At 42.7% G+C, this 71,683-nt stretch overlaps 5 protein-coding genes across 7 annotated transcripts in view; all 5 read right to left on the bottom strand.

Moving 5' to 3' along the window:
- Positions 1-4,540, bottom strand: part of b4galt7 (xylosylprotein beta 1,4-galactosyltransferase, polypeptide 7 (galactosyltransferase I)) — a 15,534-nt gene extending 10,994 nt beyond the window's left edge. Inside the window, exons 1-2 of one of the 2 annotated variants that reach the window (XM_063189444.1) lie at positions 3,771-4,540; positions 3,526-3,561 (exon numbers count right to left, since the gene is read on the bottom strand). In XM_063189444.1, coding sequence (XP_063045514.1) covers positions 3,526-3,561; positions 3,771-3,823 — 89 coding nt within the window. In that variant the 5' untranslated portion in view covers positions 3,824-4,540. The remainder of the gene's footprint in view (positions 1-3,525; positions 3,562-3,770) is intronic. The other variant, XM_063189445.1, reaches the window with a different exon arrangement.
- Positions 4,541-5,158: 618 nt separating this feature from the next.
- On the bottom strand, positions 5,159-9,513 carry tmed9 (transmembrane p24 trafficking protein 9). Its single transcript, XM_063190661.1, has 5 exons — positions 9,331-9,513; positions 8,542-8,642; positions 8,164-8,289; positions 7,769-7,915; positions 5,159-6,985 (listed from the first exon to the last, which is right to left on the bottom strand). Exons 1-5 carry the CDS (start codon positions 9,476-9,478, stop codon positions 6,836-6,838), a joined length of 672 nt encoding a protein of 223 aa, XP_063046731.1. The 5' UTR covers positions 9,479-9,513; the 3' UTR covers positions 5,159-6,835.
- Positions 9,514-20,331: 10,818 nt separating this feature from the next.
- On the bottom strand, positions 20,332-34,639 carry LOC134440537 (solute carrier family 22 member 4-like). Its single transcript, XM_063190645.1, has 10 exons — positions 34,183-34,639; positions 31,602-31,705; positions 31,354-31,508; positions 24,544-24,715; positions 23,648-23,789; positions 23,455-23,552; positions 22,960-23,174; positions 21,910-22,092; positions 21,331-21,472; positions 20,332-20,552 (listed from the first exon to the last, which is right to left on the bottom strand). The coding sequence occupies exons 1-10, from the start codon at positions 34,540-34,542 to the stop codon at positions 20,462-20,464; spliced, it is 1,662 nt and encodes a 553-aa protein (XP_063046715.1). The 5' UTR covers positions 34,543-34,639; the 3' UTR covers positions 20,332-20,461.
- Positions 34,640-43,939: 9,300 nt separating this feature from the next.
- On the bottom strand, positions 43,940-46,424 carry LOC134439734 (serine/threonine-protein kinase/endoribonuclease ire-1-like). 2 transcript variants are annotated; one of them, XM_063189646.1, is made up of 5 exons: positions 45,887-46,424; positions 44,862-45,082; positions 44,612-44,741; positions 44,242-44,345; positions 43,940-44,133 (listed from the first exon to the last, which is right to left on the bottom strand). In XM_063189646.1, the coding sequence occupies exons 2-5, from the start codon at positions 45,071-45,073 to the stop codon at positions 44,001-44,003; spliced, it is 579 nt and encodes a 192-aa protein (XP_063045716.1). In that variant the 5' UTR covers positions 45,074-45,082; positions 45,887-46,424; the 3' UTR covers positions 43,940-44,000. The 2 variants fall into 2 exon arrangements, with proteins under 2 accessions (XP_063045716.1, XP_063045715.1); XM_063189645.1 differs by having other exon boundaries at positions 44,862-46,424.
- A 6,331-nt stretch (positions 46,425-52,755) lies between these two features.
- LOC134439733 (uncharacterized) lies at positions 52,756-54,783 on the bottom strand. The gene is made up of 2 exons (XM_063189644.1): positions 53,311-54,783; positions 52,756-53,061 (listed from the first exon to the last, which is right to left on the bottom strand). The coding sequence occupies exons 1-2, from the start codon at positions 54,779-54,781 to the stop codon at positions 52,901-52,903; spliced, it is 1,632 nt and encodes a 543-aa protein (XP_063045714.1). The 5' UTR covers positions 54,782-54,783; the 3' UTR covers positions 52,756-52,900.
- Positions 54,784-71,683: the final 16,900 nt, after the last annotated feature.

The following is a 71,683-nucleotide window of genomic DNA, read 5'->3' as shown; positions in this document are numbered from 1 at the left end:
TCACTCACAGGACAAGCAAGTTGTGATGAGGTCAGGCAGCCTCACTTCTAATCGATTGGTCTAATAAATTTGCTTTTGCAAATTGTTGGACTGGTCCTGACTGGGGCAGCTGGGTTCATTTCAAACAATACAATCAGGTCTATTTTAACTTTTTTTAATTAAGGCTACTTGCTCAAAGTCCTGGCGAATGCAGTCTACTACCTACCCACCTTATTCTTTCTATTGATGTTCTATGGACGTTACAACTGTCTAATCACACACACACACACACACACACACACACACACACACACACACACACACACACACACACACACACACACACACACACACACACACACACACAGTTACAGTTACAGTAAACCCATCATTTTGTTTTACACAAGACAGGCCTAATAAGCGTCCTTTCCACCTAAAAGGCTCAGCGTCCGCAAGATGACACGACAGCTGTGTCTACAGCATAACACTCAACCATTTACTCACTTGTTCATTACAGGGACAGAGCTGTACAGTACGCACACACACACACACACACATAAGTGCACAAGGTCAGACAGCAGTCCATCCATTTTAGATGCTATTGGGATGGTCTAGTGCAGCCAACAGCTTGTCAATACACTCACAGGGCAAGCCGCTTGGTTGGTTATTGGTTGGTAATGCATTATTGGGTGTTGGACATCATATGCTTTTGGATCGAATGTACAGTATTGGGTGAAATGGAGTGGGCGAATTTAACAAGCCTTGTGCCCAAAATTTGCTGCATATTTTTTAGTGAATATTTGTAAAATCCATGTCAAAGTACTCATTCAAACACACATTTACAGCGAAAATTTGGAAAATTTCTACTGTATTACTAAATACACACTGCCTGCAGTGAATTTGCAGTTCAGGGGTGCATTTCTCGAAACCACATTAGCTACTTTGTTGTTTTCAATGCATTTTCCCATTGGCAACGACCAAAGTTGCTAACAGGCTAACAACTTCTCTTTTGAGAAATGCACCCCAGAGTTGGTACCTAGGTTGAGACATTGCTAACATGATACACAGCATCACACAGTGAAAAGTGAATGTTTTAGTAAAGTTATGGTTGCCTGAATTGAACTAGCTCACTTGGCCCAATTCTACTGCTGGTGTATGTGTGTGGGACAGTGAAGCGGAGAAGAGCATCACATGATTAATGCGATCCATCACTAGAGTCAAGCACAGGGGGTGACAGCATCTTGCCTTGGGCACACTATTATGCAACAGGCTAAGGGAACAGGGAAGCCACTGAGGACAAGCCAGGGGATAGATGCATAGATACAAAAGCTTGGCTCTATGGATCTCTGCTTTGCATCTCTGGCTCGGACGGTTTCCTTTGTTTAGTTGTTTACAGAGTCTGGCATTAATTAGTCAAATACAAGTTTCATTTTATTTCATCATTTTATTTTACCAGCATATTAAGGGGTGGGGGGTTACATTTAAATTGAATATTACTCTGAATCTCAATCTGAAGAAATGCTCCTTGCTTCAGTGAGTCAAGAAATGAAAAAAAGAACTTCAGTTCCATTTTATGTTTAAAAAAAAAGAAAGAAAACTTAGACTTTAGTCGATGGCCAACTAGGACAAGCATCCTGTGCCTGAGTGATTTACAGATACGCAAATACGTGGACATTCTCAAGGGGAACCAACTGGGGCGTGTTCTTGTGTTTTCATACCGGCAAGTCTCACTAGCAAGCCAGAGTGTTTGCCTGTAGAATGTCTGATTAGCAGAGCCTTGCAAATGGAACCCTGTCAGTCCAATCGGGGCGTGTTGGGTGTTTTCATAGAGAGATACCAGTGACTCCCGCCAGATGAGGATGTGTCTGATTGGAGAAACTTTGCAAATGGATCCCTCTCAGCCCTAAGTGCTGTTTCAGAGAGCTAGATGTCTATGGAAGGGCCATGGCAGCCCGAAACGTCATGACAATAAAATTAATTAAAAGGAGCTCATCGGTCTGTGGTCCATCTTTGCCATATCTTGAACTACAGTACACGTTTTGACACTGCAGCCAGCTAAATTGGATGTGTGTGATATCTGACTAGAACTAACCTGGGCCAGAACATTCATTGATGAGCACTAGCTGCATCCACAACAATGGCACCTTGTCAGATTCAGAGAGACGAAAGGGAAGGCTGTGTTTGCACTTTGAAGGGTATCCAAAGGACTTATAAATGCAACTGGACCTGTTCCATGGGGCTTGAGAGACATTTTGTTCCTCAACTGAGAGGAAACTACTAAGTAGGTGGATCAGTGTAGACCACCACACCCTCTCCACTTGACATGTCAAGAGGAACTGCAAACCATTATTGTATGCACTGTACCACTGTTGGCTTCCCTGAGTACCGACGTCACAAAATACCTGGTTACTTTCTGCAACAACTGGTTATGTCAGAATCCACTGTGATTGGACAGACATGTCAACATCACTTTAAATGATTTATGACCAATCACACTTTGGGTTCTGGGTAACCAGCCGTTGGTGGGGGAGATAACCAGATGTCTTTTCACATCAGCATTATCACCAGTCCAACAATGAACCTGAGCAGTCAGAAAGTTAGAGTTAGAGTGTACTTTATTGTCCCCAGGCTGGGAGTTTGTTTGAGCTTCAACAATCACTGCACAACACACAGTAGGCTACTCACTCACATCACTCACTCACAGACAAGGAAGATATAAGTTAATTGTTGCGCGCAGGGTTTCATACACTGAATCCCAAATTCTTCACTTATTGCCATTTACCTAAGTCTGCCTTTCGCCACGTCAAGTGCCCTACAGTTTACATTGTATAATGAAGAAGTTGGGCTCATAATATCATCATACCATGCACTACAAATTAGGTAGGCTACATGGCAGTGGATGAAGATTTTAAATGACAAGGACGAATCCCGAGTGTTGCTCAGGACACTGGTGCCATTCCGGCATTGCCACCCTATGTACCAAACTGTTGAGGTACTATGATTTACTCTGAACTATGCTATATATTGTATACTTGTTTACTTTACTTTAAGGAAAATCTCTCTATCATCAACGTGTGTTTGGATAGGTTAAGAGTTAAGACAAACAAGCAAATGTTGAAAACGAAGCACAACATGCAGTTGATCAGTGAACAACATCTACAGCTTGTGAGTATCTTCACAGGATTCCCAGATTGACGCTCCCAACTCAGGACGCTCCCATTTCATCTCGCTCCCACTAGCCAGACTATCGGTACCACCGCCATATGACGGAGCCAGTTATCTTGTTGATGTTAGTTTTTTGTTTCTAACCCTAACCTTAACCCTAAACCTAACCCTAACCCTAACCCTAAACCTAACCCTAACCCTAACCCTAAATTGATTGTATGTGGCAGTATATGACAATACGTGAAATATAATCGGGTGGGACCGCACGTCCGGGAGTGATAGAAACACCTGGGACCGCACGTCCGGGAGCGATCTCAGTTGGGAGTCTCCATCCGCTTACCTCTTCACAGCACTAAGCTTCACACTGTTAAGTCTACTCACGGATTAGTGGACTGTCTGTTCATCTTGGAGTTTGAGCTTTAGATTGAGACCACCACCATATCGTTAGAATTGACCGCATACAATTCAGATTTAAATGGTTAAATGGTACATGTACCGGTAATAGTATTGTAAACCCATACAAAATGCTGTTCTACCCTTGGTGTGACTTGACTTGTAGTGCCCGCACAACTTAAATTATGAACAGCCTTTTTGCTACAAATGATTGACTATCGATATTATCTTACCTTCTGTCTTCTTTGAAATAAAGGACTGGTTTTCTACGAGAAGAATACATCATCTTGACGCTTGGTGTCGGGTAATTCTCACTCCTCGTTTGATGTTCGGCAGTAAGCCAAGTAATTGCAATATTCGATATTTCGGCGGTGTACACGCCTCTGTTCAAAGTGGAAAGTTCACCAGCAGAGGAGAGACCTTTGAAATGTTACCATTACAGCTACAAGCATGTAACAATGTTTCCTTTTTATGAAGACTTCTCCATTTTGCGTATTCTCCTCAACTTGAAAGACCCGGAGTGGACGGTTCAGATTTTCATACTCCAACTCGTGCCATGTTGCACTGCAGAGAACTGCAGCTATCTACAGCCGAATGCTGCGATGTTTGTCATGACAGACGCTTTCCGTTAAATAATATAATGTACTCCGAGGCAACCCCATATTCATAGAGGGTTGTCTGGCTAGCTATTTATTGGTCCATTTAGCTACTTAGCTCGGCACAGAGAAATTATCTGTGCGCTTCCACAATTCTGATGACCGAAATGTACGCGCAAGCTTGTCATACCACCCAGGCCTTGTCTGTTACATCGGACATGTAGTACACGAGGACGTTCAAGTCTGTATTTTCCTAGAGAAAATCATCTTCGACTTCTACCATTATCTCACCGGCACTACGCGGAGTCACCGACTCACTGGGGGAAAAAATCTACACGCTGGCTGTTTTCGTTTTTTTTTCTCCCTGAAGTGTATGTGTGTAACCTCAAATGTTTCCCCTGAAACTTGAGTCGATAATAATGGTTCCGGAGCTGCTTCTTTTCACCGATAGGCAGACGCACAGATGTCGTTCTGCTCTACCGCCCTCATCCGTTTTGGGGTGAAGAAAGATACTTGTACAGTGAGACATGACAGGGCATCATGACAGTACTTTTTAGGAGATGGGACTTAATTTGCCTTGAACTGTGAACATCATAGTGTAACATTCAACATCAGTTCTATGTGTCAAGAAAATGTTTTGGATAATCTTCCTTCTTGACAGATGTGGGCAATATGGGCAAAGTTGAAACACATGTTGAACCTATGCAGACACGCATATTACAGGACTTGGTGTGTTTTGTCTTAGTCCTACTTATATGATGTAATACCAGTTGCAAATAAAAATGACATTTATTACAGTAATTAGGGCATTCATTGTTTACAATAAAAACAAACAGCATCCTTCTGAACATCATAACGATGAACATCAGCCAGATGTTCCGAGCTATCATTTTAATAATTTTCCTGCTTTCTCAATATGAAAGTGTTGCATAATTGCTACTTCGGGTGAAACAGTCATACAGTATGTGGAAATCTGGCTGACCCTTAATCCACACACACTGCTCTGAAAAGACCAGACACAGAAATAAAACGAGCCAAAACTTTATTTCCTTTGAGTGCAATTACAAACGTGTTTTGACGCATATATAATTACCTTTCACCCAAGATATCTTAGAAAATAAAAAGCCTCAGCCCTCAGCGACTCCAAAATGCGACTTCTGAAAAGTCTACATAGTTGTAATAAAAACAGCCAGATGTTTGGAAACAAAAGACACAGGATGGTATTGGCCATCAGCAAGCATGGGCTCCATGCTGGATCCGTAGTCATCAGTGCCACTCCAACAGTAGTTCACAGAGTTATGATCACATCTTCGTGAAAACAAAACATTTTTTTTTCAACAATGTCGAATGAATGTACAATACATGGCACTCACATTTGCATCCTATGCAAACGTAGGCGTTCTCCCCTCCTCACAATTTATTGTGGGATCTGGGATGTGATGACTTTTTAATGTCAAACATTAATCTATGGCCAAATACCACATTCCTCACACACTGTGTTCAAATGTATGCTGCTTTCTGAGATGACTACCTGAGCATTTACTTGCATGGTTGGGAAAGAAGACATTTGAAAAAAAATCATACCCCTTCCCAAAAACAAAGCTCATGATTGCTGTACCGGTTTTTACACAAATGTACAAATATTTTTTTTCTTTCACGTAGTTTCCTTTCGGATACAGAAAGCTAGCCGGATTTGGCGAGCTTCACCAGTGCTATGGACAAGGGGCTCCTTCTAATTCTGTCCTGCAACCAATTGCAGACCATATGGAGGTGGAAAGGGTGAGGTTGGGGTTGGGGTTTGGGGGGCAAACATAATCACGGGCAGTAGAAACGTTGTGTATTTCAAAAGTCTCACTGTGACATCTGTGTTTTTCTTTTCAGCAATGACCTTCTAAATAAGCTGGATGCCACCGAAAGATACATGTGAAATGATGTCTTGAAGTTCTCCAAGATGAATGTAGCTAGCTTGTGTGAGGTTGTAAAATGTGCTGACAGAAAAAAAACAAGAGAACAAAACAATATCCAAAAAAATCCATACATTCATTTCAATCTACACAAAACAAAAAAAACCTTAAATATCATCTACAGTAACAAACCATTACAAGTAAACTATCAAACACACAGTTGGGGTGAATGGGATATGTGTAGGCTAGTTTACTCTCCAGTTGAAAGCTGTAAGTCCACATGGCAGATGTCTAGTATGCGCAAGAAAATGCCTTCTAATCTGAAGAACAGAAAATGCACGGTGTCATGTGAACTTCTGTAACTGAGAACCACATTAGTGAAAATGTATGGGGCTATCGGCAGTGGTTTTGAAGCCTTTCATGGCACTGAAAGGGGAAAAGGTCTGAAAAGCATCTCTCTGACCTCGCCATGAGTCCACTTAACATGAGATTGATGTTTAGAGAAAATAACTTTTACATTAGACAAACAAGCTAAAAAAAACATGTCCAAAACATTTCGGGATGATGAGTGCCGATGTTGTGAAACAAATCTCAAAGCCAAAAAAATGTGGACATCAGCTGAATCCAAAGAAATCCACCACTAGCATGCCGACATTTAAAAAAAAGAAAAAGAAAAGAAAAAAACACCAAACCCATGGTCTGCATACTGCATTCACTGTACAATGTGCTTGTACATACTTCCAAGACATACAAAGATGACAAAAAAAAACGAACTCTGCACAGATACAAAATAATAGACTACACTAGCTTTTTGGCCTCGAAGAAGCTCTTGAGGTGTCTCATTTGCCAGAAGCCAATAGCCACCAGGATGAGGGTCTGGACGATGGACCACCACAGGACCCTCTGGTTGGTGCTTTCGCTGGTCTGCCTGAAGCGCTCCTCACGGTACTGTGGGTGGAACACATGCCATACCATTACACTTAGTTGATGTGCTTGTCCAAAACGACTTACAGTTATTATTAGGTACAGAATTTTGGAAATGGTCCCTGGAGCTACCGGCCTATGGGCTCATGTAACTTGCTCAAGAGAGCACTTGAGTCATGAAGCTGTAGGGATACCACATATTCCAACAACAACCTGAACGAACCTGCAACAAACCAACTTCCTATCCTCTCATCCATGGCTAACACAAAGGTCAAGCAATCAGTGGTATTACAGTATAGGCATAATAAGAGAAATAGAATCAGCTACCGGTATATTATATACAAGTGAATCATGTTATGGAATAATCGTCCCATATAGCTTAATCTATATCTTTCTGGTCATCAATGGTCTACTTTGAACATCAGCTGCATGTGCCAGCACAGTCCAATTTATTTCAAGGAATTTCACCAACAATATTGTGCGATGGTACTATGACATTAGGAACTCATGGCAGTCATGGGTAAGCGGTTGTAGCCCAAAGGTTGCCGGTTTGAATCCCGACCCAGCCATGTTGGTGGAGGGAGAAATTAACCAGGGCTCTACCCCATTCTCCTCCATAACTGAGGTACCCTGAGCATGGCACCATCCAGTATTGCTCCCTTGTTGCGCCGTTTGGGGCTGCCCCCTTGCACGTGAGAGGCATCAATGTAATCTCATTGTGCGTCACTGTGTGCTGTGTCACAATGACAATGGGAGTTTCCCTTGTGTGCTTTAACTAGACGCGTGATCCGTGACTTAAGGGCTCACCCGCTGATAGTTCTGCTCCTTCTGAATCTGGTCCACCTGCTCCACTAGCTGACGCACGCGCAGTTGTAGCTCGGTCAGCTTGTCTTTGGCGGCAATCTCTGCATAGTTGTTGGTGTGCTCACCGACCTGGATGTCCAGGTGAACTCTCTGGATGAATGAAGAGAAACACGATCAGTGAAGAGAGTCAAGAGTCATCGGTGTTCAAATCATTGCATTCAAACGAAAGCAAGACTCACTGACACCCAAATGACACATCAACTCAGCATAAAATGACAATACATGCAATGCACAGTCGTTTTTCCAAAACATTGAGCCATTTAACATAAAAGGAAAGCTGTTCACACATAATTATCCATTTGTGTGGGCTTCGTCGTCATATTTGCAGCCATACTTACAAGCATCCCACCGGCAAAAAGGGAGAACTTGGAGGAGTTTGAATGGAGGCAGATCTGATGTTCACCAGGTGTATGAGAGGTAAAGGTGAACCTGCCCTCTGAGCCATACTGACGGGACAGGATAACCTACACACACACACACACACACACACACACACACACACACACACACACACACACACACACACACACATAACAAATACATAATAATCAATACAAAAGCATGTTTACACTCACATACAAACACCTGGTATTTCACCATACTGTTATTTCTAACACACACACACACACACACACACACACACACACACACACACACACACACACACACTTTATACTTATATGTCTACTGTTATGTCTGCTTCCACCAAGCATTACCTTCTCGTCAGGGTCTTTCACTTCAACAAACATCCCGAGTCCTTGAGTGGCAGGCATGTACTCTTCCTTCATCTTGTCATACAGCTGCACGCGATAGTTTCCTGGAAGGGGCGAGAACATTTGTGTCAATAGTGTCGACACATAGAAACCAAACGAGGGCTACTACTGTCCAAAACATGGGTGGCCCGCATGACCATAGTTCTATCTCTCACACAGCGACAGGTATTGTCGAGGGAAAATGAACGACATCACATTCACCGGTGACTTGAAGTTTTCTTGCAGCTTCCTGATTGCAAAATACTCCACTGTTATCAATTGGCATCCCATGCATGCTATAGTCCGACACAGTATGCGCTCTGCAAACATTTGAGGACGTAATTATTGATGGTTAATTGTTCAGTGCAACATCGAATATCTAACCATCAGTTTTGACAGCTATATTGGGTGACTTGTACTGCGGTAGCTAGTTAGATAAACTGCTCGGCTAGCAGACATCAACTTCGGGAGTTCACACGGTGGAGACTTCACACACTGAACAACAACCAATGACACATTGCTTGTAGCCTGTATACACACATCAAGACCATTGTCCTGTAAGGAAGGATGGAACTAGCTTGTATTCAACATCTGTTACATGATAGTTAATCAACAAACTGAAGACTGAGGCGACGTGACGTGCACTGACATCCACCACCAGAAAGCAGCTAACCAGCCAAAAGCTAAATTCCGGTGTATCAACGATTAGCTAGCAAGCTAAGAAGACAAACTTTAGGACATTCTGATACATACCGATGATCATAGTTTCGTCTGGAATTTCCTCTATGAAACATTTCTTTTCCGTTTCACCGATGTGAAAGTACAAGGCTGAAACAAAACTGTTAAAAAAGTTCAGGAGCAAAACCGTGTACAGAGTGAGCTGCATTCTGGCCGCCACCATCTTGCCACTGGAACACTACTACCGGTAACTTCGAGGCTGCGCAAGGCTGCCAGTGCCACGTAACCTTTCGTTATACATTGTCCAATCAAAAGAAGAACTGTGTTGGAGTTGAAATGTACACGATTTGACCAGGCCATTTACTCTGTCAAATTGCTCAAAGCGAGAACGGTCATCCTTCATTTTGGGTAGCAATAGTGTCATTTCTCAGTGACCTGTTTAGCCTAAATAAATAAATAGCCAACTGAATTGAAATGAAACAGGAGCATTGAGCCAATGTGGTGGCCCTGTGCACTGTAGGCTACCTCACCGGTGCCTTTTAATGAACAATATTAAGTTTGTAATGGTGTCTAACTGGTCAAAAATGCTTGGTGCCCCCATAGGCACTGTGCCACTGGCCCTCATGGATGATCCGGTCACTCTGCTCCCAGCCTGCTGAGCTGCTGAAGACAGGCCCAAGGAAATGTTGCCACCATAGTACAGGATGTGTGAGGATACTGTAACAGATTTTCTGAAAGGGCTGTGAATGTGGTACTGTTTCAAGTTGTTTTAAAGGTGCACTGTGTAATATTTTTAGCAGTTTATTTTCATAATTCATGCTGCCCATTCACAAATGTTACCTTTTACGCGAATTCACCCTAGCCTACCTACACCATAATTCTAGGCCTGTTCATTATGACTGGGAAAATTGCACTTTTCACACATGAAAGGATCTCCCTAGTCTGCCATTTTCAATTTCCAGAAATAAAGCTTTACATTTTAGCTGTGAAACAGAGGCTACTGTAGGCCTACTTTGGTCATACTTGTGCATATCAGTTTATTGTTCAGTAGGCCTAAATATTCATGAAAAAAATGGCAATATGAGAAGTACAATACCTACTGTGGCCACCATCCTACACAATAAACATTTAAGTAGAATATATTTTTTAATGAAGTTAATTTAGGAGAGATATTTTCTTGCAGGTTTTTTTTCCAGACATTGGAGGACCCCCACCCCTTTATAGAAAAGTTGCCACATGTCCCATAGGGGAAAATATGTTGATCATCTGCATTTCAGTCTCTTGAGAGCAATCTGAGCTATTCATATAATTCTTCTGAGATCATTTTTTTCTGAAATACTTCTTCTAAGGTTGCCTTGGGAGCAAGATATGAGGTTAAATACATAAATAACATGAAAAATATATACATAGACATAATTAAGACAGATGAAGTGGAAGAGGATAACGGAGGAAATATCACAGAATTATAGGAATATGAGAAGCTTAAATGTATCTTAATAGTGTAGATTGAACAACATATGAGCAGCACCTTTTCTCCTATGGGGTGAATCTGAAATAGCAGATCAGTGCAAATTATTGTCAAGGTCAAAACTGGACTGGGACTTCAACCTGGCCTGGGCATTTTTGACATTTATCAGCCCTTCACACCCCCACACTACAATTATGATGACCTCAGTCCACTTTATATTAAGGATGCACTGATGGGCTGCCCCATCTAAGGGGCCTGTCTCTAAGGGAACATTTGAAACAAACAAACAAACAAACAAAAACATCGGCCCTGATGACTGTTGGTCCACGATTGTTGGTCCACCGGGAAAAGGACCTGTATGCCAGATTACCATCCCTGGTCATGGTATAGCCTTGTGAAACCGAATGGTTAACAAAATGAATTAGAAATGTTATTTGAGTATGCCAAGAGGATGGAAGCAGCTTGTTGCAAGTGGCAGTTCGTTCAGACACAGGATTGAGGGATGCAACGGAGTCTATAAATACCAGTATGACACACTGGAACATACCAGTAATTGTGAAAATAGTCAAAAAAAGTCTAGGGCTCATAGTTTATACATTTTTTAAAATCATTTTCATTATTTTTATTGCTGACCCTTTCAGAAATAAAACAGTTGCTGAAGCTGACTTGTGGACATAATCATTTGTCTTGTGAGTGTCCAGATATTATTTTAGTTTGCTAGTTGTGGTGTCAACTGTGGCCTACTACATGTGATGCAGTAGGCCAAATGTAACCTGCGACTTGACTGCCATATAAACCCTTGTTCGAGACATGTATTTACAAAGCAAGTGCTGGCTTTCGATAGAAAAGCACATACATACTGGTCACAATGACTTCCCCGATGGCAGAATGTAAGAGCATCTCTACTAACATAAAGTACATGTCTTAGGGCTAATTATTAATGTAATGTAATGTAATGTAATGTCATAATGTTTTATTTTCAGATACACCATTTGCAGACATGTCTTTTTCATCCTTCAAGACAGGTGAGTTTTTTGCTATTTAATCTATTTTTAGGACTACTAACATATTTTCTTACAGGTCATGAGGTCACCGGCCACCCTTGTTATTTAATACTTCATTATTACTTATGACTTGTTATACTCTGTTGTTAGCCCTATCTTGCACTTTAATGTATGATCTGTTAACGGCAGTCCTGTCCTGTCCTGCCTGTGTAGCGTGTCTATATCTCTTTTGCATGGTATAGAGAAAAACACAACTTCAATTTCCTTGCATGACCTGTGCATATGAAAAAACTGACAATGAAACTGACTTGACATGACATATGTTAACTAAATCAATGAATTGCATTTTCATTACTTATAAATGTTTATTTTATTATGTATTGCATCTTCACAACATAGCTCTGTAAGCTATATTTTGTTAAGTGACAGTAATGTATATAATCTACTTGGCCTACTGATTATTCTTTTTAAAATCTGTTTCTTATATATATTTTTTCTATCCTAGCAAGCATTTTTGCCAAATATTCCAGTGTTTCTGAGGGGGACACCGTGGAACTGAAATGTGCCGTCTTAGAGAGCAACGAGAACACCTTGTCACACATGTATTTCTGCAAAGATGGGGTCGGGATTAACATGGAACAATTTCATGCTGGCATGGACGTCCGTCTCAATATCCCAAATGTCCGCATGGAGCACAGCGGCAACTACAGCTGTGTGTATTCCAGTGCTAAGTACCGCTCCAGAGATGTGCGCACATCAGGCGAGGGGTCCATTTTCATCAAAGTAGGTATGTTTGCTATTTACCTCACTGATGGCAGACTTCAGAGCTTTCAAGACTGTGAGTAACCATCTAATAAGGAAACTTTGATTGTCTACAATATACTATATATACTGTAGTTCCAAGGGTTTGACATTGACAGAGGGTCTCATTAAAAAATGTTCAACTGTAGGTGTGTGTGTGTGTGTGTGTGTGTGTGTGTGTGTGTGTGTGTGTGTGTGTGTGTGTGTGTGTGTGCGCGCGCGCACGCGCACGCACATGCATGTGTGTGTGTGTGTGTGTGTATCTGTGTGTGTGAGGGAGGGAGAGAGAGAGAGAGAGAGAGAGAGAGAGAGAGAGAGAGAGAGAGAGAGAGAGAGAAACAGAGAGATTGTGTGCATATGTATTCAGCAAAACAGTGAAACAGCCAACTTGGAGTCTCTGTCAGTTCTTTTAGAATATTAAAGAGCACATAAGATCCCAAACCGCATATTACTTTGTATATTGTATAACAATGTGCTATACAAATACTTTTGCTATTGATACTCATGATGGCAGTCAAAATGTCTTCTTTTACAGAGCCCAGGCATAATAGCACCACTGTTGATACCACGGCAATGTCTACGATAGAGGTTGTGCCTGCCTTGGTTTTGTCCCTCATTGCTGCAATAGTAGTCTTGTTGCTGTTGGTATACCTCTTCAGGAAGAGTAAGTGTTGATGTCAATATCCTGGGTATTGTATACATGTACATGTATATATTGCATTGTTCATCATGTGAAGTCGCAACGCATTCAACTTAGGCAAAGGATATCAGCATGACTTGTTTTCTTGTCTTTTTTTCACAGTCAGAAACCGGCAGTTATACCGTTTCAGGTATTGTTATGATATTCAGTTGTATTTAATTATTTTGCAACAGAAAATCTTAATGGAGTTGAATTCCTCACTCAATCCATAACTTCTCAGTAGGCCTATCTGAACATGCATCATTTCTTGTTCAGCCCTTTCCGAGAGCTAATGGTGGCATGGCTTTGTTAACATATTGTTTGGAATGTTTTCACATACTCCAAATTTAATCCTGAAAGTTAGTAGCCTACTGTTGTAAGGTGTCTTCTGCTGTTGCATAACTTTTGGAATCATATTTGGAGTATGTTAAGATGTTTTGACATATCATGTAAACAAACGCATCTTCCCCATTTAGCTGCCCAGGATCTCTGAAAGGGCTGAACAAAAATACGTGGCCAGGCACTGACAAGTCAGGGGTAATGTGTGAGCAATACAGTAATTCTGCTGTAGGAAAATACAATGTTTAGGCTACATTTGCGGCACAATAAAATCTTCAATTGTTTCTCCCTCCTTTTCTCAATGCGACCAGTCAGAGACAGGACACAGGCCGAGCCACACACAGCATGCAGGAACCAATTTATGTACCCATGACAACGAGACCAAGTGAAAGATCAAGGTGTGTATTGAAAGTAGCACAGTATGTTTTACACACGCCACAGCATGTACTTCTGTCAGGGCCAAGAGTCCCCGCCCTCTGAAAGATGCCCAATCCCAACACATTGTGTATTAGAGACCCAATTCTTGGACCTCTCTCAGTCTAGGCAGGACCTCCTTTGTCGACTTCCCTGACTACCGGAATACTGAAATAAAGTATCTTATTGTGATTTACATAGGTTAATGCTCTAGAATGAGGACACCTTGTCTAATGTGTATTAGATATCTATGGAGTCTTTTGTGCAATTTCTGTAACAGTGTGCAGGTTATCTTTTGGCCACCCATACCAGTATGTTTAAAGGAGACATTGAAGTAAGTGTTTTAGTTTCTCATAGAAAAAAACCCAGTATGTCAGAGTGCAGCTCTGTCTGTCATTTGACACTGTACATCAAAGCAGACAAAAAAAGCAATTCCATGTAAAAACCTTTGTTACATTTTTTGACTACCTGGTTGAACAACAGACGATGATTAACATAATAGTGATGCACCTTGACATTGAATGTACTCTCTTTCTGTAGGGAGCAACCAATATACATAAATGCCTCAGGTATGTACCGTGGGCCTTTATTCGTGTGTCTCATATAATTACAAACCACTTGTTCTGCAGTTGCATATTGGTCACTTCTAGGGCTTCTAATTTAGTCATCCTACAGCCTGTGGCTGCACATCTAGACTGTATATCTGCAGTATTCTGAGCGTTCACACGGCTGAGGTTTTCGTTTTGATACAGACAGGCTGTATCATGCAACACAATGTCATATGAAACGCTGTATGTGAATTTGTATGGGTTTTAGATAGGCCTATCTTCAGGAAATACAAACATCATCGTTTCTAATGATTATGTGCTGAAGTTAATTTCTGGCATACTCCTTCTAGTCATGTTCAGGGCCTACACCAAATTGGGCGAGTCCTTATGGGAGACATGCAGGCATTTTCAGAGAAAATCCAGGACATGTTTTGAGCATCTTCATACACATGATATAGCCATGGCTTAATCATAGAGTGTCATTAGGAATCAGAAAACTGTAACTACCATTCAACATAGTGAACAAATATCCTTCACACTGTCTATTACACTTGCATTACACTCACAATGTTTTGATCATTGTGTGCAAGTATGGACGGTGTGTGTGATATTTGTCTACTACTTTTGAACCATTGGTTACCTCCAACACACCTGTGGTAAACAGTTCAAACCAGAGATGGGTAGAATAGTAATAATAGTATTTTTCTGACTTGACTAACAGTATGATGGACTATCATTGGCTTGTACATGTTTCTTTCCTAGAAAACAAAGAATATGTTGAAGTGCTGCCTGCCAACACTTATGAAAACACGGCCATGAATCACCACAGAAGACATCAGGATGTGTTGGACTGCCGGACAGGGTTGTGAAGCTGACCTGTATTCAGAATACTATAGCCACTGTCTCAGAGCTCTTTCAAATTCCAGACTTGTTCAAAATCAATATAATTCTTCCCAGAAGTCTGATTTTACCTTCATCAGCACTTGCCTGCCTGCTTTATTTGGGCTCATTTTCTGTCTTTTCTGACTTTTTTAGGAACTTTTACATGTCTGGGAAGCAGCATTTTAAAATCTCAAAGACTTTCAAGACCGGTGCAAGTGCCCTGCAATGAATTGTTCCCATGAGCTCCCCTTAGAAGTATACTTCCTCTTTCTTACTATCTTTCTTACATGACTTATGATCTTTCTTGTAAGTCACTCTTTCTTCTATGTCATGATGGTACCTTGCTGAAGGGCCCTAGTGGCTCTGTATGAATCCAGTAAACCATTCAAGCTTTCATGTTGTGTTTTTCGGACAAGTTTATTGTAAGTGTAACCATCTTTATTTTGTATCATAACTTTGCTTATTGTTACACAAAAGGCGTAACTGATTTCTGTCATAGCACCTATTCTATTCCATCATTTTCATGACACAGTCTGACTTTATAGGGTCATTTATTGTGCTGTGGGTTTAATGCTCTGCACAGTTTGAACTAATCTTTTGTAGCAAGATAACACCCTGTGTTAATGACTATGTTTTTCTAGTTTAAAAATAATATTTTGTAAAATATGTGTTAAATATAATTCACAACATTTATATATTGTAGTAAATCGTCTTTTATATTTGGCTGCGTTGTGCATTTGTATCTGTCACCGTGCAGTAAAAAAGGGCCAGCTAAGCTGAAGGTGCTTGAAGGTGGATGGGATGCATTAAGCCCATGCCAGTTTGTTTGCATATAGGTGTGTCACTGATGTCCATCAGTGTTGTTATCCACTATTTTACAATGCCCAGAACAACAACAAGGCTCTGCAGAACAATCACACGGCTCTCCAAATCTTCTTTCATCTCACTGTCAAATTAGCCTGGTTCTTGCCAGACCTCTGTGTGTGTGCTCTGGAGGCCCCTGGTGGCACTCCAAACACACACATCGGAGCTCACGAAGCTGTGCGGAACTACAGGTCGGGCAAGAGCCAGGCAACTGTCAAATAGGAACCCCAAGCGAAATGTCAAAGGCCTGAACATTTGAAAGAAATTTGCCACTACTGTAGTGAAGTACCGGGGCTTGGGGGCCCCAAGCGGCTGCCTGCCTAGCATGGTGACCAGATGCGCCAGGAAAGCAGGCAAGGGTGACATTGTACTACCAAATCCAAAAACGAATTCACTGAAAAGAACTGTGCTTTATAGAGCAATTAAGACATGGAACAAATTGCCATTGGATATCCGTCAAGACACGGGCAAAAAAACCTCTAAAAGGAAATTAAAAAGGTATCTTGAATGGTTGATATACTGTAGGTGTCATCTTAAGTTGTAAGGTCTGTTTGTTATTGTTTTATTTGTGTGGAGGAGAACTTTCAGCAATGTGGCAGCATTGCATTTTATTACAGTTTGCCAGACTTGTTGCTAACCTTTTGAGATCTTCTTGTATTTTATTTACTTGAATCTATGAAAAACTCTTTATTTTTTGCAAGGCATGTCTATTTGTATTGTTATTAATCTGAAATGTGATGTGCTACATGTATTTGGAATTAGGACCCCAAGAAGACTAGTGAACTGCTACGGCATAAGCTAATGGGGATCCTTTAATGAAATAATAATAATTAAAAAAATGCGCCTCTGACCATGCTATGTGTCTGCATGTCAGTGCCCCATTGGAATATAGCCTATAAAATAGCAATAATAGTAGTACGTTCAGAAATGCAATAGATTATTTTATTATATGGTGTGACGTCATCGGTCGAATGCTCCATTCATTTCAACGGGGCTCCCCAACGTTCGCACGTCTGTTATTTTTCGATAACGGACGGGTTGGTCTATAACAGACCGCTGTCAATGGCAACAAGACTTTTCACTGCTAAAGCGACTTTTCAACAAGACTCTAATCAGCTGCTGTGATAGACAACACCTGTTGTCCTGGCTTCCCCAGCTGTTGCCTAGCGGTGTTCCACAACGGCACTGTTTTGTTTTGCGCAGCAACAATCTTAACATTAAAGAGGCCTAAAGAAATGTCCCCGCCATGTGTGAATCATTTAAGTATATCCATATAATAAGCGGGTTAACTTTCGGCGAGTCGGTTGCTTTGTGGAATAGCAGCACTTCAGAGAGAACAAGACCCCTCCGCTCCGCGTCGGGGTCTAAAGATTCTCTCTGTCGTGCTGCTATTCCACGGTAGCGACCTTATCGCCGAACGTTAACCCTTACATAATGCAGCTCTTAACTAATTTGAATTTTGTTTGGCTTATTTTTCTTTATTTTGTTGTACATAAATTACTTTTTTGTTTTGTTTTACATTTTCTTCCAACGTGCCACGGACCTCCTAGCACCACTTCACAGCCCCCCAGGGGTTCTCGGCCCCCACTTTGAAAACCACTGATATAGCCTAAGTTACCCAGAAAGCCTCTTAGGCAATTGATTCACACACATGCTGAGTCAGAGAGAAAAAAGTACACAGAAGTTATTCTCTGACAAGAGAACATTGACTACTGCCTGTCATCCATCCTTTTAAAGATCAGAGATGCCAAGAACAGAACAACTGAGTAATCTGCTGCCATCGGCAGTTTTAAAGCAGATTACCTACATTTTTTGCTTTATTATTGTCCTTGCTGTATTATCTTTAAATGTATATTTTGCGTTTGTGCCTTTTCAGTATGAAGACATGAAGAGGAAAATTCTTCTTTTATGCATTTCTATGTGTATAGCATAGCCTAAATGCATGTGATATAATTTTATTCAAAGATCCATACTTTGCTGCATTACAGAATGTACTTAGCGTAGTATCTCAGCTTGAAATGTTAAGTTCATACAAGGACTCCCTTAGAGACTTATATCATCAGTGGATAAGACCATGGGCACTCACATTTCATGGCATAGGCCTATCTGTTTAGTCTGAATGTTTAAGTCTGCTTCAATTAAAACTGATGCGCAGGTGTGGTAAATGTCAACTCTCGAAAGGAAATACAGAATTACTATGCCTTCCCAGTATAATTTAGTAATCACGTGATCTTTAAATACTAATTAACAGAGGGATTGGATAAGGGAGGTGTTTTATCTGTATCTCCTGCTAATGGTTTTACACACCATCATTGTGTTGGAAACTAAAATTGTATTTTATTTTATTGCACAAAGTGGTCCTGGTGGTCATGAGTGTTGGGACAGCCCCTGTACCAACTCTCCAGCATCACTAGCCATGACTTCTGGCCATCACTGGCCATGACATGTCTTCAAGAGGGAAAAATGTGTGAGGGAAGAGAGAAGACGGCATGTTGCGGGTTAAAAAGTCAAGGTCAGCTTCTACAACACTCTTTACAGTAGAGATGGCTGCACTGTGAGCACAACAGGACCATGATTATAAACCCAATGGACATGTCAGACGGAGGAGAATAGAGTCCAGCTCTGTCACAAGGACACAGGGGCATATGTGGCAAACTACCCACTGAAACTGGTCATTAAAAGTAGGACAGTAATTTACAATCCACTAAAGCATAGAAAAAAAATCTTTCCTCAAGCCCTCGCAATTCTGGAAAGTCTGGAAACAGCTGACCTGCTGCTACTCTAGCAAAATCTATGGTGATGTGTTACAACACATCACTTCATGCGGTGACATTTTCTTTTCACTAGAGGGCAGTGCACACACGCATGGGGAGTAAAAGAACATCATCCAACTGAGTTGGGATATGACCCCAAGCCGGATTCAAACCCTATGCCAATGGCAGTTTGCCCATTTATACAGTGTATTAACAGTGTGCCACTGTTTCCTGAGAAAAAAGCATTTTCTAAAGAGGATTAAACGCTGAACCTGTAGTGCTGTTTAGATTCAAGTGCCCAGAAATGTCATTCAGCACTCAAATGCAATGCTAAAAGCTATTTATCAGCCTTCTCGTTCTAATAAGCTTAAATACAAGCACAGTTCTAATGAACACAGTAGGCCTACGTTAGTCTACAGTAAGTCTGAAAAACAGCCTGGGCTACACTCAGTAATCACTCCAACACACTCAAGAGTGCTTTCATTCTCTTTTAATTTCTTATTTTAAATTTATATTATTATTATACTTTACTTTTTATTAAAGCCCTTTTTATTGTAGACTATGAAAATCACTGACATTGTGTGTGGTTATTAAAACAATATTCCATTTATTAATATGACACAATAGAAGACATGATTGTAAACACAACGTTATAGGGCGTAATGTACAGTCATTATGTTATAGTTGCTTTTTAGTGCATGTTATACTGTACATGCATATAAGGTTTGCAGTGCATACCAAAGCCTATCCCAGCAGACTAGTACAGTGCAAATGTGACGTGATGTGAACTATTGTACACACTTTGTCACACTGTCTCAGTACAGGGGCCATAGAATAAAGAGTAACGGAAAACCCATTTGTACCTTGCCCCATGCACGGCAACATTTCCAGGCAAGAGAAACTTTAACGTGCAAAATGCAACAGCAGCGAAACAGACATCTTGTCTCAATTGTCACAGTGCATTTTCATGTACAGTGCAGTCTTAGGCTATAATAACTCATTTGGTTCAGCCTGTTCAGCAGATCAGGGCTGTTGAGATATTGGGTGTTGTGTTGTGGGGCTCCTCTTATCTGGCCCTGAACTACAGGAAGTGGCAACCCAACAATGAGACGCCTTTGGCTTTGTTTTTAATTTCTGAGATTTATGACCATCTCAGTCACTACTGATCATTATTTCAGTGTGAAACCACTAAAGTAAGCGACACTTGGAAGTCCACCATTTACACACACATAAACGTACACGCACACGCACACGCACACGCACACACACACACACACACACACACACACACACACACACACACACACACACACACACACACACACACACACACACACACACACACACACGCTATGTGCATCAATTTATCCCCGAGTATTACACGTTACAGCATTATGCTGTGTGCACAGAGTTCATAAAAAAATCCACGCCATGTGACATGGATGAATAGTTGTCTACTCCAGTTCCAATTCAGCTTTCTTGTTGCCTTGATATCCATTTTTATCTTGTCCGTTTGTCCTTTCTTCATCCTTTGTCCCACAAAACCTTTAAGAATCACAACCCAGATTTAAACTCTATCCATGAGCATACTTCATCAATACCAATGCTTTCAAAAATATAATGATAAAAATGAAATATTTAAACATTATGTGTCTACTGTACATAACGTTAAATTATGAGTGTTCCACAAACTATCTTTCTTTGCGCACGCTATAAAATGGCAATAAAACTGTTACTATTAACTACTGGTTAACTATTTATGCTTTCTAATGTTGGTAAAGGCCGTATAATAAGCGGGATAATGTATTGTCCACACGTGACTATCGGAAAATATTTCCCTTTGGAGCGGAATAACACGCCTCCGCCTTCGGCGTCAGGGGGTGTTATTCGCCCCGTTGGGAAATATTTTCATATAGTCACATGTGGACAATACATTATCCCTTACATATTAAAGAAATACTCAGGTACACATCATGCAAATGCCATGGTGTGAAGAGCTTCGTTTCAAAATGACATATATCCATTTTGGAACATTTTGGAAAATTGATTTATTTTGTATTGGGCATTCCATTGAATTGCATTACAAAATGCATTCTATATAGGTTTAAAAAGTATGTTCTCAAACAACTTAAATGGCAAGAATTCACACAAAGAGAATGACTTCTGAACAGTCATTTCCAATATTAACATGCAAAAGTTAAAAAATGGTGGTTATGGCATTTTGCAACAAAAGTCTTCTACTATTGATGATTCTGGAAGAAGTCCTCCACCTTTCGATGAACTGACCCAAAACTAAATTAGCCACTATGGTGGTACACTGTACCTGTAGCGATGGAGAGGTTTAACTTGGCTGATGTACTCTGGCAGCGGCTGGTCTTTAGTCTCTGGCAGCAGCAGGCTCAGGACGCCACACAAGATGGAGATGATCCCCATCAGGACGTAGGGCAGCGCCCTGTCATAGGTGCCTTAACAGCCAAGGGGACCAACAACTTTTAATGACGGAATACGATAGTGCATAATATAGTGTGCATTAAATACCAATCTATTATCATTCACACAATTGAAATCACATACTAACGGCCCATTTATTGTATATTTTGGTTAATGGAAATGCTAGGTGTAGATTTCATTAACTGATATTAATTTAAGATGATGATGACAATTATTATTCTTACTAATTTGCTTCACAGTTGTATCCAGTGAGTAAATGTACACTTTTAAAAAAAAATCTCTTTAGTCTTTTTCCTTTTTTCTATTTAATTCTATTTATTGACTCAGAGGGCCTGCACAAGAGTTCCTATGTGCCTGGACTACTAGGCCATGCACAAATGGCAAATAAAGAACTTTGAACAAAGTGGAACAAATAAAAAAATGATGCAGGTATAGGCCCATTCATGCTCACCCATGTAGGCTATGTATGAGGAAACTGTGCTGCCCATCCTGGAGGCCATGGTGGTGATCCCCAAGCCCATGTTACGCACCACGGTAGGCAGAAGCTCCGTGCCGTACAGATACACAAACACAAAGGCCCCCGTCATGGTGATCTTCCCCAGCATGGCCAGCGTGACACTCAAAGCACCCAGCTCTGTTGGAGGCAAGGGGACGAGGAAGAGGAAAGAGGAAAGAGGAAGTCCAATGGATGTGATCATACGGATATCCGTATCAGACAAATGAAAATGTAGGTCACAGGGCTTTGGCATTCTTGTGGTTCTTGGAGCTTTGAGCACAGTTTAGAAGACATCCAAGGCACTTTGTAATTAAGAATAAGAATGCTGCCTTGGATGCCTTCTTATTCCATGGATATTGGTAAAGCGGGTGTCATGTCTTTGAGGAGTAAAACCACTTTGATGCATGCAAGTAACAGGTTAGACAAACTACTCATACAGTATAATGAACTCTGACATTTTTAATTAATTCAGCATCTCACTTGTGTGAAGATTTAAGTGAAAAAAAGAGAAATCAGAGATGGCAGCCTGGCCCCCTGGCCAATACTACATGTATGTAATGTGTGTTAGGCTACCCTTGCGGACAGGGCCGCTGACAGCCTTGGCTGGGCCCAGGACAAAGTCGTCTGAAAGGGCCCTCCAGCGCAATATACACAATGTATTGAGAACCCAATTCTGCCCCCCCCCTTCCTCCCTGGGCCCGGGACAACTGTCCCCTTTGTCCCCCGCTGTCGGCACCCCTGCCTGCGGATCACCCAAAATACTGTGGATGGCAAAACACACAGACAGACAGACAGACAGACAGAGAGATAGGACATTGAAATACCTGTTCCAAAAACCTCCGGGTGACCAAGTGATCAGACATTTGTTAGAAGACAAAATAGAAACACACACACACACACACACACACACGCACACACGCACACACACACACACACACACACACACACACGCACACACACACACACACACACACACACACACACGCACACACACAGTATACAAACCTTTAGGAACAAGCATGATGAGCAGAAGCATGATCCCACAAAAGAACGTGCTGGCGGACAGGGTGACCCGTCGTGATGCGTAGCGTCCAGCAAACCACATGATGGTGTATCCAGCAAACTCAGTGCCAGAGGCGAAGAGGCAGTTGAGGTAAGGATCCCCGTCCATGTTAGGGGTGTTGAGAGACAGCCCGTAGTACGTCAGAGAGACTATGGACCTTCAGAAACAAAATGAAGAATTTGAATGATCGATGACCAGTGACAAATAAGTTATTGAATGATGAATGAAATCAAACATACACATAACTCACACGTTGAAATTGAATCTGCATCTGCATGGTCGAATACTATGAAATAGAAGGTCTACAAGATATGCTATGGTAGGACTGGCAAGGCACATAATGATCACATGGTTTGTGTGAAGACTGTTATGCAATACAAATGTATGCAACAAATTGAACAAATGTAAAAACAAACATACCAATCTATATCACTCACCAAATTAAGATATTCAGTATTGTGATATTCCTGATATTTGTTGTTGAAAAGAGATCCACCCATGTGTATTTTTTCTCATCATTTATACCACCATCCCCCTGTGAAAAAAAGATAAAATAACAAGGCAAATAATTAACAACAAAACATGTTTAATTGTGCTCATAATTATGAGTGAGTGAATGTACTGCATCACCATTAGCTTCTCCGAGTCATCTCGCTGGAAGATGACGTCCGGGGGAGTGATGCCGTTTCTCTTGGCTGCTGCTCGAATGATGGCCTCTGCCTCTTCCACCCTCCCCTGAGACAGCAGCCAGCGAGGAGACTCTGGAATATACCTGGGATGGGAGGGTGGTAATGCAAATTCAGAGCTGTTCACCCTAATTCTACCTTGATGGTTGGCTGAAACCATTTTTGAGACATTTTGAGCTACTGAAAACTCTTTAGTGTTGCTTTAATGTAAGTCAGTTCCTAAAGTGGGAGGAGTAATGCAGGCAGGTTGTGAACACAATGGAGTGCTTGCAGAAAACCTTTTCAAAACACTGCTGTAGCTTGGAGCTTTCCCAGTCCCTAGCCATTCAGCCTTGCCACTAGCCACACTTTAAGTCATAGTTACCTATTTCATCACAATAGTCTGTTAAACATGCTTAAGCGAAAAACTTTTTGATAAGAATGAAAGCTTCCCACATAAAAATAAATGAAAAGCAAACTGTGCAACTGTACAATAGGCTACTGTGACACTGTATGAGCCCTTCTTAAAACCTAGCGCAGTGCACTTCCAAGTGTAATTAGTCACGCCCAGTGATTGGATCCTCTTTGGTGAACTCTACGGAATATCCAATCACTGGGTGTGACTAATAAAGAGTAACCAATCACTGGGTGTGACTAATTAGGCTGACACACTTGGAAGTGCACTGCACTAGGTTTTGAGAAAGGCCCATCGTCATACCCAAGAAACTACTGTATCTGACAAAGGGGTTAATGACACTATTTGAATGGTAGGCAGGTGTCAATGATGACAAGGCCTGGATAGCCATTCCATAAATGTACCCAGTGAGAGCTATTGGAGACATGCTGGGTACTTCTACTCACCACCATAAGGGTATGTACAGAAAGCCTGGCACAGACAAGGTCACCAGAAGCATCCTCCAGTCTCGGACGAAGTAGGCAAAAAGAGGGAGCAATGCATATCCCAGTGCATACGTGAAGCTAATTCCCAAAGTTGCAAAGGTGACACGGCACGGCTTACTCAGAAGTTCACATCCTGATCGATGAAAAAAGGAATACGGTCAGAAATCCATAGCAGACAAATGTATGGTACTTTTCTTCCAATCCAAAATTAGTTACACTTAAAACAAGTTTTACAATGTAAAATGTATTTACTGGTAGAAACGCTGTGAAATGTATTTACTGTTCCTCTCACTTATACCCTGCTGTACATAAGAAGTCTGATACATGTGTAACCGATGCCTGTCTGTAGCTTGTCCTCTTACAGCCACCGTAGCTCACTCTCTAGGGGTGCGTTCCAATATGCGACCTTGCATCCTCTACTTGGGCTTGTGGCCTCGCCCCGCCTAGTCCCTCCTCCGTGAGAAAACAAGTTTCCCTGCTGTCAGCCTAGCCAAAACAATTTTTGGGGGACTATTCTTCATTTACCATCCTAGTCTAGACACATTTTTCATATTTGTGAATGTTAGAAGCATTTTTTAGTAAAAGTTGGGAACCTATGTACTAAACATAATTTAAGTGTGCTGAATTCAACTAGACTGGTTCCCAAGCTGGATTTTGAGGTTTTGACAGTTAAATTTGAAAAACAAAATGGCTTCCAAAATACGCTATTTTTGACAGAGCATTTTTACCAAGCATTGCTGTACTTGGAAATAAATGCTCTTTTCTAACATTTTGTGTCCCAATAATGTTTCTTGATGAATGTATCTACTATAGAGGATTTTAAAAAGTATAAAATAGCTTCTAGAATGCTAATAATGCTAATATTGTAGGTGTTAGCCTAAACGTTTCAAATATTAAGCTTTTCTAATAAGATATTTGTAGCCTATGTGTGTTTATATGGTTAAGAAAATTGATATAAGTATTTTAGAAATACTTAGCATAATGTGCAGTATTTAGTGTTTCCAAAAAATCACTTTAAGTTGCTATTAGCTCTCTGAAAACTGTCCAGAAATCGCTAGATGACACCATGATATTACATACAACATAAGTTATTTTGTGTCATTTTGAAAAATGTTCAGACATATTTTACATATTTTATAAGATACTATTGCATACATTTGAGATAGTCTATGCATGCTACTCAGCCTGATTGTTAGTGGCCAGACATCTCTTGAAGATGATGGAATTGGTAGCAAGGAAAAACTTGCTCAAAGTACAGTTCTGAATGAGGCTTAAGTCCTTGTTTATTGTGTCAGTGATGGCAAAAAATGGACTCCGAAACATGTCGGTCTTGCTTGTACTCTTCATCAAGCTATTGGGTAAAATACGACAATTCAACCTAATACGACAATTCAACCTGGCAGGTCATTGTCTGAGTTACAACCAGGTCCTCCAAGTCCAGATCCTCCTTAGCTGAGAGCACTGTAAAAACACTGAACCAAGAGAGTGGTGCCATTATTCCAACAAACATTGCGGCAGATAAATTCATCCACTACACATGTGATGACATCCTGGATGAAACACTTGATGGGAAGAATACTTCCCATGCAACACAAATGGCAGCATGGCAGAGGCCAACCAATTGATAATTCTGTTAAAGATAAGAGGTGTCCACTAGACATAGGCCCTACATTAAATGTGTCAAATGCCCTGATGGAACTACATCCTCTCAGGACTACTCCTAGGACATTCAAACCAACTTTTTCAGCACCCATTGCTGAATCATGCTTTGGAAAATCTGGAGAGGAGTATAAGTATGCTAAACAAGCAAAGGCCACGGACCTAGCTTTCTTCTTGCACTGTCAAAACTTAGACATGAAGACTTCTTGGTCAGTGTTCAATCAGTCACTGTCATCAAAGGAACAACAGACTGCTGCGTTGTATTTGCCAATAGTCCTACTATGCGCTACTGCACACGTTTTGCACACATTTTGATACTTTGAATACAAATGCATTGTCACATCTTCACATTTTGGACAGGAACATGCAAATTTAGCCAGATTCTGATCAGGCTATGAAGTGGGTGAATGTCACAGGCAATAAAAGAGCATCATTGCGATCACCGAGACAGCCTCAGCTTTGTGTAGGTGGACACTCTCTTTTAACCTGAGATCACACATTGCAGATCAAACATATGGAATGTACAGTGTCCTCCATGGCAGCAAGAAACTTCACAATGACGGAACCTACTCACCGCAGATTAGAAACAATACGGAGTAAAAGTTCTTTACACAGTACCCAGTTCCTAGGACTCACGTCTCCTGACTGAGGTCACGAGTACCCTGAACGACACGAGTTACGAGAGCTTGACTAGTTCTAGCCTGCTCTGTCTCTTTGTTCTCTTGACTACGGTCGACTACTGGCAACGCATTTCAGTGGAGTCAGACTCTGACTCCCCCCTGGCAAAGTGCTTCGATCTCCCGCCTACGACTTTTTATCCCAACTCTCTGCCACCACAGAGAATCTCATACAGCAGGGACTGACCACCACCCTAGTGGCTGATGTGGCTTCCCCAGCTCGAGCAGCTGCCTCGGAGCCCCTTGGCCATCACCGCAGGCCCTTGCACTTGGCACAAAAGCGAACCCCGTCACCATTCATGGCGCGCTTGTAGACTCCAAAAGTTATGTATAATACACCACGAACGCCTTCGTCTGACGCCTCCCTTTTTCCCCTCCTGCAAGGAGGTGAGATTTCTCAGGGTTTGTCCAACCTTAACCCACGGGGCTCAGGGGCCTCAGCTGATAGCGTAGGGGCTTCGGCCCCTCCTGCTACTTTCCTCTCTCCTGCAGGTTTGAGTCTGGCACCGGACCAGGAGGACATCCCCCAGCCCAGGGGCCACCTGCCCCTATGGGTCTGGCAAGGGAACATTTGAACCTAACCGGTTTTCTGGATAAGGTTATCAGGACAATTCAAGGGGCCAGGGCCCAATCTACTGGGACACTGTATAACCTGAAGTGGTCTGTCTTCGAACGGTACTGTGACCAACGCGACAAGACAACTTCTCAGTGTTCAGTACCGATGGTGTTGTCCTTTCTACAAGACTTATTTGGGGGAGACAATGCTTTACCGTTTAAGTTTACTTTGCAGCGATTTCATTGTGCCATGTAGGATTCAGTTCCAACACTCTGAGTGCCCATCCACTAGATACTTACGCCCCGTGCTACGTCACCTGGGATATCTCTCTAGTACTGGAGGCTATGTGTGGGGCCTCTTTCGAGCCACTCCAAGAGGGGTCTCTCCAAACTGCTTTTACACACCACCTTTCAGATCCGTGGAAGAGAGGGGACAACACAACTTGTGCCCTGTGCACGCTTTACGCATGTATATGAACAGGACTCACTCTTTTAGGAACACTGAGCAGCTGTTTGTGTGCTTCATCAAGCCCTCTACAGGGCTCACAGTTTTAAAATAGAGGTCTCCAAATGGTTGGTTCAAACCATTGCCCTGGCATATGAGTCCAAGGGTCGCCAACCCCCGGCTCAGATTAGGGCTCACTTTACCAGTGCGGTCTCTACATCTTGTCCTCTCTTCAAGGGTGCAGCAGTTTCAGACGTGTGCAGAGCGGCTGGTTGGGCCAACCCCACCACCTTTGTCCGGTTCTACCGGCTAGATGTGACCACATTGCCACAGACAGGAACATAGGGTTCTGGGTACGACCACTGATTGTCTGTAGGGTGATAGTAGGGTGACCAGACGTCCCGGTTTGACCGGGACAGTCCCGGTTTGGAGTTGTGTGTCCCAGGTCCCGAGCAAACCCTCTCGGGACACAAATATGTCCCGGTTTGGGCCACGCACTACATTTCGCCATGTCTATCAGGGTAAATATATGGAAAAGGTTACATGTTTACCTGTCACAGTTAATAGCAGCCAGCGCTTGTATAGAAAGTCTGAAGGAGTCAGTTGCGATTTGTCATCCCTCCCTCTAAAATTGATCAGAATGCAGGAAATTGCATCTAAAAAATACAAATTTTCCTGGGGGAGGACCCCCAGACCCGCCCGCCAAATATTGTCCTTCAGTCACGCATTAAGTGTCCCGATTTCAGACTACAAAAATCTGGTCACCCTAGGTGATAGGAACGCTATCCTTACAGGAGGCTCTTGGAGTTCTGCCTAGTTTGGACCAGCAATCGGGAGTGATTGTAACTCTCCCATAGATATGCGAACGATTCGACTGAAAGAAAACAATAGGACATGAATATGTCCCCGGTGCTCTGAAGGAGATGAGTGAGCCATCTCTCAAGACACCCTCGTTGCCGACAGCCGAAGAGAGGTTTGGCATCAAAGTGGCTTATTTTTGGTTTTGAGAAAGTGGACATCCCACCCACGACGCAGTTGATTGGACCTTTGGCATGATTGCAAAGGTCTTCAGCTAATCGTACAGCTGAGAGTGTGCTCCCATAGAGATGGCTCACTCATCTCCTTCAAAGAACCGGGGACATATTCATGTTCCAATATTTAGTTTTTTAGATAATACTATCTTCTTTCTCTCTCTTTTTCTTTCCAAATCTTATTGAATGACAATTGTGTATGATAATGTGCTTTACGGAAGCTATTGCTATTGAATGCCAGTTTACTAGGATATCACATTATAAAAAGGCATAATTATAGTAATTTTTATCTTTTTGCCATGACATTTTGCCTTTGTGTAAGTGTAGGAATACATCTTAAATGCAAATATGTGAGCATTGCACATTTATTTCCATGGAGAAGTGATACTTTCTAACGTATTCTGCCCAAAATCAAGAATTTCGGCGGCCATTTTGTTTTTTGGGCATTTCATGGTCAAAAACTCAAAATTCAGCTTGGGAACCAGGCTAGCTGAATTCAGGGTACTCTAATTGTCTTAGAAAACTAGGTTCCCAACTTTTACTAAAAAATGCTTCTAACACCCTTATAAAGGGCCTTTTTCTGGAAATGCTTCTAGTCTATGCAGGGTATCAGGTTGGTGCTATTCAGCAAATAGCTTTTCATTGATAAAAAGGGCACTAACCGGCAGGTTAGACACAAGCACTGCCTTCACACCGCTGCCCCGCTCCTCGCAGCTTTCATTTAGAAACGTTCCGCTTCTGCAGCTTACTAAATGCTTTCGGGTAGACTGGACCCAGCTACCAAAGGGTTAATATTGAGGACATTGAGGGCATGCAGGTTCAGGGTTGTCATCTGTGCCTGGGTCCTCGCTGCTTTTAACGGGAGGTTTGCCTCTGCAGCATGCTGAACGCTTCCCAGTAGATTGGGAACTTCTACTGAAGGTTTGACCTGGAGGACACAGAGAGCACTGCCATTTGTTTGGCTGACTTTCAAACATACATGGCATCCACTATGATGGCTTCATGTGCCAGATGCCATTAGTTGGGCCTGAGTCTGATGCATGAGGGATGCTACTGCTGCTTTGCTTTGCTTGTGTTTTACCTCTGTGAATCTAGTTGTTGCCCTATTTGTTTCGTTTGCTATTTTGGATTTCTTTCTTGTTGTTTGTGTTTGCAGCTGCACAACTACACCTCCTGTTGGCCTTAGAGGAAGGGACTGCCATCCTTAGTCAGCAATGGCTAATTTGACTACTTGTTAGCCGGTCTCAATTGACCTTTTTGATCTTTCTATAGCCTGGGCAGTTTCACAGGGTGCGTGTCAATATATCTGTAGTGGTAAATGAACACCTTAGTGTTTGTATATATATACATTTTCTTTATATATAAAGAAAATGCCCTTCAACATTGAGAACAAACTTTCAAAAAGGGCAGAAGGGCAAAGGGGCTGGTGCTCTAGCACCACCTCATCCTTGGTATTACTAGTCTGCCATTTCTTAATCCATTCCTGAACAAGCTGCCAACAATGCAGACAGATGATGTTCAAAAGAAGGACTGCCGTTACAAAATATTGCAATGTACCAGACTGTATATTGCGATAAATTAGGAAATAGGCAGGCTGTGTACTTACTCAATGTTACAGTAGCCTATAGCCCATTTTGCAGTAGGCCTATATGAAAATACTGCAATTATTGCCATTTTCATATATATCGCTTCATATTATTACAGTATAATATCATGACATACAGTTGAATATACAGTATTGTATCATGTGATACTTTATGGCACCATCTCCCACTATCCTATAGCCTTTGGTGCACTATGGCACCATCTCCCACTATCCTATAGCCTTTGGTATTTAAAACCTTGTCTGTATTTGCATCAAGATGGTGAGAGAAATGAGGATGGAGAAGCACAGGTGGCAGATGCACAGGTCATTGTTTTTTTCCAACAGTGACATCATCTTGCCATAATCTATGAAACTCACTGATGTGGAGCAGAACAGCAAGCAGACAAAAGGCAAACACGATGACAGACAATAAGGGCAATAGTGATCACAGGCGTAAATCAAGAAGCATGAACCGAACACTTACTGTAGGCTATCATGTAAACAGTACTACACACACTTCATCATGGAAACAGTAAATGGTCTTGTCATCAGTGTTGCCAGATGTGTCTGATCAAATCCCACCCAAACAGTGCTCAAAAACCGCCTAGAGGCGCTAATTGACTTCTATGGTCATAAAACGACAGAAAAACACGCCGAATGGCTGATTTTTTTACCATTGTTACCCACAATCTGGGTAACTGTGGGTAACCGCCCTATCTGGCAACACAGCTTATCATGCAAAGAGTAAATGGCCTTCGCTTTTGCTCTGAGATTTAAAGAAAAATGGAATGTAAATCCAAATCAAAACAGTGCACTCACCAAGGATAAAAGCTGCACAATAATTTGCGATTTGTCCCATTCCAACAATGAAGTAGAACACACAGAACATTTCCCAACTATTAGAGGCAGCTTGAATTAAACTGAAGACGGTTTGTACTGCCATTGTGGCAAAAAATATAAATTTTCTTCCATATCTATAGACAAGAAGGAGAAAAGGATCATGATTAGAATAGAAGTTGTAAAGGATACATAATATCAATACATATTAAACTGTTAAGTTGTTTTACCTGTCTGATATAATTCCGGACAGAAATGATCCGAACAAGACCCCAAAGAAGAACACAGTGACTGTAAATGGAGTTTTCCACTCATTGTCACACACCAGATCCCACTGTGTGACAAGAAGGGTCACAGTTAATATTGGACTACATTACACATTACTTGCAAAGGCAGCTGCACAAAGCTATTTAAAATGATACAGTAGGCCTATTCATATAACCAACATGATGTGTGCCATGTGCTTTATGCCCCTTTTTGGGGGATAACATTGGGGGATAAGTCAAGGGAAGGCCTTGTTGGTTTTGGGGAAATAAGAAACGAAAGATAAGGACCTATTCACTAGCGTGGTTCGCGCCCAAAATGCCGAAGACGTTGTGTTGTCGGCTGTTCAAATAATATAGCCAAACAGCTGTGGCTGAAGCATGGACTGTGTTTATTTAGGCTAGCCGATGTTGCATGTAAGTTAATGAGACATTCGGTTTGTTTTCCCCAGGAGCGGGACTGTTACTTTCAAGAACGAAGTACCCGGATGGCCGGTTATACTGCTGGACACCTTCACGATTACTATACTCTAAACTACACCCAACTCTGGCCTTGTGCATGGCAATGGTTGTCAAGGTAAGTAGTGTGATGAAGCAGTCCGCACACTGGGTATTAACTCCAAAAATACTTTATTTCATTTTAACATACGGCAACGTTTCGATCCAACAGAGGGATCTTCCTCAGGCAATGAGAACAATGGTCTGAGTTGACTTATATCACATGACCTACAGGTAGGCTACCTGGCAGAAAGGTGAGCGCACCCTAAAGGCATAGCATGCGCCTAGACGTGCTGGCATACAAATCCAACCCAGTGATCACAACCGGTGGTCAAAATAATTTTTTGAAACATTTTTTAGTTTCAATTACTTGGATTACGAGGATATTTCAGGAGCAAATGAATGTCAAATTAAATAAAAGCACTTCAAAGCATTGAAAACTGCAAGACTGATACAGAAAACAGCCAATGAAATGTTGCTCAGTATCTGACTACTTGTATTACCTCATCATGACTGATGAAACATTTGCTTTGCTTTCAGTAGAAATGTAATGCATTGCAATGCATTGTAGAATTGAATCGAATCGAATCGCTACCTCCCGAATCGAATCATGAGGGCAGTGCCAATGCACACCACTAGCTATCAGTCAGTGTTAACTGCAGGGGATAATTAATGACAGCTGTCAAAAATTCACATGTTATATATGTTCCATACTCCTGGCGGTAATGGCATTGCACTTTACCATGCTGCTAGTACTGACAGTAGAAGGAAGTGACTCCGCTTACCGCCATGCCGTACTACACTCTTATGACGTCAGTGAGCTGTCCTCTCTGCAGCGTTTTTGGTCACAAGTGTAACTTGTCAGGAGTCAGGACTCCTAAGTGAAAAGTGAGACCCCATCAATAATGGTCTCAGAATGATTCACTTCTGCGTGGTCTGGATACTCGTTGGGCTAGCCTACAGAAAATGCTGAGTCACAGGTCTGGCCAGGTGTTAAAACACCCTAGTGCTATGATTTATATATACGTAGGAGGGGAGCCCTTTCAGATGCTTTTGTCCTCTAGGCCCAATCAAGGCTGTCAGTGGCCCTGATGTGGGTCATATAGCTGTTGCCTAGTTTGTACCTGAACAAGTATTTTCTGCACTGGTCCAAACCCAGTCAAATCATATCCACTCTAATCCTTGTATAATAGCATAACGCATCAAACTCACTCACTCCCACGCTGGGAGTCATCTGTGAGAAGGTGTGCTGTATCTCTACATGTGAACACATGTTTTCAGCTGCTAATATACATTAGCCTAATTGTCATAAGTGCTTGTCATGGTTTCTATCATACACCTACAACCAACAAATTCAGGTTGATCTGGTTTGATCGAGACAGGCTTCACCGTATCTAGACTAAACATATCATGGACACAGTGTGGCGAAGCACGCTCAGATCCCCGTGGTCATGGGCTAGCATGCCCATGTGGACCCAGGTCTGGGTCATGTCCCAACTCTGCTCTGTCCCATCTCTCTCTCTCCCACTCTCTCCCTGCCATTCTCGACTGTCCTGTCAACAATAAAGACACAAAAAGCTAATGAATGTCATTCTGAAAAGAATGACCCTGCAGTCAAACTCGCAGTGCCAAAAACAACATTCAGAAGATGCTACTGTTCTCAGGCCACCTGGATTGTGATTATTCAGTAACTATTCCCATAAAGGATGACATGGTGTGTGTGAGTGTGTGTGTGTGTGTGTGTGTGTGTGTGTGTGTGTGTGTGTGTGTGTGTGTGTGTGTACACGGTATATAATCAGTTACACCAGAGACGGTCTATTGGGAAGAACTAAGAAAATCTTTGGTTACACACAAAATAGGCAAACTGCTAATTTTCTATTTAGGAATAGATTTTCACACTTAATGCCACTAGTGCAAACAACAGGTGTAACCCATTCATTCACTCTCAACAACTACAATTCCATTAAAGTAAATGTGAGAATCATTTGACTAAGGTATAAACCGCTGACATACAAGCTCTATGATGATCACACAGTGACGATAGACTTACCTCAGACACAATAGTGGACACATATCTCTCTTTACTGAACACAAAGCCATCCACACAGCCCTCTGTGTCATTGCTGTTGGCAGAGCCAGAGCCTCCCTGTTCAGTGTAGCGTCTGCAGCGACTCAGGATGGTCTCCCCTTTCAGCTCCTCAGTCGGGATGGACAGATTGTAGCCCAGTCCTCCATAGCTGCTGTTCAGGGATGGAACCCTACAGTGATGAGGAGGAATATCTGCGAGGAAAACCATGGCCATTCCCACGTATCCATTCGGAATACTGCTGAGGCTCAGAAGAATGAAAATCTGCTTTTGGTAAGCCCCCCAGTCTCCTAGGAATGCAGTCTCTTCATCAAAGTCTTTCATCGCCACTGGACATGGAACGTATATGGCAAACAAGTGTCTGTGTTTGTCTACAACTTGTCAGAACTGGTTCAAGCATTTGAGACCTCAACCTGAACACTGGCGCTTACAATGGGGGAAGTACGAGAGAGGGAGGAGTTTGAATGTATAATGAATGTTTGTGAGTGTGTGTTTGTGTGTGTGAGTGTGTGTGAGAGAGAGAGAGGGGGGGGGAGAGAGAGAGAGAGAGAGAGAGAGAGAGAGAGAGAGAGAGAGAGAGAGAGAGAGAGAGAGAGAGAGAGAGAGAGAGAGAGAGAGAGAGAGAGAGTATTGTGTGACATGTTTGCCTGTCTTATTGATTAAATAAATACTCGTTTGAAATTTCTTTTGCAGTATCGTGTTCTGGAGAAAGCCGACACCACCATCCAGAGCCTGATAGGGAGTAAGGGACAAAAACAAAGCTTACACTGCACAACCGTATGCAGCAATAAAGGTCATTGCATCAGTGTGTATATTATGTCTCTCAGAGTATGGTCAGTGTGTATATTATGTCTCTCAGAGTATGGTCATTGGTTGACTGTAGCTCATGACGTACCTTTCTGCATACTTGTCCTGCAGAATGCTGAAGAATGCGCACCAGAAGAATGTGTGTGTGTGTGTGTGTCTGTGTGTGTGTTAAAGTGTGTTAAAGTGCATTTAAGTAATGACTGCTTCCAGAGCAGTTCGTTTTTCAGGTTTTCATAAGCTGAGTGTTGCGTCTGAGTCAGCATGTATAGAATTATGCCCAAGCTGGTAATCAATATACAGTTTTAGGAAGGCAACAAGAACACTATGAATCAAACAGGCCACATAACCTACAGCGAGAGAAGAATTGAGCTAATTTTATTAAGGCAGACAAAACCCTTCTGTTTTCTCTGCCATACTCAATGAGTGTTGTGTCTGTGACTTTCTGTCTATTAGACACACCTACCTAAAACTTTACGCTGACCTCTTCACATACCTCTCTCTTCGCCGTCCACTCCCATTATTGTACTCTGTCACCGTGTGTAATATTTGCTGTGCTGTTCAGCCCTGTGCAGAGATCGCAAGATAAGCATATGATACAACCAGCCAAAGCACATTTTCCCAAACTTGCATGCAGGAGTGGTATTACCAGGTTACTTGTACCTGTATATCCTGCTCAGATCAGTGAGGGGTCATGGGCTTGTATGGAGAACACAAGCTGTGTTTTGGTGACAATTGGGTTGTAAACAGAGACTCTGGGCAAAGAGGTGAACTACCCAGTGCTCAACGACCCCCAATGGTCCGACTCCCATCTAAGCTTCTTGGGACATGCCTGTCAGCCTGAAGCAAACGAGTTATGTGAGAGGATAAGTACAGCCAAGGAAGAAAAGAAAGGCATAAAGGTCAAATTCCTCAGGTCTTAATTACATGGTTTGAGACTTTTTTGACCTATTTTTATAGTTACCTGTACAACTAACTACCTGAACCTTGGCTAACCTGACTGATGTGTCAACAATTTTAACATTATTGGCCTGCCACATAGCCCAAAGCTTGACCAGCATGGTATTGTGTGCGTGTGTGTGCGTGTGTGTGTGTGTGTGTGTGTGTGTGTGTGTGTGTGTGTGTGTGTGTGTGTGTGTGTGTGTGTGTGTGTGTGTGTGTGTGTGTGTGTGTGTGTGTGTTGCGTGTGCTGTATGGTGATATAGGCCTACTATGCAATGATGTGTGCAATATCTTAGTGTTTTCTTCTGTATTTATGTATACGGGACACCTTCATTTCCCTCAGGATTAATAAATGATACTCTACTCTACTCTACACAATATCTAACTTTAAATAACACTGCCTGACATTACAACTTGTAATGATCTGTCCATTAATTAATAATTAGTAAGATCTTACATACAGTAATGAAAAAAAACACACAACACATACAGTATATTAGGTTAATCCTCAAAATGTAACATGTCACTGAATAAACTCAGTGGTTTTCTAAATGACGCATAGCCTACTATGGACTAACCAACGTAGGCTATGTGTGGAGAGGCAGTGCTGCGTATTCTGGCTGCCATGGAGGTGACACCAAGTCCCAAGCTTCCCTACCATCGCCAGGGTAATTGTCAAGGCATTCAGCTCGGAGGTACAGAAATATAACCAGAGCTTTAATGTCTACACAACTATAACACACCTGTATTACTAATGATGAAGAAGAGTTTACTTAAAGGGGTATGCCACTATTTTGGGGCTTAATACAGTTAAAATCGTTGGCTGGGCTTTATAAAGGTGGTAAAGTGTCTTATTTTTCACGTTAAGCGTTGTCTTGCCTTAAGACAAGTTAAAAGAGGGATCATGCTGCTATGCTAGTGAAAGTCAATGGATCCGTGTAGCATGCTACAATGCTACACGGATCCATTGACTTTCACTAGCTTAGCGACATATTCCCTCTTTTAACTTGTCTTAAGGCAAGCCCCAAAATAGTGGCATACCCCTTTAAGGTTCATAATGTACAATATCTTTGTACTTTGCTAGATATAGTGACTGTTAGTGACTCTTTATGCATAGTATGACCATGATATCAAAATGGTGAACTAAGACAATGAAGGCCAGAGATAAGATTCAAAGGATCAGGAGTAGAAATGAAGATTAAGAATGAAGAAGTGGTCTGCAAACCTTCAGGGACAAAAGTGATGAGCAACAACACAACCCCGCCAAGAAGGAGAGCAAAGGGCAAGGTGAAGTGTTGAGGTGCATAACGCGTAGTGAACCAGATGAAAATGTAGGCAGCAAACTCTGTACAGTAGCCTACTCGCACCAAAGAGACAGTTGAGTTAAGGCTTTCCATCCAGATTGGTAGCAGGGCTCCGCCCTACTGGTGACGCAACGATCTGAAGTCTATGAAAATCAGGCAACCAGATTGGGGCTACAGACCATATAGCTGATCGCTAGCTATACCAGATCCTGTGGAACAATAGGCAGGTAAGTAAGTAACTAAGTAGCCTAAGTAAACTTAACCCATTTTAGCCTAATGACTGGTATATGTTGTTTGACCTTTGGTGCCTGGAGACATATATACAGTACGCTGCATTCAGGCTCTTGAGATTTTAGTTTTTTTAATAAAAATGTTGGTATGTTACAGCTGAATGAAAACATTCTAATTCAATATTAGGATTGTGGGCAGCCGTGGCCTAGTGGTTAAGGAGTTGGTCTTTCACTATGGGGGTTGTAGGTTCGAATCCCACCTGACCTTTCCCTACACCTCCATCCATGGCTGAAGTGCCTTTGAGCAAGGCACCTAACCCCACATTGCTCCAGGGACTGTAACCTAAATGATAAAATATGTAAGTCGCTCTGGATAAAAGCGTCTGCTAAATGTAATGTAAATGTAATATGAGGGTCTTAGGGTTTAAATTAGAGATGCACCGGATCCTGATTTTTAGGATCCTGCCGGATACCGGATCCACTGCTTAAGATCCTGCCGGATCCGGAACCGGATACCGGATCCTACGAAAGGGTTGAAACACATAGCCAACTCGTACACGTGGGCCCTTTTTATTACGTTGGCGCAAACTATTTTTAAGACTCATTGGCTTACTGCCACACTGCCTTCAACGGCCGATTCCAAAGGGCTTTCACTCCATGCAGCGATTGGGGTTGTTAAAGACTGACTGAAAAGCCTAGGCTACGTAAAAAGTAGAGATGCTCCAGATCCTGATTTTTAGCTAACTGAGGGATACCGGATCCACTGCCTAAGATCCTGCCAGATCCGGATAGTCTGAAAAACCCTATTATCCTGCCGGATCCGGAACCGGATCTTGGATCCTGTACATCTCTAGTTTAAATGCAACTTATTTCATGTTGTTATGTGCACCAGAGGCTAAGATATTTAGGTTTTTAAAGGCTGAGGGCACCTTTCCCAACAAGGGCCAAGGTGTGCAAAACAAATGTGTTGTGAGTCTGGACTTAAAAGTCGAGGTTGTGGGACCAGATCTGATGTCAGCGGGCAAAGCATTCCAGAGACGAGAAGCTGCCATAACAAGATCATTAAGTCATAACATAACATGGTGCACTGCAAAAGAACAAAATACATGCTTAAGCTTTCGAAATTGGCCATCCTTCCGATCCTGTACAGCAGTGGTTCTTAACCTGGGGTGCGGGCACCCCCTGGGGGTGCACCAGAGATCTCAGGGGGTGCGCGGGATTTTGATTGTGTTGAGGTTGCGACCAAAATTCTGCTTGAGAACATTATATTCATGCCAATTTAAGACTAAATTAAAACAAGTTTGGCCCCCATTTAAAGAAATGAAGGTATTGATTTACGTCCCAAGCAAGAATCATTTCAATTCATCACTTAAAATCATTTTATATACACATACACAAGTATACACATGTAGAAGTTTGGGTTGGGGGTGCGCGGCTTGTCTTCGGGACAGGTAAGGGGGTGCGTTAAGAAAAAAAGGTTAAGAACCACTGCTGTACAGTTTGAACTAGGTTTGAGATAACTAACCACATGATGTTTAAAACTGTGATATTTCTTAAGTTTTCAGCTTTTAGCTGTTCCAACCATGTGTAGCCTACTTGCTCTCAACATTCTCATGGTCTGGAAACAAATGCAAGGAGGTGATGAAGTTGCAATCATACAAACAGACACAGACACACAGACGCGCACGCACGCACGCGCACACACACGCGCGCGCGCACGCATGCACGCACGCACGCACGCACGCACGCACGCACGCACACACGCACACACACACACAGACACACACACGCGCACACACACTGCTGTATCTTCATATCTACTTCACATTTATTGCCACCTACACCTCTGGTGAGTCTCCTTAATGTCGGTCATGATCTCCGGTCATGAGTATTCATTCATTCAGCAGTGGAAAGCGAACATGTGGCCTCAGTCACTTCCTGCTGAATGAGAAATGAAACACTGGTAGAATGGGAGCAAACTCCCAATGGGGAGTAGACTCCTTGTATCCTAGCACCCATTAAGCAAACAGCCATTTAGAACCACACACCATGCACCTACCGGAAATTGGACGGAGACAAGCAGGCAGCTGGGTATATGCAACCTGAAAAACAAAAGGGTCTTCCAGTATTAGTAGCCTACCTAAGAATGCAGTAGGCCTATAGTGTACTGTGGTTTTGGACATTTTGCCATTCACTGCTAACTTGACTTTTCGTGATCTTAGAATTATAAGGTTCTATCTCCGTTTAGGGTAGTTCTGAGATATTGAGCATCAAAGTATTTACATCCCAGCCGTTTTGTGAGATACTGTAGAATGTTTTTATTTCATTAATAACAATGTAAAATAATACTTTTTTTCACAAAAATAACACCACACAGGCATTAATAAGCATGTAATGGGTCAGATTATGTAAAAAACTCGATTTTACCAAAAATGGAGATAGAACCTTATAATTGTCAGCTCACGTTTTGCCGGGTGAATTGGTTCTGCCTTGCTCCATGAACATTAATCTGGAGCTACGCCATAGATGTATGTCAGCGAAGGTGTCGTTTTATCAAAAATCCTTTCACGTGAATGGCGAAACACTTGTCTGATATTTTTAATCAGTTGCTTGCTGCTTTAACTACTCACTTCGAAAATACAGTTGAAATGACAGAATCAATATTAAGGAGTGAGGCCATGCGAGGGGTCGTTGTTGTCTGAAACAACGGTCCTGTTTCACTTATGTTTCCCTTCCCCACTACATTTAAACTTTGACTACGTCACATGAAAATCCTGCAATGCTGATGGTCCGGCTGCTAGGCAGTTCAGGAGCAGGGCGAATCCGAAGTTCCTCCAGACCCTTGTGTGAGGTCACAAAGCTCAGCGGAAATGCACATGGGTCTGCCCAGACTCAGACTAATTCGCTGCATAGTGTGTGCAATCATCTGACAATTAAGGCTTTGGAGACTATAATGATTCATGTAACCTACCTGATCTACTCTTTATTCTGGACTATAAAGCTGTGTTTACAGGATTTATTATATCATTATTTCGATGGTAACCAATATCTATTGCATTGCAGAAAACCTAGAAAAGAGGCCAAAAGTACTACTGGACTTATCGTTTATGAGTTACCCCGCAGGAATATAACAAGTTTTTCTTTTACTTCCTCCACATTTATGCCTCCTGTTCATGTGTTTGACTCTCTTAAATGAAGGTGCTTATGTAGGGGTATGTTTACCTTCCCTGCTTGTAGGCTTATGTTTACCTTCCCTGCATCTACTTCAGTTCTGTGAGAATTGTTCACTTATTCACTATTTAGTGTTACTTTGTAAATGTGAAGAGCGTGAGGAGCCTTGATCTGCCCTTTGTATTCGCTGCATAAATTATGACAAATGTTTGACAGAGCTTGAAGCCTCTTCTGACATTATGCCTCCCTATGATTATAGCCTAGGGTTTTTTTTTTAAAACCTGAACCCCCAGGCCAGAGGCAGAGGGGGTTTGACTTGGTACTGCAATGACTCTGTCTGTCTGCAGAGGGAGGCAAACACACATAGAGGCATGCACACAGGGCTCAGACTTAAAAAAAAAGTACAAAAAAAGACCAATGGGACCAGACTCCCATTTGTGATTAAACCAGTTTCATGGCGAAAATTACCACGCTTATATGTTCTTTTAAAAATATATATTTTTAGGGCCATTTTTGCCTTTATATCGATACGATAGTATGAGAGGCGACAGGGAGTGAGATGGGGAGGATTGGCAAATGACCTGGGCCGCCAGCGTAGTAACCCAGTGCCCGTTAGGTCACGGCAGGGCCTACATATTCTTTTTAATTCCAAATTAATACGCCCAAATTAAATAGTTCAGAATTAAAATTACTCTCCGTCGAGTTCACATGAAACACTTTTATTTAACTCAGAATGTCTGGGGATCAGAAAGCATTTCGAATGGACAGAGATGCACATGCTGCCAGACAGTTCTGGCCATAGAAAAAGCCAGTGACTCCCTTCGTGGCCATACTACGCTCTGATGACGCAAATAAGCCGTCCTATATATATATAGTCCTTGGTTAAAACAAGGACGCCAGCCAGTGGTTAGGAGGTGAACTACAACTACACCACAAATGCCCACAAATTTTACAAGTAAACAGAAAATGTCTCAGCAGCCCTTAACAAAACTGTAGTACCTGAACAAGAATCTGGAGGAATTACTTACAAAGCCCCTGAGGAGCAGAGTAGACAGAGTTGTCACGTGTTAAGTGAACAGTTTATTAAGTATGTCAGAGGTAAAATTGGGTGGACTGACTAATAATAGGATTTAGTATCGAAAACAACTGGAGATTTCAGTAGAAAACTCCTCAAGCATGTTTTTTCTTGCTATCTCTGACCAGCAGAGGTCGCACTAGGGTAGCCCACGCTTTTGTTCTGCCACTGTCAGTGGAGAAGGAGTGGCTGTCTGCTTCAGGAGAGGGGGCCATAACCAGAGGAACACAGGCTGGAATCCTTCACCTGCTAGAAATGTCACTGAAGCATGCTGGATGTATAGGCCTACTGTCCCCAGTCCCCACACACATCATAACTGCATTCTGCCAACATACTTTACTGCACACACAGACAGTGCCATGATAACTGCACTTTGCCCACATGCTTAACTGCAAATAAAACAAGCAGAGGTGGGTGAATGTATCTGTATTTTTTAACACGTCCTGTTCAAATAGAAATGCTGTAATCATCTGTAAACCCCCTTAATGGTCGTCATTCCGTCAGTGGAACGCTGCGTCCCAGCTCTGTTCCAGTGTCCAGTGGCTATATGGGTGGTCATTGGAAAAACTTCAGGCCTACTACCATAGTGATAGTAGGCCTTAACTTTTTTAACAACTATTACAGTGGCCTACACAGGGCCTTTGGTAATTTTATGACTTAGTCATTGCTATGGTAGCAGCTAATTTATAATAGAGTGCGCCGCATGCCATGTCTTAGCCTATTGGTTAAATGGGCTTGGCAATGAACAGATATGCAGTGTATTTTAGTTGTATTAAAAAGAGGCATCTGCCTTTTCGCGGTCTGCTGCCAGAAACAATTTCCTACGGCCGGGGACATGCTTGCTGTGAACTTTGCCATGCAAATGTTATGTCCGTTCTGCGTACGGCAGAGCACCAGACATAATGTTGGCAGACGAGTGCTGACTTCCATGTTGTCGTCACGGTAGAGTCAAACGATGATGGGAAATATTAATGAGAGCCCTGTTGGCCATCTGCCCCCTATGATACCTCTAGTATTGTGCGTTGTGCTTTGGATGTTCTGAAGCAATGTGCACTCAATCCCACACGGTGTGTGTCATCACAGCAAGCATGTCTACAAGCCTACAAGTCTGGTGTCTTTTGAAGGCCTTACGTTGGGGACCACTTTGGGTTTTTGACACAGGAACGTAAGTGAAAGTGAAAGACCACACTATCAATAGCCTAAAGCTATGCTGTGTAGGATGAGGCTATACAACAAGCTGAACATGATTTTTACCTTATGTTGAACATCATCACATCATTTTAACACTTCTGATTAGAGATGTTTATAGAGGATAAATCGGGCTACAGGACGGGAAAGATGCTGCTGCACTTAAATTACTGTGGACACATTTAATTGAGTTTTGAAGATGTGACTGGAATATTCAACGATTAATTAATTAACCTGCCAGACAAGCAAGTAGCCTTAAGCTGCGGCGTGTGGGAAGGCAGAGCTGGAGCAGCAGTCCTGCCTTCCTGCAGTTCCAGTCCCACCACCATACGTCACCCCTTGCAACCGTATCTCACTCATTTCGTGAAGTATTCACGAAAAAAATAGATTAATTTTCGTGGTGCATTCACGTTATTGCCCGCCTTTCGTAAAGTCTTCACGAAAATAATAGATTAATTTTCACGCTGCCTATTCACTTGAATTGCCCGACTGTTGCCTAGCGACCCACTAGTTTGATGCCCTTTCGGTAGCCTACAGTCACATGGTAATCAAACATTTCAAACAAGCAATTTAGGGTTAGGTTTAGGGTCAAGGTTAGGGTTAAGGTTAGGGTTAGGTTTAGGGTTAAGGTTAGGGTTAGGGTTAGGTTTAGGGTTAAGTAGGGTTAAGGTTAGGGTTAGGTTTAGGTTTAGGTTTAGGGGACATAAGGCGTAAGTACCGAAAGGGCGTCGAATTAGTGAGTCCCGAGTGTATCAGCAGTGTTCTGTCAGCACCCCCTCCCCGCCCCTGCAGACGTTTGGATAACCATAGCAGCAGTGGGGCAATTGAAGTGAATAGGCAGCGTGAAAATTAATCTATTATTTTCGGGAAGACTTTACGAAAGGCGGGCAATAACGTGAATGCACCACGAAAATTAATCAATTTTTTTCGTGAAGACTTTACGAAAGGCGTGAGATAGGGCAGCGTTCTGAAAGATGTTGAAACATTTGCTAAAAGGCACGTTTGCAAGTAGAAATTAGTGACTTTTATAGATAGACAGAAGCCAGTCGGTGGCCACATACTATACATTTAATATGAAACATTTAAGAATTTCCTCAAGCTGGGTCTGGAGTTCCAGCCTTTCGCTTTGGCAAACTTGTAGACGCTTGGAAACAGGTCAGGAAAAAGGCCCATCAGGTCAATCTTCTCTGCATCCTCAGCACTGCAATATGTACAAATGCAGAGGTCATTACAAAACATATGGCATGTACAGAACATTAACTGCACTTCAGGGTTTTAATGTCTTCTTTCTTTCTCTTAGGCAACTTACTGGTGTTCGTAAAGGTTGCGAATGAAGCGCAGCAGAGCCAATGTGTTCTCGGGGTAGGCCTTCCTTTGCTTCACATCCAGCTTCTGCCTAATCTCAGGGGGGAACTGGAAACAAACAGGCACAGGTGAACAATTGAAATCGATTGAGTTTAATACTGTCTGCTTATGTCATGATTTATATGGATTTACATTTTCAACTTGTGTTTCCAATTTTATTCATTTCAGTCTTGTTTATTTCTCTTAAAGTGTCTTGCAACCATGGCGATTGTTGACATAAGTTTACTCATTAAATTGTATTGTATTCTGCCTCTACAGTTGTATGTTTTCTTGTGCCCGACTTCTTGACCCAAAGTCAAACTTCCTTGGCTTACTTTGTCTCTCCAGGCAGAGAAGGATTTATCCTTTGTGTCTTCCTCAAGTTCCCTGAGGAGCCTTTCATCAGCCTTCCTGAAGTTCTCTGCTTCAGTCCCATTTCCAACCTTTGTCAAATATTCCACCCTCCTGAAGACGTAAGAGACATTAAACCTCTGATGCTCCAAAAGTTTCAAATTCTCAAGTTAATCAAGTTTTCATACTCCACTGGAGACAGTCATGTGAGCAGTTTAAGTGAAGCTGTCAAACCTGTCACTGGTCCAGAAGTAGGGGTGAGTGAGCGCTTCCACTACTGATGGCCTCTGACTGGGTTCAGCCTGGATCATCCACTCGATGAGATCCTTTGCCAGCTCGTCCTCCACCAAATCAAGATTGTACTTCCCGTCCAGAATGTTTACCTCACAGCGAATTCCTTTCCCAAAAGGATGATGCCCACATGACAGGATGTAGTATATCAACATACCTGCAACCTGACAAATATAAATGATTAGAAATACAAAATAGCCACTAAATAGCATGGCCATGACCAGGGGCGGAGTGGCCCACCTTTTCCCACCGGGAGAATTTTCCCCTTGGCGGCCCTCTTTAAAAAAAAAAAACAAAAACAAAAAAACAAAGCGAACAACATGGTTTCCTAACCAAAAAGACAAAAGCCACGAAATCTGCAGTCGTACTACATGTGGACATTAGTGTTGTCAAAATATTAACCTGAAGTGGAGAATTGTAGCCTACACCTTGATGAAATGCACAGCCAGTGGTGTAGTCTACGTAAAACGCAGGTATACACACCCATTTCAAAATTTCAGGGATTACAGTATACCCACTTAAAATTGATTGATCCATTATTTACAATAGCACAAATATATACAGTAGCCTATACACACACATCAAAAAATGCTCAAATATACAGTATACCCACTTCAAAAAGTAGACTACACCACTGGAGCCATCATCACAGTCCAAAGCATTCATAGGCCTACTAGGTTAGGCTACATCACGCTACTGTTCCATGCAAATGTGCACTCCACTGTCATTTTGACAGTTTGAAATTGAAATATCGTTTAAGGAAGACAGGATGAGCATGGGCACAAAGTTTTGAGTGTGGGGATTTTTAGAAGAGTAGGCTTACAAAATATAGTATAGTAGCCTATAGCTTACAAAAAGTCTGTCTACATTGTGCAATAAACCCACCATGCAGCAAATAAGCCAAACCTAGCTACTTCAAAGCACAACCATAAGTCAACAAAATGTATAACCAAACGGTGTAGGCCTACCTTAAAACGCTGTCTTCGTCGCAGCAAATGTCGTTGTTTCTTGCAATCACTCTAGGCCTACTTTAATCCACAGCTTAGCCTACACACCCAGCACTGGTCACATCAGAATCTTGTGTGGAAATTATTTTGTTCCATTTCTTCAGACATAGGCTACATCCTAAATGTACCACATATAAATATATGTATGATAATAATATTATTTCGACTATAAGGAGATATACTGGTAGTTCTAACAAATCAAAACAAAACCCATTGCTTCTGTTAGGTGCAGTTCTCTTCCGTACCACTTGGTGGAGTCTGTTCGTAACCCAAGTCAATAACCACAGAGCAAGTGAATCAGGACTGGAAAGACTGTAAACTGTAACAGTCGTGTGGAAATCGGAAAATAAATCATAATTTATTCATATTTCCATCCTTTGGTAACCAATATACATATCACAGGTTCTTCAAATACTGAAAACGAAACTGTGTTACTAAGATCTTGTAAACTTCCGCGATCTACAGTGTATGAAAATTATCAGTAGAGAAGGGGTGTGGCCAATTTACTGTTTGACACCGTCAGTGAGGTATTGCCGTCTGGCATACGGTATAAACACTGGCTAGTCAGGTAAGACATTCAGCAGGGAAGTGGAAAACGGGAAGTTAGTGCCTATAAGTACTATCTCAAAAATTTCAAAGCCGGCTATTACAGCGGTGCGGCCGCTTTAATACATTTCACAACCGCGGCCCACCGGGACAAGTCCCCGATCTCCCGACGGCCACTCCGCGCCTGGCCATGACTGTTGAAGCAAGGGTGGTAAAGAAGGCAAATACCATATGTGAGGATCTCTCACACCCCTTACAGCAAGCATATGAGTTGTTGCCCTCAGGTAGGAGGTTTAGGATGCCTTCATTTAAGACAAACAGAGCCCGCCAATCATTTATACCTACTAGTATATCCATGTTAAATAAGACAACTGTAACTTAGACTGAATAGCACATTGCACTTTGGTACTGAATAACTGCACTTTACTGTGTTTAAGTTGGGTTTTTGTCAACCTGTCTTCTTGTCCTATAGAGGGAGGGGAGGGGAGGGTGGGTGTTGTGTTTGTCTATTGTGTTCTTGTTTATTGTAATGTCTTTGTAATTGTATCAGATGCACTGAAAATGGCACAGAACAATTTTCCGAAAGGACAAATAAACTATCTATCTATCTATCTATCTACAATGTAGACACAATTTTTAAATGCAGAGTAGTGAAGAGGAGGGGACAAGCCACCCCACCTACAACCCAGGCCTCTGTGGTCACCATACATGTTCTTTAACTGCGACACCAAATATCTTAGCTCGTTAGTATGCAGCAAGAGCACCATCAAAACCCTAACCCTTGAATCGATTTATGGTATATCACTTCATCACGTGTGCTGTCCCCCAAACAGTATGGAAAACACTCACCTGGATATCGGAGGATCTCTTAAAGTCACTCTCTGTCATGCCCCGACCTGCCATGCTCCAACCTGCCAGGAGATGCCGCCAGTCTGCCTCAGCCCCTGGCAATCGGCCTGGGAAACCCCAGACACCAAGGCCGGGCCCTGACCCTGCCAAGCACCCTGGGAGACCCCGCAGCAGGTGATCAGTGGAATCACCTGCAGCCCATTCTCCAGCTCATGGTACTGGCTTTACTTAAGCCCTTGACTTTCATTGTGACCTTGCTCGGTCATGAGGATTCCTTGCCAACACAGACTCTGAACTCCCTGGACAAACAGTGCCTTTGCCTCTGATGAACTTTCTGTTGTGAACTTTGCCATTTGAACTCACCCTGGTCGTAAGAATTCTCCTTTGTTCTATTTTGGATGCTGAGAAAGACTTTTTGTTATGAATCCTGAAAAAGAAAACAAACCTTAGTTCTTTTTTATAACCCTGTGTGGATGAAGATTTATGTTTGAAATCCTACCTTTGTTACCCTTGAAGACCTGTGAAGAAGATTTATGTTGTGATTACTTACCTGATGATTTTCTGAAGATCTGTGGAAAAATAAATCCAACACATTGACCTGATCTTTTGTCTCCTACATTAGTGCTCTGCTAGAAGTGTAACAGCATGACCGAGCCATATGTGAGCACTGCGGAGACTGAAGACATACGAGCAGTAGTAAGCCGGATGGGAGAAGCCTACAGTGAACGAGAGAGGAAAATCTACAAGATGGCACAAACCATGGAGCGAATGAACATGTCCGTCCAGTCCCTGACTCAAGTTGTGGCTAGGATCAACACCACACCACAAGCTCCAGTCCCAGCGCAAGTAACGCCATCACCACCAACCCCCACAGCCACGGGCCCACGTCCAGATCTGTATATCCCTTCTCCCCAATGGTATGATGGAGACCCAGACGCCTGCCGTGGCTTCTTGTTTCAGTGTGCCTTGTCCTTCCAACTTCACCCTTGCAGTTTTCCCACCGAAGAATCAAAGGTAGCATACATCACCACACTATTGTCAGGCAAGGCTCTTGCATGGGCCACGGCCATCTGGAAGAAAGACTCAATGATCTGCCACAATGCATCCGACTTCATGGCCCAGGTCCAAGCAGTCTTTGGGCACCCCACAAGCCAAAAGAGTCGGCGAAACGTCTTCTCCAGCTGAAGCAAAGCAAGTTGACCGCTGCAGAGTATGCCATTGAATTCCGCACCTTGGCAACAGAGGCTGGCTGGGATGGGAACTGATGACCACATTTTACCATGGACTCCAGGACGACCTGAAGGATGACCTTGTCAACCGAGATTGGGGCCACAGCCTGGAGGAGCTGATTGCACTCACCTCTGAGTTAGATCAAAGAACCCGTGAGCGAAGACGGGAGCGTCTGTCCAATGCCCAGTTTCCTGTGTCCGTCCAGAAAGCTCAGTCAACCATGCAGCCCCGTGACACGGAGGAGCCGATGCAGCTGGGTCGATCACGACTTTCATTAGAAGAGAGGGACAGACGAAGGCGAGAAAATCTCTGCTGGTACTGTGGAGAGATGGGACACTACCGTGAAAGATGTGCAGAGCTTTCGGGAAAAGACAAGGCTCACTAGGACAAAGAGGACCTCTAGTGAGCAGGGCAGTAAGGTCCTCTCGTCTAACCTCATGTCTACAGCTTCCAGTGACACTCGAGTGGGACGGCCCTCCCAATGTCAACACATCGCTCCAGGCATTGATCGATTCTGGTGCTGAGGAGAATCTCATGGACATCAACCTAGCCAAACGACTCCATGTACCCTATGAGGTGAGCCCCTCTCCATACTCTGTTCAAGCACTTGATGGTCGTCCCCTAGGGTCAGGCAAAATTGAGTTTGTCACCAAACCTCTGAAACTCAAAGTGGGCAATGATCATGTAGAGTGGTGTACATTTTTTCTCATTTCCTCACCTACTGAAACCCTAGTGTAAGGCTACCCCTGGCTTAGAAACCACTCTCCCCAATTTGACTGGAAAAGGGCACCCTCCTATCATTTAGTCCTGAGTGCACTAAAACCTGCTGTGGCAAACCACCTGAAGTCCATGGGGTGTATGGAACCACAGTTCAGCAATCTCCAAGGCTTTCCCCGGAGCTTGCAGAGGTAGACCTCACACTTGTCCCTCAACATTACCATGACCTGGCACAAGTATTTTCTAAAACTAAGGCAGGCACTCTCCCTCCACATAGGCCCTATGATATGGCAATCAATCTCCATCCAGGATCCATGCCACCAAGAGGCAGGCTGTACCCACTATCTGTACCTGAAACCAGAGCAATGGAGGAATACATCCAGGAGGGACTCAGTAATGGATGGATACGGCCATCAACATCTCCCGCTTCAGCAGGATTCTTTTTTGTGTCCAAGAAAGATGGAGGCCTCCGGCCCTGTATTGATTACAGAGGCTTGAACAAAGTCACAGTCAAGAACAAGTATCCTCTCCCCCTAATGTCCACTGCTTATGACCTACTCAGAGGGGCAACGATCTTTTCAAAGCTTGATTTGCGCAATGCTTACCACCTAGTTCGCATCAGAAGTGGGGATGAGTGGAAGACGGCCTTTAGCACGACCAGTGGCCACTATGAATATAAAGTCATGCCTTTTGGTCTCTCTAACGCCCCCTCAGTTTTCCAAGCCCTAGTCAATGACGTGCTGCGAGAGATGATCAACAGATGTGTCTTTGTGTTTTTGGATGACATTCTTATATTTTCCAAAGATCTTGAATCTCATGTTCAGCAGGTCCGGCACGTGCTCAAACTCCTTCTGGAGAACCACCTCTATGTGAAGCTAGAGAAAAGCCAGTTCCATGTCACTGATACATCCTTCCTAGGATTCAACATCTCTCCAGAGGGGATATCCATGGACCCTGGAAAGGTGCAAGCAGTTGTTGATTGGCCAGTGCCCACATCCCTGAAGCAGGTACAGCGTTTTATTGGCTTTGCTAACTTTTACAGGCGTTTCATACGCAACTTCAGCAGCATTGCAGCACCCATCACAGCACTCACACGGGGTCAGCCCTCCAGGATTAAATGGACAACCGAGGCACAGGTAGCCTTTGACTCCTTAAAGAGGCAATTCACCACTGCACCTATCCTATGCCATCCAGATCCAGCGCTTCCCTTTGTGGTAGAAGTGGATGCCTCCAGCACTGGAGTAGGGGCCATCCTATCCCAACGATCCTCCCAGGATAATAAGGTCCACCCATGCGCCTTTTACTCAAAGAAATTGACCCCCACTGAGCAAAGGTATGGCGCAGGAGACAGGGAGCTATTAGCAGTCAAGCTAGCATTCGAAGAGTGGAGGCACTGGCTAGAGGGTGCTGCCCACCAATTCCAAGTACTGACTGATCACAAGAACCTACAGTACTTAAAGGAAGCCAGGAGACTAAATCCACGCCAGGCACGCTGGGCGCTGTTCTTTAATCGTTTTGATTTCATACTCACCTACAGGCCAGGATCAAAGAACACCAAAGCAGACGCCCTCTCCCGTCAGCATGACTGCACTGAACAGACCCCTGCCCCAGAGCACATAATTCCCCAAGGCCGGGTGATCGGGCAAGTGCGCCTTGCCTTGGAGGAGTCCATCCTTCAGGCTCAGAAGACTGAACCAGATCCAGGAGGTGGGCCGTCGGGATGCTTATTCGTACCGTCATCAATGCGCTCTGAGGTACTGAGGTGGGGTCACAATGAACATTGGGTTGGGCACCCAGGTGAGCAAAGAACACAAGAATTCCTCGGCCGCCGTTTTTGGTGGCCTGACATGTATAAGCAAGTTTCTGACTATGTTAAGGCCTGCAATATCTGCACCACCCAGAAGTCTTCACACCAAGCCACAGCTGGACTGCTTCGCCCACTCCCAATTCCCAGTCGCCCATGGTCCCATCTGTCCATGGACTTCATCTCAGGGTTACCAGAGTCTGAAGGCAATACAGTAATTCTGGTGATTGTTGATCGTTTTTCTAAAGCCTCTCACTTTGTTCCTCTTCCCAAGCTCCCTACGGCCAAGGAAACAGCTGAAGTCATTCTGAAGGAGGTGGTCCGTTACCATGGGGTCCCAGCCGACGTGGTTTCTGACCGTGGTCCACAGTTCGTGTCCAGGTATTGGAAAGCTTTCTGGTCTCTCTTTAATACATCTGTCAGTCTCTCTTCAGGATTCCATCCCCAGTCAAATGGGCAGACCGAGAGGATCAACCAGGAGCTGGAGAAGTACCTGCGCTGCGTGATCTCTGACAATCCCAAGTCCTGGAGCAAGATGCTTCTCTGGGCAGAGATTGCCCATAATCAACTGACCTCCACCTCTACCGGTATGTGCCCATTTGAAGTTCAATTTGGATACTTACCACCATTCTTTCCCTCTGAGCAGCCCACTGTCACTGTCCCCTCTGCTGAAGCTGCTGTGGCTAGGTGTAGGCGAGCCTGGAAGAGAGCCCAGGCAGCCCTGAAGCGATCGGCAATGCGTGCCCAGCGTTTTGCCAACCGCAAGAGAAGAGTGAACCCTTCATTCAGGACTGGCCAGAGAGTGTGGCTGTGCACGCGGGACCTTCCTCTGCGCGTCGAATCCAAGAAATTCAAGCCACGCTACATTGGCCCATTCCGAGTTGTACGGCGCATAAACCCAGTGGCCTACCAGCTTGCTTTGCCTAGGTCTCTCCGGGTGAGTCCAGTTTTCCATGTTTCACTGCTGAAACCAGTTCTAACATCCCTTTTGTCTCCTTCTACACCCCCACCCCCAGCTCCCCGTCTTGTGGCAGGCGGTCCGGTGTTCACTGTCAAGCGTCTCCTGGACTCCCGGAGAGTGGGCCGAGGGGAGCAGTTCCTGGTTGATTGGCTCGGCTATGGTCCGGAGGAGCGCTGCTGGGTGCCATCGCGCCACATCGTGGACAAGTCGCTCATCCGTGACTTCCGCCGAGACCATCCTGGGGCTCCTGGACCGTCAGGTGACGGTCGTAGGGAGGGGGGTACTGTCATGCCCCGACCTGCCATGCCCCAACCTACCAGGAGATGCCGCCAGTCTGCCTCAGCCCCTGGCAATCGGCCTGGGAAACCCCAGACACCTAGGCCGGGCCCTGACCCTGCCAAGCACCCTGGGAGACCCCGCAGCAGGTGATCAGTGGAATCACCTGCAGCCCATTCTCCAGCTCATGGTACTGGCTTTACTTAAGCCCTTGACTTTCATTGTGACCTTGCTCGGTCATGAGGATTCCTTGCCAACACAGACTCTGAACTCCCTGGACAAACAGTGCCTTTGCCTCTGATGAACTTTCTGTTGTGAACTTTGCCATTTGAACTCACCCTGGTCGTAAGAATTCTCCTTTGTTCTATTTTGGATGCTGAGAAAGACTTTTGTTATGAATCCTGAAAAAGAAAACAAACCTTAGTTCTTTATTACAACCCTGTGTGGATGAAGATTTATGTTTGAAATCCTACCTTTGTTACCCTTGAAGACCTGTGAAGAAGATTGACGTTGTGAATACTTACCTGATGATTGTCTGAAGATCTGTGAAAAAATAAATCCAACACATTGACCTGATCTTTTGTCTCCTGCATTAGTGCTCTGCTAAAAGTGTAACACTCTCCGTGTCCTCTTCCAGTGCTTCTCTGGACTTCCAGCATTTGGTTCCTGCAGGTGTTGTCCGCAGTGTTGTTTGCCCAACATTCAGTCTTCTGCTGATGCCGAAATCAGCTAGCCGTGCTTTTCCTGTGATATCTTAAGAAGAGAAGATTGTGTAACCATTGTGTAACCATGGTGTTGAGAAGCACAAGGAACACAGTGTATGTTTCCGTGGCACAAATGTGCTAATAGAGCCAGATGCACTTCTTATGACATAGAATACATACAATTGTTTATCTGGCAACTTTTATGCTAGAAATGTATAAATACACCCACACAAAACTGTTTTATCATATAGTAGTAAGGACTAGTTTTACGCGTAAATACAAAACAAAATGTTCTTACCAATCAAAACATTTTGAGGCTTGATGTCTCTGTGAAGAACCTTAGTGTCCTTGTTGTGGAGGACTTCTAAACTATGGATGACTTCCTTCACTTTTGCCTTCAGAATATCCATCCTTTCCTGAACATCCTTGGGTAAATGATGGTTCTTTGGATCAATATATTCCTCCAAGGTGTACTCACAGAGCTGTAGGACTAAATATCCAAAGGTATCATCCTCAGCAAAGTCAACATATCGCACAATGCTGGGACTGTCCAGCTGTGGTAGGCGCAAGAACTCTTCCTCATGTTTGAGCAGCTGGTAGTTGGACTTGGTCATGCGCTTGATTGCAACTTCAGTACCATCATCTCTGAGGCCGAGAAAGACCTCAGTCCCATCACTACCTTTTGCAATTACGTTGTCAGGATTGACACAAAAATTGAGATTCTTAACAGTTTTAACCCCTGTCATTCCCATACTAGCAAGATTCTCTAGCTTTGTCCTCCAACGAACACTGAGTTTGAGCCAACGTCTTGAAGTGCTTTCTGTGCCAGTAACAGAAGGGAATGGTTTGTCACTTGAAATTTCATCAGCAGAGCATGCTTCCTGAACCGAACTCTTTGGATAATCACAATCAGAGGTACCCGTCACTGAACCAGACTCCACATCATTTGCAGAATCTTTCTTCTTCTTCATCTTTTTCTTCTTCTTTCTTCGTACTTTCCCCTGATCTTTTTGCTCCTCTGAACATTGTCCTGTCAACTTTTGATGCAGCTCCCTAACCTTTCTCTTCAAATTGTCATCATCCTGACTATCTGCAAAATCCAGTATCGTCTCAGGTACTGATGTGATCCCAAGGGCTGTGATAGTCTCAGGCAGACCTGGATATGAATGCAGATGTGCTATTATGCCAAAGGCATATGCCCCAGACATTTCTATTGAGTACTTGGCATTTGCAAAGGGAACCATGTCTGTGCACATTGTCCTCAAAAAGTTGGTATCTGTTCCACAATTCATCTTCTGTATGATGACATAAAGCAATCTAAGAATGTCGTTAGACGTGTTATCCATAATCCTTTTTATTAATGGATTAGGGCAGTCAGCCACATATGTTTCGAGTAATTTTAAAAGGAATGGTACAATGTTATTTGAAAACCTAAGAGGGATTTCCTCCATAAGGCAGAAAGCTGAATGCAAATTTTGCAAAACAACTGTATCAGCCCTTTCTGCCAGGCGTTCGATAGTCACCTCCACGTAGCGTTCCAAGTTGTGAGGCTGTTTTAGCCACTTGCGTGCCATGTGTTTGTTTGGACCATCATCACGGCTAAACATATCAAAAAGTCTCACATGTGAAATTGGATTCACCTTTAGAAAATCCTTGTGGTACAGCTGATAAATTTCCCCTGTATGCTTCATGAGCACATCAACTGAGTATTTGTAAAATAACGCATATGTGGACACTTGTTCATCTTTCAAAGATAACTGGTGCAACATGTTAGAAAGTGATTTGATTTTGTTGTTATTGCCATTTGCATGTGCTGCGATTAGCCGTTTACACTGTGTGCAGAATTATTAGGCAAACATGTTTTTTGACCATAATGTCCATTTTATGCGTATTTTCCGCCACCAACCTTTATGAACATGAAAACCTATTGGATTTAAGTATTCCAGATCATGCATATTTATATATTAAGATGGGGTGTGATCAAAGGAGCCCAACACCCAATATCCAGTGTGCATAATTATTAGGCAACTTTGCTTTCTTCTGGGAAAATGGGCCATAAAAGAGATCTAACAAACTCTGAAAAGTCTATAAACAATTTTGAAGTCTTCCAGAGGGATGTGGCTGTCTTGAAATTGGTAAGATGTTGGTCACGTTAGCACAGAAGAATAAAATGCACTGTTACAAAGTCATCAGTCTTGCATGAAATGTCACTGCCAAAAATTGAGAAGAATTTAAGGTGAAACTACAAGAAAATTATTACCCTGCAGTGCTATCATATTCCTGAATGCAAACTTACATCATGTGTCCAGAAGAACAGGTTGTTGAGCACTCAGAGACATAGCCAAGGTAAGAAGGGATGACACCAGACAACCATTTAACAACTTAATTAAGTGAAGACTGGGTCAATAAATACCCTAGGACAGAATTTTCAAACGTATTATGGACTGGTGAAAGTGACTATTGACAGACAGGGTGGATGAGCCCATAGCTGGATCTGTGAGGAAAACGTTTGCATCTTTCAAGAAGACAATGGTATTTATGCAGTATTCTGCTGGCATTTGAGTATAACTCAGGAACTCATCTGAGTGTGCACATTACCGATCTAGCTATGGGCTCATCGATCTGGTCCATTAACAGTCACTTTCACAAGTTCATAAAACCATTGAAAAAATTGTCTAAAGACCTTTCTTGACCCAGTCTTGACTTACTTTTCTTGTTGAGTGGTATTCAGGTTTCAACCTGTTTTAACTTGGCCATGTCTCTGAGTGCTGAATACAATGTTCTTCTGGACACTCAATGTAGATTTCAGTTCTGGAATATAACAGCACTGCAGGGTAACAATTTGGTGGTAGTTTCACCTTCAATTCTTCTCAATCTGGCAGTTACTTTGTGAGCACAATGTATGTGACACTGATGGCTTCGTAACAGTGCATTAGATGGATATGAACAATATCTGGGCAATTTCAAGACAGCCACATCCCTCTGGAAGACTTCAAAATTGTTTATAGACTTTTCAGAGTTTGTTAGATCTCATTTGTGGCCTATTTTCCCAGAGGAAAACAAAGTTGCCTAATAATTATGCACACCTGATATAGGGTTATGGGCTCCTTCTATCACGCCATCTCCTAATATACAAATATGCATGACCTGGAATGCTTACATTCAATAAGTGTTCATGTCCATAGAGGTTGGTGGCGGAAAATATGCATAAAATGGACAATATGGTCAAAAAACATGTTTGCCTAATAATTCTGCACACAGTGTATATTCCGAATCAGGTTGTGCTCCACATTTCAGCAATTCTTTCACTATATCTTTCCTGTTGTTGCATGCCGCTTCTATAATCGGATGTTTCCAATTTGCATTAGCTTTTTCATGTAATAACTGTCTGATGAGATTAACATTCACATTGAACTTCACTGTATAAAGCAACGGTGTTAAGCCTTCAGCTGAAAGAAGGTTTGGATCAGCACCCTCTTTAAAAAGGTGTGCACATATTTCTTCATTTCCACAGGCAGCAGCTGCACACAGAGGTGTCACATCGTCTTCCCATTCTGCACATGGATATCGCACGTTGACAGGAAAGTTCTTCTTTTCTAACTTCTCCAACTTGTTGTCAATAATATATTGTATGATGGAATGTGTCTTCCTTTTTGCCATCTTCAGCCTGCACACTGTCCACCTTAAGAGAAATTAAAATAAAAAACGTAAAATAAAAGCACTGTGTACTTTGCCTTTTGGATGGGGATTAGGCCTACACAGTAGAATATCTGAGGGACAGAATCAAAATCGAGCATATCTTGAATATAATGTAATGCATTGATGTTGTCACTTAGGGTATTGAGGTCATTGTTTCGGCATGTGGTTTTAAACTGCAATTCAAAGTCTAATGAGGCATGTCAAACTGTTGCACATGTTATCCAGCAGCACTAAATTATGCTACCAAAGTATAGTTTTAGATCTACAGCATGATTGTGTGTGTGTCTGGCTGTGAGTGGGTGGGTGTTTAAAGGGCTCATGATATGATTGACATAGTCCAACTCTGAGCCATCTAGTAGAAAGTTCTAGTAGTCCAACTGTAATGGCGGCGTCTATGGCTAGTAACCTATGGTGCAGAATAGTTTGTTGCTGGAAGGCCATATGGTGCTAGTTGCAAAAATAGCAACTTCATTGAATGCATTTCTCTGCACAAGTTTCCTAACGTCAAAAACACTAGAACTGAGGCTGACAAGGAGAAGGCAAAAAAAGGAGCGCTGTGGATACAGTTTGTACGGAGTGTTATGCTCCGTACATTTCCACCCCTCATATTTCACCAAAAAAGACACTGCGGGCATGATTGGAAATAGTCAATTCTACAATCACAAGCAGTTATAACTATATCGCTGGTGTGCCGACGGAGATTGTCTCTGCTACTGTTTGGGCACGAAGGTACGAAGGTGGGTCTGACTACCACATTACCAGAGATAGCAACATGCTATGTGATGCTACATATTTCGTGTAAGCCTACACTAAATCGCATAATCATAGCAAAATACCATCATTTAAAAACATGCACGCACCACCTCACTTCTGTGAAATACTCCTCTTTTGAGTCATGTCTGCATCAAGGCAAAGCATCCCCCCGTCAACTGTTGCTATATAAACAAAATTAATAAAGGTAGATGTAGCTGGTTGATCGGTGAATTGTCAGCATAATAATGGGGATAATGCCATTGTTTATTAAGATTACATTAAAACCATGCTATTACCACATTATACGTTTTTAAAAATAGCTGGATTTAAATGTGCGACTTCGCTAGGTTTCAATGTGTCAAAGACAGCGCAGCAGAATGCCACATGCGAAACCGGCATACATGTTCCAATCTTTTCCAGTTTACCACAACAAACATACACTATTGTGTCATTTGATTGATAACATCTTTTAATTATCAGCGTGTAGTAGCAGCGGTGGCTGTTTTGTGCCCACCGATGCTGTGCCGAAAATTCTAACTTTCTTCCATTTCCAATACCCATGGCATATGGGAGGTGCATCGTCACGCAGAGCCTCTGCAATAGATTTTCGTGGGTTGAATTCAACACAAGTTTTTTTTCCACATAATTTTAGATGTGTGTTCTTTTTACATGCTGATGTTTGTATCAGAATTTTGGTTCCTTTATGAGATATGGGTCCATCAAATGCATGCTGTTTTCGCTGCCAGCCATCCTAGCAAATGAGGGAGTCAATTAGCCTATGACATCACAGCCCTGTGGCTAATGTATGTTGCACCAAATGCCACAGCATTCACACTTTTACTGTAAGTTGCAGTTTAAAATTATGTATGTGAATGATAGATGGATTTTCATTTCATAAGCTATTCATTTCATAAGCCCTTTAAGGTTTGAGTAGTGTGTGTGTGTGCGTGTGCGTGCGTGCGTGCGTGTGTGAGAGAGAGGTTTTGAGACTTTCGACTTTCGAGAATTGTGTGCTACTCGTTAAGTACAATGACAAATACAAAGTTATCCAACACATACCTACATTCTTGTATTCCCAAAATGGAACATATTGCGAAATAATGATCTTGCTTGCAGTCTAGTTTGTATATGACACGCCACGATTTATGACAGCCATGTTGAATAAGATAAATATAGGCTAATTGGCAAAGAACAACAATGTCAATATTTTGACACATTACTTCTAGGAAATTATATTTTTTTAGTCTTGCCCCAAAACACAGGGACACATATCAAGCAATTGCATTGTTTGTATTTGTTACTTTGTATACCGGTAAATATATCTACTCCACTACAAGTACTTTTAGTACTATGAAAGAGTTAACTTACCACAGACCACATGTCAACTGCGACACTGATAACCAGAGATGGGACCAAGTCACTAATTTGCAAGTCGCAAGTAAGTCTCAAGTCCTTCCAATCAAGTCCGAGTCAAGTCACAAGTTACGACACATTTGACCAAGTCAAGTCCAAGTCCAAGTCATGCCAAAGCCAAGTCAAGTCAAGTCCAAGTCCAAGTCGTGCCAAAGCCAAGTCAAGTCCAAGTCTTATTTTTTCCAAGTCATTAACAAGTCACCTTGTATTATATGTGCAATATTGACAATTACCTTTGGTCATAAATTCATTACCTCTCCACACTGCTTTGCATGTCCCCCTTCGTCAGTCATGTCCCGAAAATCGACCATGGTATACTATGATTTCAGTTTTTTGAGCATGGTTCGGCATTGGTTTTTGGTTTTACTAGGTTTAACTATAAATTGAACCATGGTTTTACTCTGAAAACTAACCATGGTTTTACCACGGTTTATAATTATTCATTAAATTACTTTTATCTTTTATCCAACGCATATATTGGTGACAGTCCTTTGAGCAATATGGGGTTAGGTGCCTTGCTCAAGGGCACTTCAGTCATGGATGGAGATGTAGGAAGAGGTGGGTTTAAGGGTGGGATTCAAACCTGCAACTCTGTGATCTCCAGCCCAACTCCCTAACCATTACAGCACGCCTGCAGACAAGCTTTCATGTTTGTTTGGGTGACCATGCAACCCACAATTGATCATATATATTTTTTAGCATGGTTTTTGACTATGGTTGAAGGTAAATCATTTATTTTTCTTTCTTTCATGCATTTTTTTCACACACAAAATGCAAAAAATATATATATTCATTGACTTGGAGCACAATTGCAAGTCATTGCAAGCTAAAACTGTCAAGTCGAGTCAAGTCTCAAGTCAATAGCGTACAAGTCGAGTCAAGTCACAAGTCACTCCTAATATTGGCAAGTCAAGTCTCAAGTCGAGTCATTTGTGACTCAAGTCACAAGTCAGTCCGAGTCACAAGTCACAAGTCCACATCTCTGCTGATGACGATTAAACAGGAACAGCTCAACAGCTGTGGAAATTTCCAGGCAGTGAAAGAAACTGGAATAACAAGAAATTACCTTAAGGTGATGACAATATTTGTTGTGTGGGTGTGAGGCATGTAGTGATCTAAGTCCAAGTTTCCTTTCTCAAGAAAAGATAGCAAAGAACATCATAGAGTCTATGTACAGTATATGCTTCATAATGAAGTTGGTTTGTGGCTTTCTTTGTGGCTTCCACCACACGTTTTCACGGTTGGCTTTGTTAACTTTGTGGAATCAACAAAGTGGCACAACACATTGGCTTCGCGTGATATACAGGTACTACTATTGTTGTTTATGACGAGCATTTTCCCAGTATTGTTTGCAACTATACAGCGATAAAATTTGCAGTACTTACCGAATCCCACATTTCAGGGTGGTTGGCTGGAAATTTCTGTCAGGAGCTATGAAAACCGTGCATTCATTTCAGGGCAACTGTAGAAAGTGGACTGAAGGTAGATGGACAAGTCTTGTCATGCCAGGGTGGGGCCCACATTGATTTATGCAGTGCATCAGCCGATTGTAGTGGTGCTCCAGTACCTTTACGTGCGCTCAGAGAGGTTTTCTAGGTATGACGAGAGAGCAAACTTGCTGCTTTTTCTGGAGCCCATTCTCGTGGAAAATCAAATACATGCTTCATGGTGCCGCTATGATATAGCCTCATTTTTCGTAGTTGGGCAACGCGCGCTGTCGTCGAGAGTGGGTGACGGAGAGGGTGAGAGAGAGCGAGTGAGAGAGAGAAGCGTGCATTCCGGGAGGGGAGCGCTGTCGTTGTGTCAGCTTCATGCCATGTCTCCCTTCCTCCAACGTTATCTCTAAGGGCCAAAACATACCAAGGCGGAACGGAACGGTCCCAGGACGAACATGGTCTTTCTGCTTAGTTTTGGCCGGCGTGTTTTTCTCTGCCTTTCACACTGACAGCGTCGGCGTGCGCGGCCAGTCCTATTCAAAACCCTCCCCGCAGCCAAAGCTAGCATGCTACTTTGCCATTCATTTGAATGAGACACTGCCGGTCGCCGGTGTGAAAAATACGCTCAAGTTCTATTTTCCAAATGCAGCGCGGCGCGGAGCCGGCTCCCGCGCCGCTGACGCTCGACTACCGCCGGTTGGTGTGTAAGGACAGATATGTTTCAATGTATTTTCACCGACGCCGGTAAAAAACGCGGCTGTTCCGCGACGCTTTACCGCCCTGGTGTGTAAGACCCCTAACCTTAACCCTAAACTTAACCCTAACCCTAAACTTAACCGTAAATCACTTGTTTGAAATGTTTGATTACTGTTGTTTCCAGTTAGCCTTCACTCGCGCTTGATTGTTGACGTCCATCGGTATTATTCTTCCCACCAGAACCAAACTACCCCAATTGTCAGTTCCCCCTTTCGTCGCCCAACCACGAGAAACGAGGCTATTCGTAAAGGCACCACGAGGCTTTAAGTTGATTTTTTCTGTTTTTCTCGTAAAGACTTCACGAAAGGCCCGAGTTACTGTTGTTTTCTGAGTGGTACTGCATTCTAAGGGCGCCAACAGAGGACTGCAGAGCCCAGTCAGAATGAATGGGGTCATATGGAGCTCCACAATAGATGTGACTGTTGCTTTGGATAGAGAAAGTCGCCAGTTTTCATTTAAATTTTCCCAAAGGCAGGATTAATTGTCCTTCCAAAGACCACTTAGTTTGAATTTTGAAACTCTCTTAAAAAAATACGCCTTTATTGACAATATTACGTCACAAGTGACTTAACATCCCCTTCACTAACCAGCTGAGTCGGTTCAGCCACACTTCGTGCCCTCACCTGTAGGACAAACAGGCTAAGGAGGTCCTTTGCCCCATGGACCCTTCAACAACACGCAGTAGGACACGAAGAAAGACATCATCATTGGGGAATGGACTGCATTGCTGTTATCACGACTGCCGTAAAGTACTTGTCAAGCTTTGCAGTTTTGTTTGGATATTTGGTCAGTTTTTTAGCTTTGTTTGGTTTATTTGTTTGGTTTAACCTCTGTGCATTTTCCCCAACTTGAAAGGGATGTGACACTGATGGAGTTGAAGGCACTGGAATTCACTCAAAGACTTGGATAGGACAACTCTGTTTCCGTTTGGTTTTTCCTTTTTCTTTTTTTTTCTTTTCATTCAGTGCACATGAAACAAGTCCTTGGCATAGCAATGATTGACTGTTTCTCAAGGTTCTAGCCTTGCTAGGACATGACATGCCCAATGGTTGGATACTCTTTGATGAACTCTGTGAAGTATCCAATCACTGGGCGTTGGGAAGCAGCCATTGTTAGCACCAGGAGACACTTATTCTTTTGTCCTCTTTGTCTCCTTAGTCCCTTAGTTAGAACCCTTAGGTGAAAAACCCAAGGTAAACAGACATGGAGATAAACAGGAAGATAGTCAGAGCAGTAGGTAATTACCACCTATATGTGCAAAAGGCATTCATCCTTTGCTCTCTGACCAGTTATGTTTAGGGCCTTCAAAATGTTGGCAGCGGATGGTAGCCTGATAAACCAGACTAAATGTGGATGTCTAATTTAGTCTGGCCTCGATGCATAATACATCCGAAGATTGTTGATGAGAACAACCTTCCCTCAAAACCCTGCCCACTTTGATTCAAAACACATCTTTACGTTGTAATTGGTTTGCCAGATTCTTGGCATTCTGGCTTCATTGAATCATTATGCGAGGCCAGACCCACCCGTAGACAAAACATTTTGTCGTCCAGCGGGTGGCGCTGGTTCACCAGGCTAAGCGGATGGTTGTGTGTGAATATCCCAGTAGATCAGTCTTTATTGAAATACTCAAACCAAGCCCTATTGGCACCAACAGTCATGTCATGTTCAAAATCATTTAAATGGCATTTCTTCCCCATTATGATGCTCTGTTTGAACTGCATCAGATAATTTCAGCCATGTATATATACATGCATAAATGCATACAGTTGCCACCATGTGATTGGCTGATCAGAAATGTGCCTCAATGAACAGTTGTAGCAGGTATTCCTGTTAAAGTGGCCGGTGAGTGTACCGTAGGTTGGAATATTTGCCATGCCTGTAGACAGGGGTGGATTAATGAACGGGCCTACCGGGCCCAGACCCAGGGCGCAGAGTCCCCAAGGGGCCAGGTAAACTTGGCCCCATGGCCACTACCCAAATCGGCCTTCAAAACCACATTTGCAATACTAATCTTTCCAATTATTTGAGTTCATGAGTTGCTACCATTGATTGTGGTTGCTAAAAAATGCCAGGTCCGGGGGCCCAAGGGTGCCAAAGAGCCAAGGCCCCAAGTGGCCAGGCCAACTTTGCCCCATGGTCTCGACCCACAGTGGGCCAGAGGCCCCAAGGGGCCAGGCCAACATGGCCCCTCAGCCACGACACAAACCGGTCTTCAAAACCACCTTCGCAATAATAATCTTTCCAAGATGCTTCATGTGCCAGCCAATATAGTGTACAATGAACTGGTATAGTCCCACAGGCCAAGTCAGGTCCAAGTGTGGGGGGGGGCTCAAGGGGGCCAAATGGCCAAGACCCCAAGAGGCCAGGCCAACTTGGCCCCATGGCCACGACCCAATCCAGCCTTCAAAACCACCTTTGCAATAATTATCTTTCCAATTATTTGAGTTCATGAGTTGCTACCATTGATTGTGGTTGCTACAAAAATGACTTGTGTGTAGGCCTACCTACTGTTTGGTGGATTCAGCCTTTAAAGTTGCGCTTTTGGGCTTTCAGTCATAATGACTGATGAATAGTAATATCAGCGTAGCATCATATGCGTGGCCATATGACAATAATTTTGTCATCTCAACATCTCAAATTTGAGGGAGTGAGTCAGATGGGATTTGCCATTCTTTGCCCTGAAATTGATTAGAATGCAGGAAATTGCATCTAATAAATACAACATTTTCTGGGGGAGGGCGGCCACACCCCCTTACACAAATTGTCTACCCACCAACAGCACCCCCTGCCAAAAATGTGTTGCTGTGCCTCTGCCTTCAGACTATACATTCATATAGTTCTATAGCATGTGTATCGTAGTGTCCAATTACCTGCTAGCTGTGAGCACTGTGTGTAGTTTTCTTAGCATGTCTGATTAGCAGGGTCAAGGTGCGTTTTTGGGGGCGGGTATGGGGGGCCAAGACCGTGGCTGGCCCAGGGGGGCATTATTTCTTAATCCGCCCCTGCCTGTACTGAGCACATGTAAATGAACTCCCAACACCACTCTTGATTGCAAACACCACGTAAACAGTTTTATGGTTGGTATGTCTTTGCATGGGACAGGAAGAAACTCAATGTGTACATTTGAAGAAATTGAAGATGAAATTGGCAAGCTAAGTAATCCCCTTCTGCTGTCACAACAGTCAGACTCATCACAGCCTATGTCAACCTCTTGGACACAGGGAGTCGGAAAACAACATTATTGCTAACTTTCAACATTCACAGGAAAAGTAAAAGCTTTTTGTTAACCGCACAAATGGATTCTTGAAAACTCTTCCAAGATCTTCTCCAATAAACTTGAAGGATGACTTGCTCTGTGTTGTGTTTAACTGACTTACTTTCAAAAATGAAAAATAACCATTGACTCTGTAATTAAAAGGGTCAATCAGGTTACAATGTATTGGAAATGAAAAGAAAACAAAAGAAGCAAGAGGGAAGTAAAAGTTTAAAAGTAAAAGACGAGTAAGTCGAAGTCCCACACTCCTAAGAAAATGATAATGTCTTGAAAACAAATTTGCGCAGGGACAGCATGTTTCGCTATTAGGTGGCCCTTATCCATTATCTGACAAAGGTGGAGCAGAATGACAAAGACTTTATACCCAAACCATCTCACACCACAAGAAACACAGACCTACAGGAAGACAAATAAACATGGCCAAATTCCACTGTCCCCCCATACGTATTATTGATGCCTTTACAAACACAGATCATTGCATGTTCATCACCTATCATTTATGGATAGGCTGCTTGATTCACTGGAGGTCAATAGGTCAGGGCACCCGGCATTGCCGCCAGAATCAGATGTCCTTCAAATGCCTACCAGAGTTAAAGGAACAATACACCCTTTTTTGATTTTCACATATTTGCACTATTTCCAACACGTGAATGTACATACACACATACATACATACATACTTATAATTATTAGAATAGGTTAGCATAATCACTGGAAGTAAATGGTACAATTAGCATCAAGTCACAAGTGAACAGCCATTTTGTACAACTTGGAAAAGGGGAGTCAATTACGCTCCAACCTTCTAGGTGCTTCCAGTATAGACAATGGAAAGCAAGCTGGTCCACTTCAGAAAGACTAGGCCAGGGACGACTGGAGCACTTAGATACTTTTTAATTATTTTATTGTGGTGTAAGCATAATGACTGATGTTTCAATGCAGTGTGTGCCTTCTTGTGAATCAAACCATATTGACATCATTGACCAGAAAATAAAAAGGGAGAGTAGGCTATATTTCAACCATGCCAACAATTAATTCTGCCAAAATATGATACTAACTATAGGCTATATTCTAGCTACATTCTAGCACTTCATTCATCTAGAAATTTCATCAACACTTCAAGTATCTTGATATCTCCTGCAGAGGTCGCACTAGGGTAGCCCACGTTTTTCTCCTTGCCACTGTCAGTGGAGAAGGAGTGGCTGTCTGCTTCAGGAGGGGGGACCATAACCAGAGGAACACAGGCTGGAATCTTTCACCTGTTGGAAATGTCACTGAAGCATGCTGGAGGTATAGGCCTACTGTCCCCAGTCCCCACACACAGGCAGTGCCATGATAACTGCATTCTGCCCACATACTTTACTGCAAATAAAACAAGCAGAGGTGGATTGGGTGCATGTATTTGAAGATGTCCTGTAATCATCTGTAAACCGGTGAATGACCTACAAAGGTCGGCGTCTGCGCCTGCACTTAACACCCGTGTATTGCTTGGTGCGTGCACTCCCAAAAAAACAAGGCTTGTGTGAAAAAGTATACTGTAGCCGAAATTTTACAACAGAAGTCTGAGGTTAACTGGAGAAACAGACGTTTCGGACCTAGTCCATTCTCAATGTCTCAATGTCTTTCATTATCTTGAGTGATCATCTGTAAACCCCCTTAATGCCAATCATTCCATCAGTGGAACGCTGCGTCCTGGCTCCGTTCCAGTGTCCAGTGGCTGTCTGGGTAGTCATTGGAAAACCTTTGGGCCTACTACCACAGTATTACACAACTATGACGGTAGCCTACACAGAGCCTTTGGTAATATTATGACTTGGTCATTGCCATGGTAGCAGCTAATTTACAGGCCGTGTGCCTTAGCCTCCCGGTGAAATGGGCTTGGCAATTAACAGATATGCATTGGATTTTTTTTCGTCTGCCTTTTTCAATTCAATTTTCAATTCAGTTCATTATAGGGACCCTGTAGAATTAAAACATTAATGTTGCCATTTCAAGATTGTACCAGAATTAGCCTTGGGCTAATTTACATCTGTAGTCCCTGGCAGGACATAAAATATTAAAAATAAAATAAAGTAAAATGAAGTAAAATAAAATAAAATGAAATAAATAAATAAATAAATAAAATAAAATAAAAATAAAAGCTTCAAAAACATACAAACATACTAGACATGAAAACAATATACAAATCACTGGCAAGTCCACAGCAGCAACCCCCTCCACACACACACACACACACACACACACACACACACACACACACACACACACACACACACACACACACACACACACACACACACACACACACACACACACACAATAAAAACATTGTCATCACCATATATCAGTGGTTACACTTTTGACTGTTTTTAAGTGAATATTTTAGCTGTGACTTAAAGCTCCTGAAAGAGAGACAGCACTTTAGGTCACCTGATAGTGCATTCCATTGTGTCATTTGCTTTAAAAGAAAAATAGGACTGCCCAAATGTTGTGTGGCAAGAAGGTTTTCTAGTCATGAACAGATGCTATTGTTGAAGATCGTATGGACCTAGCAGGTCGATGACATACAAACTCCAAAAGACAACCTGGGGCCAGACCATTTAGAATCTAGACAGAGGCTTGAAAACTCTCTAAAGTTTTCAAAACTTAATAAATGGTGTTTAATTTCGCAATTTCCTAAGGGCAGGGACATGCTTACTGCGAACTTATGTCCGTTTTGCTCGGGGCAGAGCATCAGACACAACGTTCGCAGGCGCGTCCAAACTTCCATGTGGAGGTCATGGTAAAGTCAAACGATGGTGGGAAACATTAATGAGAGCCCTGTTGACCATCTGCCCCCCTACATGACAACTCCAGTATTGTGTGTTGTGCACTGGTTGTTCTTAAAGGGGCATTCCACCAGTGGAGACACGAATATGTATTGAAAGTGGGTCATATATGTAATAGAATAGTTGCATACATTTCTAATTTGGTGCCTTCTTGGCCGAGAAAAGGCAGAAAATTACTTTTTGGTGCTTGTGGATTTGTGACAACAATCCCCATAATGCATTGCAATGCCCAAGTTCCACAGGCCACACCCAGGCAGCTCTGTGACTTACTGGAGCCTCAATGCCAGTGATTTCAAAAGCACTGGCACACTGATCTGTGATAGGTCTGTTAGCGCATTAGGTCCAAGCCCCTATGGGAGGGGTTGAAAGGGTGGGAAAAAGGCTTGTTGTCTCAACAGAAATGACGATTTTTACATCATTGTAGGAGGAAGTGTCAAGAGGTGAATACGGATTTCTCCTGTGTCAGGGGGAATTGAGAGAGTGTTGCAAGACCATTCAAAAGTATGACTGGGTGTCTAGCAATGGAAAGCCTAATGCAAATGGGTGGAGTGTCCCTCTAAGTGATGTGCACTGAATAAATAATAATAATAATAATAATAAATTTTATTTTTGAGCGCCTTTCAAGATACCCAAGGACACTTTACAATCAAAACAAATACATAACAGTAGGGAAAGTAAAACAAAGCAGTGAATTAACAATAGGAGAGTAATTAAAATGCAAAAATAAAATAGAAATAAAAGTACAATAAAGATAAATGTTTTCAAGTAAGAAAAAGAAGTAGAATGCATTTGAAAATAAAATAAAATGAGGGGAAAAAATAATAATATGTAAAATTAAAAATAAACTGATGATTAAAATAAAGTGGAAGTGCCTGTCAATGAGGTGGAAAAGCAGAAATGAAAAGGTGTGTCTTCAGCTTGGATTTAAAAGTAGATAGTGTAGAACACTGACGAAGTGACAGTGGGAGTGAATTCCAAAGTTTGGGGCCAACAACACTAAATGCCCTGTCGCCCATGGTGCGCAGGTGTGTGGAGGGAACTGTAAGGAGGAGTGAGTCAGTGGAGCGTAGTGTGCGGGTGGGATTGTATGGGGTGAGGAGACTTGTGATGTAGGAGGGTGCAAGGTTGTGCTGGGCCTTGTATACAAGGAGGAGAATTTTGAAATGGATACGTGAATGGATAGGAAGCCAGTGTAATTGATAGAGGATAGGGGTAATGTGATGCCAGGGTCTGGTGTGTGTGAGTAATCTAGCTGCTGAGTTCTGAATGTATTGTAGATGGTTAATCAATTTAGTAGGGAGACCAGTGAGTAGGGCATTGCAATAATCTAATCTGGAGGTTACGAAAGCGTGGATGAGGGTCTCAGCAGAGGTAGGGGTAAGAGAAGGGCGGAGTCTGGAGATGGTTTTAAGGTGGAAAAACGCAGTTTTGGTGAGGTGTTTAATATGGGATTCAAAGGAGAGCGAAGAGTCGATGATGACGCCCAGATTTCTTACTTCAGAGGAAGTGGAGGTAAAATAGTCAGGGATAGAGAACTGAGAAAGGTTTATCTTTTTAAGTAATGATGGAGTGGCGATGATGATGGCTTCGGTTTTGTTTTGATTAAGTTTAAGAAAATTTTGGGTCATCCAATTACTAATTTCATTTAGGCAGGTTGTTAAGTTAGCGAGGGGGAGTGGATGGGAGGGTTTGGTGTGAATGTAAATTTGGGTGTCATCTGCATAACAATGAAAATTTAGGCCATGTTTTCGGAGAATGTTACCAAGGGGAAGAATATAAATGATGAAGAGTAGGGGGCCTAGAACTGAGCCTTGAGGAACACCATGTGCACTGAATCCCACACGGTGTGCGTTATCACATTAAGCATGTTCCCAGGCTACAAGTTTTGTGTCTTTAGAAGGCCTTAAATTGGGGACCACGTTTTGTAAGGCATGTACAAAGCAAAATCAAACATGCCTTAGTGTTTGCTTAGTACGGAAGCTCTGAGCTGCCAAGGTTGAATATATATTTGGCTCAGTATCATGTAATAACGTGAAAAGTTTCACATTATAACGAAAGTATCACGTTATAACGTGAAATTATCACGTTATTTCGTGATATGAAGTTATCACGTTATTCTGAGATAAGAAATTATCACGTTATTCTGAGATATGCAACTATCACGTTATTATGAGATATGCAACTATCACGTTATTCTGAGATAAGAAATTATCACGTTATTCTGAGATATGCAACTATCACGTTATTTCGTGTTAAGCATTTATCATGTTATTTCATGATATTTGGCCAGCACTTCAACACTTCCCGGTTCAGTCAAGGAACATGGCTCGTCTACAGGACTTAATTCAGTTCTATTTCAAGCTTGGTCTAAGGCATGGTGAAATTCTACAGTTGTTGAGCACTGTGGATGGTATTGTTGTCAGCAGGGCTCTAAATTAACTTTTTCCACCACCAGCCAATTTGGCTAGTGGACATTTTTTCTTACCAGCCAAACAGAAGTTCAACTAGCCACTTTTTTAATCTCGCCAAAATAAGCTATGCATTAGGCTAGTTCTTTTTTTTCTAATTAAATGGTCATTTTGTCCAACTGTTTCTACAACACAGATACACTATAGGCCTGCATAGGCTACTATATGCCTACATAATAATTAAGCATATTATAGGCCTAGGCTATATATTTTTTCATTATTTTTTAACTTCTGCTTTATTTTACTTTCATTACTTAGGCCTAATTAATTTGATTAGTTTTTGTTCAATTCCTCTGAAAACAGCTGAATCACATCGCACAAGCCACTCACATAACAGACCTTTAACATACAGTAACCAAGCACACAGCCAAACACTACAAAAGAGATGAGAGGAAAATGAGAGGAGAGAGGAGGAGCTCTTCTCTACCATGCGCAACAAAATGACAAGAAGCCTAGTTTAACTAAAAGTAAATAATATCTCGGGAATCTTCGCTTCCTTTGTTACTTCCACAGCTTCGTCGTTGGTTGCTTTTTTTTCTTTCCGATGGCGTGGGCTTTCCAACTTAGTTGCGCCACGACTCTGAACATTTCAGAAGACAACTGAACTGACAGCTACGGTCACACTACTCTGACAGTCGGCTCTCCTCCTCTGCCCTGGTCGCTATTTCGTTCCACAACCACTCATTTTTAACGTCACTATTTACAATTACTACTAGCATTCACCAACACACAGAACCTTGCTCTAACCCCCGCCACATTCTCATCACTCGCACAAAACATAGTCTACACAACAGAAGTAGCGCTATGCATAATCTGCGTAAGTCCTGTTATTGAAACGGTCAGGGTTTCGCTGCTTCAAAAACGCAGCCTGTTACAGCAAGGTTCATATAGTAATAATGGCAGTAGTGACGTTAAAAGGGTTGTAGCGAAAGCGACGAGAGCATAGGAGGAGAGCTGCCTGTCAGAATAGTGTGAGCGCAGCTTAGCTGACAGAAGGCTGGTCGTCTGAAATGTTTTCAATCCTGGCGCGCGCAACAGCATGGAGTTGACGCTCGATGCACTGGAAAGCCCACGGTGGGAGGCTACGTCGTGACGCTAGTGTCCATGGGTAATGTAGGAAATCTCGCCCTATAACGTTCGTCAGAGCAGCGGTTTACCGTTCATAAGTTACTGTACTCGGGCGCTACTAGCCAAATTGGCGGGTAGGTATTTTTTTCTACTAGCCAAAATGAATTTTCACCCGTGTTTGGCGTGTTGGCGTGTGTTAATTTAGAGCCCTGGTTGTCAGTATGCGCACTCTCCGAAGGATTTTGAAAAGCATGGGGTTGTACCGAAGAAAGAATGAATCTGACCCACTTGACGTTGCATCATTTCTCATTGATCAACTGCGTGGACACGGGAGGCTACATGGATACAAGTTCCACCATCTCAATTGCATCCAAGCATGTTGTCACCCAAAGTACAGTGAGACATTTGTTAAAGTTCCTCGACCCCAGTGGTGTTGAAAGAAGACGAAGAAATCGCTTGATGCGACGTGTGTACATGAACCCTGGCCCTAATTATCTATGGCACGTTGATTCTTATGATAAATTGAAGCCGTTTGGTGTGTGCATAAATGGAGCTATTGATGGCTTTTCCAGACTCATTGTGTGGCTTCATGCCTATTCAACAAACAGCAATCCCAAAATCATCGCTGGTTATTTCATGAGGGAAGTTGAGAGGAGGATGGGGACGCCGTCCAGAATTCGCGCAGACCTTGGAACAGAAAATGTAACAATGGCCGAGATGCAGAGGTTCCTACGGTGGAGTACCAATCGCAGCATCGTCAGAAACTGCTATATCGCTGGGTCCAGTAATCACAATCAGCGGATTGAAAGCTGGTGGGCTTTTTTAAGAAGTCACCATGCCCAGTACTGGATGAATCGTTTTCAGGAACTTAAGGATAAAGACTGTTTCTCTGGAGACTTCTTGGACAAGCAGCTTATCTTGTTTACTTGCCTATCCATCATCCAGGTGTGTTTGGCTTATTTTATTTTTAGTTCAA

This window comes from Engraulis encrasicolus, chromosome 23 (genome assembly GCF_034702125.1).
Source record: "Engraulis encrasicolus isolate BLACKSEA-1 chromosome 23, IST_EnEncr_1.0, whole genome shotgun sequence".
Classification (NCBI taxonomy): Eukaryota; Metazoa; Chordata; class Actinopteri; order Clupeiformes; family Engraulidae; genus Engraulis; species Engraulis encrasicolus.
The sequence above is the reverse complement of the archived record's forward strand: the minus strand, read 5'-3'. Positions and strand labels throughout refer to the sequence as shown.

Coding starts and splice junctions, on each gene's coding strand:
- tmed9 (XM_063190661.1), bottom strand. CDS start 9,478: ATGGTGGCGGCCAGAATGCAGCTCACTCTGTACACGGTTTTGCTCCTG. Junction 8,290..8,541: donor TGAAAGACCCTGACGAGAAG/GTAATGCTTGGT, acceptor GTGTGTGTGTAG/GTTATCCTGTCCCGTCAGTA. Junction 6,986..7,768: donor AGGAGCAGAACTATCAGCGG/GTGAGCCCTTAA, acceptor TTCCACCCACAG/TACCGTGAGGAGCGCTTCAG.
- LOC134440537 (XM_063190645.1), bottom strand. CDS start 34,542: ATGAAAGACTTTGATGAAGAGACTGCATTCCTAGGAGACTGGGGGGCT. Junction 31,706..34,182: donor TGTCCACTATTGTGTCTGAG/GTAAGTCTATCG, acceptor CTTGTCACACAG/TGGGATCTGGTGTGTGACAA. Junction 20,553..21,330: donor AAACCTCTCCATCGCTACAG/GTACAGTGTACC, acceptor TGATTCTTAAAG/GTTTTGTGGGACAAAGGATG.
- LOC134439734 (XM_063189645.1), bottom strand. CDS start 45,136: ATGGCCATGCTATTTAGTGGCTATTTTGTATTTCTAATCATTTATATT. Junction 44,346..44,611: donor TCTCTGCCTGGAGAGACAAA/GTAAGCCAAGGA, acceptor GTTTGTTTCCAG/TTCCCCCCTGAGATTAGGCA. Junction 44,134..44,241: donor CGCAACCTTTACGAACACCA/GTAAGTTGCCTA, acceptor TACATATTGCAG/TGCTGAGGATGCAGAGAAGA.
- LOC134439733 (XM_063189644.1), bottom strand. CDS start 54,781: ATGTTGCACCAGTTATCTTTGAAAGATGAACAAGTGTCCACATATGCG. Junction 53,062..53,310: donor GCCTCAAAATGTTTTGATTG/GTAAGAACATTT, acceptor TCTCTTCTTAAG/ATATCACAGGAAAAGCACGG.